The sequence below is a fragment of the Dendropsophus ebraccatus genome, chromosome 8, assembly GCF_027789765.1.
Source record: "Dendropsophus ebraccatus isolate aDenEbr1 chromosome 8, aDenEbr1.pat, whole genome shotgun sequence".
Lineage (NCBI taxonomy): Eukaryota > Metazoa > Chordata > Amphibia > Anura > Hylidae > Dendropsophus > Dendropsophus ebraccatus.
This window is the reverse complement of record NC_091461.1, coordinates 635,696-707,784: the sequence shown is the minus strand read 5'-3', so window position 1 is coordinate 707,784 and position 72,089 is coordinate 635,696. Positions and strand designations below refer to the sequence as shown.

Sequence of the window (72,089 nt, the reverse complement as noted above, 5' to 3'; positions counted from 1 at the left end):
CACCTGCACGCCCTCTGACGTCACCCTCCGGGACTCACCCTCGGGCCTCCTTTGGGACTTGCCACTCCTCCTCCCGACGCTCTTCCTGTGAGGCCTGGTCCCGGCATTCACAGGCTTCCTGGCTGCCCCCTGTGACTGGTGGTTGGAGGGGCCAGCCATTGCAGCTCCGGAGGCAGAAGCCGGTGCAGGGGAGACAGAGGCTGCTGCACGTGCCTCGCTCCCAGCACCGGAGCCCCGCTGCGCTCTGGGATTCCTCCCAGCAGCCCTGCCAGACTGGGCGGAAGGAGACCGGACAGCAGGGGCTGGAGGGTCCTGGACAGGGCACCCTACGCGGCGGGGCAAGTCGGGGCTGAGCCGCTCTGGCGGCATACAGGGGGACGGGCACCCTGGGAACCTACCTCGCCCCCCGCTTCCCCATGGGCTGCAAGGATCTGTTCCTGTAGCCAGGCAGCCCCATGACAAGCCACAGTCAGAAGCAGCGAAGTCTTCTTGCTCCATGTTTCCAGCAGGGCAGCAGCAGAAGTTCGCCGCTTCCAGGTCTGGACACGAGGAGCCAGTGGGTAAGCCCCTCCCCCTTCCTATATATCTGGCCCCCTAAAACATGCCTACCTATGCCCCAAACTGCCCCCTGATTGGCCCAGCGTAGCGTCCCTAGCCACCTGCTCCCTACCCGGTGCTCTCCACGTGAATCTCCTCAGCCCTACTCCTCTTAACCCCCTGCTGCCCACCCCTTCATGTACGGGCTGATGCTATGCCCTCTTTCGCCCTCCCTGTTCCTCTAGTTTTAGGATACTGTCCTCCACTCTTACAGATGTTCATGCGTGGGTTGGGATGATCCCTGACTTGTCCTCTCCGTTGGTGTTTAGCACTGCATTAGCAGTAGAAGTGTTGCTTTATGGTTCAATAAAGGTTTATTAAAAGAGATTTTAAAGTAAACAAACATGTACATGTATAGTTATTTCACATAATGCGGTCAGCATATAGTACAATAGGCTGCGACGTAGAAAGCAGCTGTAGCATAACAGTGAATAGATTCCTCATGTTAAGGGCTAATAAGGTAAGTCTAACTTAGTTGACTGGAACCGTATAGTAAATCAAAAAACCCGAGTCAGCAACCCATAGCTTAAGCCCTGAGTTGGGATTTCACACTTAATCGTCAATACGTCATCAGCCGTGTAACCATACTGAACAGTGGTGTGAGCTGAACATTTATACAAACAGTCACAGAAGAAGAACACATAAGGACGGGGGAAGGGGGAGATATGAAAGAGACTAAAGGGGTTAGGGAGCTCCCCAGAAAGAGAGAAGCTGAAGTGTCAGCCACAAGTGTACTACATTGTCTCCAGATGGTCATCAGGTGGTTGGAGAAGAAGAAGTGGGAGGGGGAAGGGTGAGAAAGCCAAGTAAATTAAGTAAAGAAAAGGAAAGTAAGAAAGGGGAAAAGGTAGAGGTGTGGGGGCCCGTCCTTGCCCAACGCCCAGGCATGCAATTCGCTGTTTCAGAATTACATACTTCCAAAAGAGAGTCATCGCCAGCCGACCAACTGTCCATTTTTGGTGAGGACCGGAACAAAATCCAGGTCTGCCATCTAGTGAAGAATTCCTTACTCTTGTTATGCTCGTCTGCCCTCATTTCCTGTATTCGCATCAGGTTTCCCAAGGCCTCAACCCACATAAGTCTAGAGGGAGGAGTGGTCGACTGCCATAATCTCGGGATGATTTGCCGTGTCGCCAAGAGGAAGAAACCAAATAGGCCCTTCTTAATCTTGGGCAACGGACCAGGAAGGATAGAAAGAAGGGCCATTTCCGGTGTTAAGGACAGGTTTTGGGAGGCGACCCTGTTGTACAGGACCTGAACTCCCTGCCACAAAGAGTAAACAGGTGGGCAGGCCCACCAGATGTGCAGCATAGAGCCCACAGCCTGGGAGCATGTAACCAGATGGATTTATTTCAGAATATTAAAGTGTCTTATTGATGTGATAGGAAGCAATGTATGGTATATGTATAGATTAGCTGGCCTTGTATGGCTATGTGTGTGAAACTCATTATAGTTGTGTGTGTGGGAACCCATATGTATACTCATTCCCTTTTGTAATGGTCAATATGTTCGTGTCAATCAGCTGTAAATCTCCCCTGTAGTGTCAACATTGGTTGTTGTTGTTCAGCTGTCAAAACCTTGTAGCTGTAGTTGTAAAACCATGTGCCCATTGTGCTTGATAAACATGTACAAGGCCTGGGAAACTTCCATTCATGGTCATCAGTGGTCTACATAGACATTTCTGGAAGCACATCACCCCCCCACCCAAACTTACTATTAAAGTTGGGGGTATGTAGCTTCTAGTCAGCCTCAGCTGGGACCATGGATGGAAGGTGCCCAGCACCCTGTCATCGAGCGGGATGGGTGTATATTAGACCATAATATACAATGGGGCTCCCCATCTCATTGTGGAAGGAACATCTCTGCATCTGTACCATCATCTGTAACTGCAGCTAAGTATTGTTTTCTGTAATAAATCCCTTATTTTTCTATAATTCTGTGTGGTTATAGCCTTCTCCGACTATTATCAAAAGCAACCGGTTACAGAGCACCTCCAGCATATGTTGGATATGGATGGAAACCATTTGTGGAGGCGTTCAGGCGTCCGGTACCACTGGGTCAGGATTTTGTAATTCAGTTCATGTATCCTAGAGGAGGCGGGGAGTTTATGAGTTAACGTGAATGATTTCAACCACTCCTCCCCCGAGAAAACCCTTCCAATCGCTCTCTGCCAAGCTGACTGAAAGCCCAACAGTTGGTCGTCCGCCCCTCCGGACAGAAGGACGTCATACAGTAGGGATATTTTGTGTTCAGGAGGCTCTGCGGCCATGCAAATCTGCTCAAAAGCGGTTAACTCACTACATAGCTCGTCCACTGACGCCAGAGATCCCACCTGACTACGCAATTGGAAATAATGTAACCAGGACCCAGGGCTGGTGCCCCTGTCACCCTCAATGTCCGTTAAGGACCTTAGTCCAGTGGTCAGGACCACGTCTCGAATCCTGGGAGTATGTGTAACAGACAGGGGGGTCAAAATAGATCCATTCAGCAGCCCAGGGAAATGTGGGTTACTTAGTAGGGGTGTAAGGGGGCCTGAAGCAGAGACCAGTCCCACCTTCCCTGCGAAGCCCTTCCATACGGAGAATAATGTCTCCAGCAGTGGGGAAAGATCCAATTTCCTCACATCTGTCCGATTGGGAATCCAAAAAATTCCCTGAGCTGCATGAGTGTTAGTCATATGTTCTATCTCAACCCAGAGTTTGGAAGCCGAGCAATGGAGGAGATCCAGGACACAGGCGGCAATAGAGGCTCTATAGTAGGTTGTAAAATCAGGTAGGCCCGCTCCCCCTGAATGTTTCTTTCTAATAAGCACTGAGTGTCGCAGGCGCGCCCTAGATGTTCCCCACACAAATTTTGATCCCATCTTCCGGACCCGCTTTAGGAAGGAGCCAGGAAGGCGGATAGGAAGGGTCTGAAAATATAAAATTTTTGGGAGAGAGTCCATCTTAAGAACACTTAAGTCTTAAGAACACTAAGTCTGCCAAACCATGACAGTGGTAGAGCGCCCCAGCCCCTCAGATCCCTCTCAAGGTTCAGTAACAATGGCTTGTAGTTCAAACCATACAAGTGAGAGGGATGAGCGGGAATGCAGACCCCCAAATAGGTGATGTGATCGGATCTCCACTGAAATGGGAAACTAGCCTGTAATGTGGCCATCTCTCCAGCTGGGATAGAGATGTTCAGAATTACAGATTTCTGTAAATTAACTTTAAAATTACTAAGGAGTCCATATCGTCGGAACTCTGTCATTACATTAGGGAGACCCACCCTGGGAGAAGACAAATAAATCATGAGGTCATCTGCAAACAACGACAATTTATGTTCTCTCCGCCCCATATATACACCCTTAATGGCTAAGTTACTCCTAAGGGCATTTGCCAGGCTTTCCATCACTAGTATGTACAAGAATGGGGACAATGGGCAGCCTTGGCGAGTGCCATTAGACACCCCGAATGGACTGGACAAGGAACCATTGATGCGTACCTGTGCTGTAGGACAGGAGTATAGGGCAAGGATCCTCTCTATCATTTTGGGACCCAATCTCACCGCTCATAGGGTCTCCTCCAGGAACCCCCAGTGCACCCTATCGAAAGCTTTCTCGGCGTCCACTGTCAGGAGGCACAGAGGGCTCCCAGACCGACCAGCTCCAGAGATCAAAGACACCGTTTTTATTGTGTTGTCCCTGGCCTCGCGACCAGGGACAAAACCCACCTGTTCCAGGTGGATCATACTGGGCACCCAGGGCTGGAGGCGCAGCGCCAATATCTTAGAATAAATCTTAAGATCAATATTGATCAATGAAATAGGGCGGAAATTTCCGCAGGTTGACATATCCTTCCCTGGCTTCGGTATGACTGTAATATGAGCCCTCAGGGCCTGTGGTGGAAACGGGCAGCCCGCAGAAATATTGTTAAAGGATTGCACTAGAAAAGGGGCAATCAAGCCTCCCAAGACCTTAGAGAATCTGGGGGTAAACCCATCAGGGCCAGGACTCTTTCCAGTCTTTAGATTCTTGATGACCCCCAGCATCTTATCTGTGCAAAAGTCCGCTTCTAAGTCCTCTATCGCATCCTCAGGGACCCGTGGTGGAGCAAAGTCCGACAGGTAGGCCCGCGTGGCTGCTGTCACCGCAAGATCAGCAGTCATAGAAGTACTGATGTTATACAAATCAGAATAGTAGGCTCTAAATTCCTCAAGGATTTCAGACGTGGAAAACACGACTCCCTTGGACGGGGAGTTTATGGAAAACAAGTATGACTGCGGAGTTCTGGGGTGAATTGTTCTGGCCAATAACCTGCTGCACTTATCTCCGTACTCAAAGTAATTATATTTCTCGCATGCAAAGCGATCTTTTATCCAGTAAGGCCAGGATACTCTGTCTAAGAGTCAAGAGTTCCGCCTCCAAAGTAGGGGACAGAGATGCCTTATTAGATGCCTCCCTCTGGCCCAGGTCCGCCAACAGCCTCTTCAGTTTGGCGGCATTGTCTTTTTTCAGCCGAGCCCCATGTGAAATAAAGATTCCTCGAAGGACGCATTTTAATGCTTCCCATTTTATGGGGTGACTCGTCCTGTCCTCTGCATGATTGGACTCGAAGTCCCCAATAGCTCTTTTAACGTCAGCCAGGCATAGCTCGTCATTTAACAAGTTGTCATTAAGACACCAGCTAAAGCTTTTATGTAGATGAGGAGCTATCCTAAGCGATCCTAGGACTGGTGTGTGATCAGACCAGAGGAAGACATCAACGGAAGCCTTGGGGTAAAGATCTAGTAGTGCATGAGATACGAAGAGGTGGTCCAATCTAGCATAACTATTATGAATCTGGGAATAGTGGCTATAATCTCTGACGTCAGGATGCAGCACCCGCCATAGGTCAACCAGCTTCTGAGCAGATAAACACTTTTTCAACCTACGTATGGCCCTCAAAGGGACAGACGACCTACCTGCTGAGGAATCCATATCCGGGCCCATACAGAGGTTGAAGTCCCCGCCCAGAATGATAGAGGCGCCATCGGCAAACGCAGCCAATTCCTGTAGTGCCCGAAGGCCGAAGTCCACCTGGCCTTGATTAGGAAAATACATGTTGGCTAAAGTTAATATTGTATTTGCCAATTTAAGTTTTACAAACAAGTAACACCTTGCATCATCATGCTTTGTCCCAATCAATTCATGTTGTAACGAACTGTGGAGGGCTATGGAGACCCCCCCTTTTTTCTTGTCGGAGTGACAGCTATGATGCCATGTGGGGTAATACCTGGAGGCACCCTTTGGTTTGCTGAGTTCACTATAATGCGTTTCCTGAAGCATCGCTATCTGTACTTTCAGTCTATCTAAACGATATAAAATCTGGCTGCGCTTAGATGGATTGTTTAGGCCGCGTACATTATACGTGCAAAACGTTACATCTGCCACGATGAAATGCTAGTAAGGTGCATACACCAAAGCGATACTGCCCAGGAGTTAATGTACAAGGATGAGCGCCCACAGAGACGAGAGAAGTAGCAAGAGATAGAGAGAAGGGGAAGCAGGGAAGAAGGGGAAAGGGGGACACAGACAGAGACAAAACATGAGACATAAACATGCAAACTGAGACTAAACTCGTCTCTTGGAACATTTCTAGTTGTCTACCGACAGTAACAGCTGAAAGCTGTCGGCCCTAAGTGGGGGAATAGAAGACCAGACAGGTAGCAAATGGGCCCACCCCAGCCTTAACAAAAACCCAAAGTGGGCTCTCAGTTATAAACCTCAGCACAGAACTTAGAAAAAAAACAACAAAGCACATATGAGATAATATAAATGGACTACTACTGCCTCTCTAGATCAGGTTGGAGGCTCCCGCCTCGTGCGAGCCCTCCTTTGTGGTTTGGGGGCAACTTGCTGCCATCTTTCCGAAGGCGGTGGTGTGGGAAGATGGCAAACCGTCGGCCAATCAGGCAGGGATATCTGCGGCAGTTCAAACGTCCCCAGAAATTTCGGGAGGTCCCCCAGGGAACGGAATGAGGCGGAGTTGCCATCTTTCTTGGCAAATAGTTGAAAGGGATACCCCCAGCGGTAGGAAATGTCCCGATCTCTCAAGGCGTCCAGGACCGGCCTCAGCGCTTTACGGAGCTGAAGAGTACACCGGGCTAAGTCCGGTAACACCAGTAGCTTGTTACCTTTATAGGATAAGTCCTTTGACTCCCTCGCTTTCTGTAGTATGGCCTCTTTATCTTTGAAAAAATGTATCCGGCACACAATGTCTCTAGGTCGTGTGGGGTCAGTTGGTTTCGGGCCCAAAGCCCTATGAATGCGGTCCATTTCAACGGCTTGGTCCGGAGGCCGTTGTAAAAGATGCAAAAAAAATTCTGTGGCCCAAGACTCTAATTGGTTGGGGCCGATTTCCTCAGTAAGAACTCTGATGCACAAGTTGTTGCGGCGATGACGATTTTCTAGGTCGTCTATATGGGCTAGTAGCTCCGAGATCTGCTGTGAGTTAGTTTGTATAGCTTGTCTGTGTAGGTCTAGGGTAGCTAGGGCCTGTTCCTGCACTTCCTCCACCTCAACAATTCTCTGTCCCACCGACTGTAAGTCTTTATGGAGGGCAGCAATGTTGTGGGAGGATTCTAGTTTAATAAACAGTGAGTCCAGTTCAGCCTTAGTTGGGAGAGCTTTAAGATAGGCTTTCCAGTCCCACTCCTCTGCATCTTGCTCCTGAGCGGCTCCACTGACCTGTATCATGGCGGGTGCTTGTGGCGCAGTTGCATGTGCCCAAGATGGCGCCCTGCTCTCCGTGTCAAACTCAGAAGGCGCATAGAGCGCGGGAGACGGGGAGGCCTTAGCACTGGGATCCGGGGAGCCGGTCTCGCGGTCCCAGGGGTGGCCTGCGGGGCTGGAAGAACCAGAGGCACTCGGGGAAGCCTGCAGTGCTGGTGAGGGCGCTTGGTCACCCGGCTGCTGGGAACTAACATGGCCGCCCTGTGAGGAGACGGACCTCGCGCTTCTGAGGTACCTCTCCATGGGTTCCGTCACCAGAGGCTCCAGTTTGCGAGAGCGGGTCATTCGGGTGAGTTTGGTGAGGGTTGGTAGTGCTGAGGTCTGTTATGTAGGCTGTGTGGGACCGGAGCTCCTGCAGCGTTCTGCTCACTCCGCCATGACCAAGCCACGCCCCCAGAAGTGTTGCTTTAATGGTGCGTTCACACCTACAGGATCTGCAGCTGATTTTCTGCAGCAGATTTCATTTAAATAACTGAACACAGCATCAAATTTGCTGCAGATCTTGTAGGTGTGAACGCACCCTAAAGAAGGAAAGTCTCTGTCTTCCAAACGTCTGTCCACTACCATACTTCACACTAGAGTACTTGTCCTTGACAGCTGGACTACGGCAGGGACCGTCTTGTCTTGTGTCCTCTCTCTACAGGAACGTGACTAAGACTGACACTTCCTCTCCCCATATGACAACTTCCTACAGGGTGTGCAGCAGCTCCTGTGAGTGGTGGAGAAGAGAGTGTAAGAATAAAGAAGGATAGACATAGGTGGAAGAGCAGCTCTTCTTGGTGTGCAGATCATAAACAAAACATTAACCCTTAGTTCACTACAGCTGTGCAATATACATACATGAATACACATAGTACTGACATCTAGTGGCAAAACGTGACTTCATTACCACTTCACTTTGAGTTACAGGCTTTGGCGAGGGGTGTTCAGACTAGTAACACCCGTGGTGGCACACCACACGCTATCTGTCTCTTCTTCGCTGCAGGTGTTTCTATGATGCTTCAATAAAGCTTGGAGTTACAGTAACTGGGGGGCCGCACTCTTTTCCTGGAGTGAAGTCTTATCCTGATATGCTGCGCTTTCCCTCCAATTGTCTGCTCATTGTCTAGGCTACCAACCACCACTCTGCTCTACAAGCTGCGGTCTGGCTGGTGTAAGGATATAGGGGGGAATTTATTGTGCATTCCACGGTCTATAGCAGCTAATCACAGCTACCATAACGTATCAGCTCCCATAGCAACCAATCACAACTACCATAGCAACAAATCAGCTTACATGGGAACCGAGCACAGCTCTCACAGGAACCAATCACAGTCATGCTAGCAAGCGTGAACTCTACATTATAGAAATCTCTGTAGTAAAACAAAAAAAATAAAAAAATAAACTTTAAATTGACCCTGTTGACAATCTACCCCCGCTTGGAGCTTGTACCGTCAGATAGCTGCTCTTAATCTGTGCCCTGTCCTGGGGCCGCTCAGCAGGTGATGCCGTAATTGTCCTAAATTACCATTTTTAAAGTAGCAGCCCTGTGTCATACTGCTGTGGCCTGGAATGTCTGTGCCCTAGGCCTGCGCCACCCCTCTGTCCCACCCTCTTCATCATTAGGTCCGCCCCCAGGCAGGATTTCTCCTATTCATCACCTGTCTGAACACTGCACATATCCCTTAACCATCCAGCCCATGTGAAGTGTTCAGACAGGTGATGAATAGGAGAAATCCTGCCTGGGGGCGGTCCAAATGATGAAGAGGGTGGGAAGAAGGGACAGAGGGGCGGCGCAGGCCTAGGGCACAGACATTCTAGGCCACAGCAGTACGACACTTTAAAAATGGTTATTTAGGACAATTACGGCATCACCTGCCAAGTGGCCCCAGGACAGAGCACAGATTAAGAGCAGCTATCTGATGGTACAAGTGGGGGGGGGGGGGGTAGATTGTGGGTGCGGGGTCACTTTAAGAACCCAGAAGAAATGTCTGAAAATTTGAGAATGATTTTGCCTGTAATCCTGAAGCAGCGTGACAGTGTGCACAGGCAGCCGCGCCGTCCAGAGGAAGGGGTCACTACCACCAGACCCCCCAGCTACAAGCACGAACGCCAAAGAAGGAGACGACTGCTCAATCCAGGGAAATTCTACACACATTTCTATACTTCTTAATTCTAGGATACAATCACCCATACAGGATCTGCTGCAGATTGATGCAATCACACACATACAGGATCTGCTGCAGATTGATGCAATCACACATCTGGGATCTGCTGCAGATTGATGCAATCACACATACGGGATCTGCTGCAGATTGATGCAATCACACATCCGGGATCTGCTGCAGATTGATGCAATCACACATCCGGGACCTGCTGCAGATTGATGCAATCACACATCCGGGACCTGCTGCAGATTGATGCAATCACACATATACAGGACCTGCTGCAGATTGATGCAATCACACATATACAGGACCTGCTGCAGATTGATGCAATCACACATATACAGGACCTGCTGCAGATTGATGCAATCACACATCCGGGACCTGCTGCAGATTGATGCAATCACACATATACAGGACCTGCTGCAGATTGATGCAATCACACATATACAGGACCTGCTGCAGATTGATGCAATCACACATATACAGGACCTGCTGCAGATTGATGCAATCACACATATACAGGACCTGCTGCAGATTGATACAATCACACATCTGGGATCTGCTGCAAATTGATGCAATCACACATATACAGGACCTGCTGCAGATTGATGCAATCACACATATACAGGACCTGCTGCAGATTGATGCAATCACACATATACAGGACCTGCTGCAGATTGATGCAATCACACATTTACAGGACCTGCTGCAGATTGATGCAATCACACATATACAGGACCTGCTGCAGATTGATGCAATCACACATATACAGGACCTGCTGCAGATTGATGCAATCACACATCCGGGATCTGCTGCAGATTGATACAATCACACATCTGGGATCTGCTGCAAATTGATGCAATCACACATATACAGGACCTGCTGCAGATTGATGCAATCACACATATACAGGACCTGCTGCAGATTGATGCAATCACACATATACAGGACCTGCTGCAGATTGATGCCTTAACACATACAGGATCTGCTGCAGATTGTTCAGGGTTTGTGTCATGTGACATAAGGACAGATGCGCTCATTATCTCCCGCTTGGACTACTGTAACATCCTCCTCTCCGGCCTCCATCTAACTCCCCTGCTCCCCTCCAGTCTATCCTTAACTCTGCTGTCCGACTAATCCACCTTTCCCCTCGCTTTGCCTCAGCCTCTCCCCTCTGCCAATCCCTCCACTGGCTCCCATTACCCAACGTATTCACTTTAAACTGTTCACCAGGACATACACGGCCGTCCACACCCTGTCCCCTCCGTACATCTCCGACCTGATATCCCGCTACCGTCCCTCACCCAACCTTCGCTCCCCCTTGTTCGTATCTCACACAACCGCCTCCAAGACTTTGCCCAACCTCCCCATACTCTGGAACTGGCTGCCATCCGGCTGACACATCCGCCACTCACTGCCCCCGACACATCCGCCACTCACTGCCCTCACTGCCCCCGACACATCCGCCACTCACTGCCCCGACACATCCGCCTCTCACTGCCCCCGACACATCCGGCCCCCGACACATCCGCCACTCACTGCCCCCGACACATCCGCCTCTCACTGCCCCGACACATCCGCCTCTCACTGCCCCGACACATCCGCCTCTCACTGCCCCGACACATCCGCCTCTCACTGCCCAACACATCCGGCTCTCACTGCCCCGACACATCCGCCTCTCACTGCCCCGACACATCCGCCTCTCACTGCCCCGACACATCCGCCTCTCACTGCCCCGACACATCCGCCTCTCACTGCCCCCGACACATCCGCCTCTCACTGCCCCCGACACATCCGCCTCTCACTGCCCCGACACATCCGCCTCTCACTGCCCTCACTGCCCCCACACATCCGCCTCTCACTGCCCCGACACATCCGGCCCTCCCTGCCCCCGACACATCCGCCTCTCACTGCCCAACACATCCGGCTCTCACTGCCCCGACACATCCACCTCTCACTGCCCCGACACATCCACCTCTCACTGCCCCGACACATCCGCCTCTCACTGCCCCGACACATCCGGCTCTCACTGCCCCGACACATCAGCCTCTCACTGCCCCCGACACATCCGCCTCTCACTGCCCTCACTGCCCCCACACATCCGCCTCTCACTGCCCCGACACATCCGGCCCTCCCTGCCCCCGACACATCCGCCTCTCACTGCCCAACACATCCGGCTCTCACTGCCCCCGACACATCCGCCTCTCACTGCCCCCGACACATCCGGCCCTCACTGCCCCGACACATCCGGCCCTCCCTGCCCCACCACATCCGGCCCTCCCTGCCCCCGACACATCCGCCTCTCCCTGCCCCCGACACATCCGGCTCTCACTGCCCCGACACATCCGCCTCTCACTGCCCCCGACACATCCGCCTCTCACTGCCCCGACACATCCGCCTCTCACTGCCCCGACACATCCGCCTCTCACTGCCCCACCACATCCGCCTCTCACTGCCCCCGACACATCCGCCTCTCACTGCCCCCGACACATCCGCCCCTCACTGCCCCGACACATCCGCCTCTCACTGCCCCGACACATCCGCCACTCACTGCCCCCGACACATCCGCCTCTCACTGCCCCGACACATCCGCCTCTCACTGCCCCCGACACATCCGGCCCTCCCTGCCCCACCACATCCGGCCCTCACTGCCCCGACACATCCGGCTCTCACTGCCCCCGACACATCCGCCTCTCACTGCCCCGACACATCCGCCTCTCACTGCCCCCACACATCCGCCTCTCACTGCCCCGACACATCCGGCTCTCACTGCCCCGACACATCCGGCCCTCACTGCCCCCACACATCCGCCTCTCACTGCCCCCGACACATCCGCCTCTCACTGCCCCCACACATCCGCCTCTCACTGCCCCGACACATCCGGCTCTCACTGCCCCGACACATCCGGCCCTCACTGCCCCCACACATCCGGCCCTCACTGCCCCGACACATCCGGCTCTCACTGCCCCGACACATCCGGCTCTCACTGCCCCGACACATCCGGCTCTCACTGCCCCGACACATCCGCCTCACATTGCCCCGACACATCCGGCTCTCACTGCCCCGACACATCCGGCTCTCACTGCCCCCGACACATCCGCCTCTCACTGCCCCGACACATCCGGCTCTCACTATCCCGACACATCCGGCTCTCACTGCCCCCACACATCCGCCTCTCACTGCCCCCGACACATCCGCCTCTCACTGCCCCGACACATCCGCCTCTCACTGCCCAACACATCCGGCTCTCACTGCCCCGACACATCCGGCTCTCACTCCCCCGACACATCCGGCCCTCCCTGCCCCGACACATCCGGCCCTCCCTGCCCCGACACATCCGGCCCTCCCTGCCCCGGCTACAACCTACAATAACTCTGCATCACACTGACTGGCTGCACTTTCCCTCCTCTTCCCCCATGTACCAGTCTGTCTTTTGCCGTCACGTAATGTCTTCTGATCTTGTATTGTTCCCGCCTGTTGCCTCTCTATTGTACAGCGCTACGGAACTAGGGGCGCTTTATAAATAATGATAATAATCACATGGGCAGGAAGTGGAGGCTGCAGAATAGAGGTGGGGGCGGGGCTTGTGTCATGTGACACGGGAGAAGATCACATGGGCAGGAAGTGGAGGCTGCAAAATAGAGGTGGGGGCGGGGCTTGTGTCATGTGACACGGGGGAGATCACATGGGCAGGAAGTGGAGGCTGCAAAATAGAGGTGGGGGCGGGGCTTGTGTCATGTGACACGGGAGAAGATCACATGGGCAGGAAGTGGAGGCTGCAAAATAGAGGTGGGGGCGGGGCTTGTGTCATGTGACACGGGGGAGATCACATGGGCAGGAAGTGGAGGCTGCAAAATAGAGGTGGGGGCGGGGCTTGTGTCATGTGACACGGGAGAAGATCACATGGGCAGGAAGTGGAGGCTGCAAAATAGAGGTGGGGGCGGGGCTTGTGTCATGTGACACGGGGAAGATCACATGGGCAGGAAGTGGAGGCTGCAAAATAGAGGTGGGGGCGGGGCTTGTGTCATGTGACACGGGGGAAGATCACATTGGCAGGAAGTGGAGGTTGCAACCCAGAAGTGGGGGCGGGGCTTGTATCATGTGACACGGGGAAGATCACATGGGCAGGAAGTGGAGGCTGCGGCTGAGGTTGGAAGCATTTCCAGGTCAGACGTCTTCTCACTGTTATTATACATGATGGGAGTTATAAGCTGTGTATGTGGGGGATGGTGGGAAATGGGAGCACACTCAGCTGTCACACATTACACTGATAGTAACATGGAGGAGGAGGAGACACCAATCATATACTGATAGTAACATGGAGGAGGAGGAGGAGACACCAATCATATACTGATAGTAACATGGAGGAGGAGGAGGAGGAGGAGACACCAATCATATACTGATAGTAACATGGAGGAGGAGGAGGAGACACCAATCATATACTGATAGTAACATGGAGGAGGAGGAGGAGACACCAATCATATACTGATAGTAACATGGAGGAGGAGGAGGAGACACCAATCATATACTGATAGTAACATGGAGGAGGAGGAGACACCAATCATATACTGATAGTAACATGGAGGAGGAGGAGGAGACACCAATCATATACTGATAGTAACATGGAGGAGGAGGAGGAGACACCAATCATATACTGATAGTAACATGGAGGAGGAGGAGACACCAATCATATACTGATAGTAACATGGAGGAGGAGGAGGAGACACCAATCATATACTGATAGTAACATGGAGGAGGAGGAGACACCAATCATATACTGATAGTAACATGGAGGAGGAGGAGGAGACACCAATCATATACTGATAGTAACATGGAGGAGGAGGAGGAGACACCAATCATATACTGATAGTAACATGGAGGAGGAGGAGACACCAATCATATACTGATAGTAACATGGAGGAGGAGGAGACACCAATCATATACTGATAGTAACATGGAGGAGGAGGAGGAGACACCAATCATATACTGATAGTAACATGGAGGAGGAGGAGACACCAATCATATACTGATAGTAACATGGAGGAGGAGGAGGAGACACCAATCATATACTGATAGTAACATGGAGGAGGAGGAGGAGACACCAATCATATACTGATAGTAACATGGAGGAGGAGGAGACACCAATCATATACTGATAGTAACATGGAGGAGGAGGAGGAGGACACCAATCATATACTGATAGTAACATGGAGGAGGAGGAGGAGACACCAATCATATACTGATAGTAACATGGAGGAGGGAGGAGACACCAATCATATACTGATAGTAACATGGAGGAGGAGGAGGAGACACCAATCATATACTGATAGTAACATGGAGGAGGAGGAGACACCAATCATATACTGATAGTAACAAGGAGGAGGAGGAGGAGAGGAGGAGGAGAAACAAATCATATACTGATAGTAACATGGAGGAGGAGGAGGAGACACCAATCATATACTGATAGTAACATGGAGGAGGAGGAGGAGACACCAATCATATACTGATAGTAACATGGAGGAGGAGGAGACACCAATCATATACTGATAGTAACATGGAGGAGGAGGAGGAGACACCAATCATATACTGATAGTAACATGGAGGAGGAGGAGACACCAATCATATACTGATAGTAACATGGAGGAGGAGAAGACACCAATCATATACTGATAGTAACATGGAAGAGGAGGAGACACCAATCATATACTGATAGTAACATGGAGGAGGAGGAGGAGACACCAATCATATACTGATAGTAACATGGAGGAGGAGACACCAATCATATACTGATAGTAACATGGAGGAGGAGGAGGAGACACCAATCATATACTGATAGTAACATGGAGGAGGAGGAGGAGACACCAATCATATACTGATAGTAACATGGAGGAGGAGGAGGAGACACCAATCATATACTGATAGTAACATGGAGGAGGAGGAGGAGACACCAATCATATACTGATAGTAACATGGAGGAGGAGGAGACACCAATCATATACTGATAGTAACATGGAGGAGGAGGAGGAGACACCAATCATATACTGATAGTAACATGGAGGAGGAGGAAGAGACACCAATCATATACTGATAGTAACATGGAGGAGGAGGGAGACACCAATCATATACTGATAGTAACATGGAGGAGGAGGAGGAGACACCAATCATATACTGATAGTAACATGGAGGAGGAGGAGGAGACACCAATCATATACTGATAGTAACATGGAGGAGGAGGAGGAGACACCAATCATATACTGATAGTAACATGGAGGAGGAGGAAGAGACACCAATCATATACTGATAGTAACATGGAGGAGGAGGAGACACCAATCATATACTGATAGTAACATGGAGGAGGAGGAGGAGACACCAATCATATACTGATAGTAACATGGAGGAGGAGGAGGAGGAGACACCGATCATATACTGATAGTAACATGGAGGAGGAGGAGGAGACACCAATCATATACTGATAGTAACATGGAGGAGGAGGAGACACCAATCATATACTGATAGTAACATGGAGGAGGAGGAGGAGACACCAATCATATACTGATAGTAACATGGAGGAGGAGGAGGAGACACCAATCATATACTGATAGTAACATGGAGGAGGAGGAGGAGACACCAATCATATACTGATAGTAACATGGAGGAGGAGGAGGAGACACACAATCATAATACTGATAGTAACATGGGATGGAGGAGGGGAGACACCAATCATATACTGATAGTAACATGGTAGGAGAGGAGGAGACACCAATCATATACTGATAGTAACATGGGAGAGGAGGAGGAGACACCAATCATATACTGATAGTAACATGGAGGGGGAGGAGGAGACACCAATCATATACTGATAGTAACATGGAGGAGGAGGAGAGACACCAAATCATATACTGATAGTAACATGGGAGGAGGAAGGAGACCCAATCATATACTGAGAGTACATGGAGGAGGAGGGGAGGAGACACCAATCAATATACTGATAGTACATGGAGGGAGGAGGAGGAGACACCAATCATATACTGATAGTAACATGGAGGAGGAGAGGAGACACATCATATACTGATAGTAACATGGAGGAGGAGGAGGAGACACCAATCATATACTGATAGTAACATGGAGGAGGAGGAGGAGAACACCAATCATATACTGAGAGTAACATGGAGGAGGAGGAGACACCAATCATATACTGATAGTAACATGGAGGGAGGAGGAGACACCAATCATATACTGATAGTAACATGGAGGAGGAGGAGGAGGAGACACCAATCATATACTGATAGTAACATGGAGGAAGAGGAGGAGGAGACACCAATCATATACTGATAGTAACATGGAGGAGGAGGAGGAGACACCAATCATATACTGATAGTAACATGGAGGAGGAGGAGGAGACACCAATCATATACTGATAGTAACATGGAGGAGGAGGAGAGAGACACCAATCATATACTGATAGTAACATGGAGGAGGAGGAGGAGACACCAATCATATACTGATAGTAACATGGAGGAGGAGGAGGAGACACCAATCATATACTGATAGTAACATGGAGGAGGAGGAGGAGACACCAATCATATACTGATAGTAACATGGAGGAGGAGGAGGAGACACCAATCATATACTGATAGTAACATGGAGGAGGAGGAGGAGGAGACACCGATCATATACTGATAGTAACATGGAGGAGGAGGAGGAGACACCAATCATATACTGATAGTAACATGGAGGAGGAGGAGGGAGACACCAATCATATACTGATAGTAACATGGAGGAGGAGGAGGGAGACACAATCATATACTGATAGTAACATGGAGGAGGAGGAGAGCACACCAATCATATACTGATAGTAACATGGAGGAGGAGGAGGAGACACCATCATATACTGATAGTAACATGGAGGAGGAGGAGGAGACACCAATCATATACTGATAGTAACATGGAGAGGAGGAGGAGACACCAATCATATACTGATAGTAACATGAGGAGGAGGGAGGAGACACCAATCATATACTGATAGTACATGGAGGAGGAGGAGGAGACACCAATCATATACTGATAGTAACATGGAGGGAGGAGGAGTGAGACACCAATCATATACTGATAGTAACATGGAGGAGGAGAGAGGAGACACCAATCATATACTGATAGTAACATGGAGGAGGAGGAGGAGACACCAAATCATATACTGATAGTAACATGGAGGAGGAGGAGAGACACCAATCATATACTGATAGTAACATGAGGGGAGGAGGAGACACCAATCATATACTGATAGTACATGGAGGAGGAGGAGACCATTGAGTAACATGAGGAGAGAGGAGACACCAATCATATACTGATAGTAACATGGAGGAGGAGGAGGAGGAGACACCAATCATATACTGATAGTAACATGGAGGGAGGAGGAGGAGACACCAATCATATACTGATAGTAACATGGAGGAGGAGGAGGAGACACCAATCATATACTGATAGTAACATGGAGAGGAGGAGGAGACACCAATCATATACTGATAGTAACATGAGGAGGAGGAGGAGACACCAATCATATACTGATAGTAACATGGAGGGAGGAGGAGGAGACACCAATCATATACTGATAGTAACATGGAGGAGGAGGAGGAGACACCAATCATATACTGATAGTAACATGGAGGAGGAGGAGGAGACACCAATCATATACTGATAGTAACATGGAGGAGGAGGAAGGAGACACCAATCATATACTGATAGTAACATGGAGGAGGAGGGAGAGACACCAATCAGATACTGATAGTAACATGGAGGAGGGAGGAGGAGGAGGACACCAATCATATACTGATAGTAACATGGAGGAGGAGAGGAGACACCAATCATATACTGATAGTAACATGGAGGATGAGGAGGAGACACCAATCATATACTGATAGTAACATGGAGGAGGAGGAGAGCACCAATCATGATACGGATAGTAACATGGAGGAGGAGGAGACACCAATCATATACTGATAGTAACATGGAGGAGGAGGAGGAGACACCAATCATATACTGATAGTAACTGGAGGAGGAGGTAGACCAAGCATATACTGGATAGTAACATGGAGGGAGGAGGAGACACCAATCATATACTGATAGTAACCAGGGGTGATTCTAGCCTCTCTGCTGCCCGAGGCGAACTATAGGGATGAACGCCCCCCCCCCCCGTCTATCCGCCCACATTATAATCCACTACTGCCCCCCCCCCCCCCACTGCTGTCCCCATAAACATAATGTTTGGTCCCTTGCTGAGCACAGAGGATGTCAGAGAGGAGGGGGGCTAATCCTAGAGGAGAGGTCCCAGCAGCACAGAGGATGTCAGGAGATGAGGGGTGCTAATCCTATAGGAGAGGTCCCAGCAGCACAGAGGATGTCAGAGAGGAGGGTGCTAATCCTATAGGAGAAGTCCCAGCAGCACAGAGTGATGTCAGGAGAGGAGGGTGCTGATCGTTTAGGGAGATGGGTCCCCCTCTTCCCCCCTTATAGATGGTCCCCCTCTTCCCCCTTATAGATGGTCCCCCTCCCTTATAGATGGTCCCTCTCCCTTATAGATGGTCCCCCTCTTTCCCCCCTTATAGATGGTCCCCTCTCCCTTATAGATGGTCCCCCTCTCCCCCCCTTATAGATGGTCCCCCTCTCCCTCCTCCCTTATAGATGGTCCCCCTCTCCCCCCTCCCTTATAGTTGGTCCCCCTCTTCCCTCTCTCCCCCTTATAGATGGTCCCCCTCTTCCCCCCCCCTTATAGTTGGTCCCCCTCTTCCCTCTCTCCCCCCCCCCTTATAGATGGTCCCCCTCTTCCCCCCCCCTTATAGATGGTCCCCCTCTTCCCTCTCTCCCCCTCCCTTATAGATGGTCCCCTTTCCCTTATAGATGGTCCCCCTCCCCCCCTTATACATAGTCCCCCTCTCCCCCTCCCTTATAGATGCCCCCTTATAGATGGTCCCCCTCTTTCCCCCTCCCTTATAGATGGTCCCCCTCTCCCCCTTATACATGGTCCCCCTCTTCCCCCCCCTTATAGACGGTCCCCCTCCCGCCCCTCCCTTATAGATGGTCCCCCCCTTATAGATGGTCCCCCTCTTTCCCCCCTCCCTTATAGATGGCCCCCCCCTTATAGATGGTCCCCCTCTTTCCCCCCCTCCCTTATAGATGGCCCCCCCCTATAGATGGTCCCCCTCTTCCCTCTCCCCCTCCCTTATAGATGGTCCCCCCCCTTATAGATCGTCCCCCTCTTTCCCCCCTCCCTTATAGATCGTCCCCCTCTTTCCCCCCTCCCTTATAGATGGCCCCCTTCCCCCCCTACCTTATAGATGGCCCCCTTCCCCCCCCCTACCTTATAGATGGTCCCCCTCTCCCCCCCCCCCCTGCACAGCAGATAAAACAAAAACAAAAAAACAGCACACAACTCACGTGCCCTCCGTTCCCCCGTCGAGCCTCTCTGGTCTGGTCCCGGCTGATGTGCGGCTGCCCGGGTGTCCCGTCCTGTCCCGGCAGCGCGCGCATCACAGAGCTCCCCGTGCGCCTGTGGCTGTGACTTCCGGCGCACGGGGAGCTCTCTGATGCGCGTGCTGCCGGGGACAGGACGGGACACCCCGGGCAGCCGCACATCAGCCAGGGGACTAAGGCTGCATTCCCACGTTCCGTGATCCTGAACGATCACGGACGTGGAATGCATGTACTGGAGCCCCCCCGCCCCCGGGAAGTATCTGTAATGAGATGCTGTGAGCGGGGGAGACTGTATTCATAAGCGCCGCGCTGTAGTATCAGCACCGCGCGGCTGATTTAGTACAGCGCGGCGCTTATGAATACAGTCTCCCCCGCGCACAGCATCTCATTACAGATACTGCCCGGGGGCGGGGGGGCTCCAGTACATGGTACAGTCAGGGCCGTTTTAATACATTGGTGGGCCCAGTGCACAGCCCTCAAGAGTGGGCCCCCCTCCCCTTTCTGCACATTGTATAATGTACTGAATTTGCCCCCACACTGTATCAAGAGCCCCAGTACATACAGTAGTTACCTTATAACACTATTTCCACCATACAGTGATAACATATCACATAAAAACTGCACTAAACAAAACAGAAAGATATCACCATTGATACCATTACATAATACCGCCCTAACACTACAACCCTATAACAGAGTGCAGTTACATCCAGTGACTCACTGGGGGCGTCTTCTCCGATCAGAGTCTGTCACCTTTTCTTTTTCTCTCCATCCAGCCTGGGCCACCTTGAAGTCTTCTCCTGGCTGTGAATCTTCTCTCCAGAATCTGCCAGACAAATATTTTAGGCTCCAACACATACAGTAGTTAGGTCCCTTGTACCCCTATACAGTAGTTACACCCCTCTGTACTCCTACATAGTTACACCCCTCTGTGCCTCCATAGTTTTAAGGTGTCCCTGTAGTATATAGACCCTCATGTGCTCCTCCAGTTATATACAGCCCTCCTGTGCGCTCCCCCATTAGTATATAGCCCCCCTGTGCACTCTCCCCAGTAGTATATAGCCCCCTGTGCTCACCCACAATAGTATATAGCCCCCCTGTGCTCTCCCCCAATAGTATATAGCCCCCCTATGCTCTCCCACAATAGTATATAGCCCCCCTGTGCTCTCCCACAATAGTATATAGCCCCCTGTACTCTCCCCCAATAGTATATAGCCCCCCTGTGCTCTCCCACAATAGTATATAGCCCCCCTGTGCTCTCCCCCAATAGTATATAGCCCCCCTGTGCTCCCCCTCAATAGTATATAGCCCCCCTGTGCTCTCCATAATATATAGCCCCCTGTGCTCTCCCCCATAGTATATAGCCCCCCTGTGCTCCCCAATAGTATATAGCTCCCCTGTGCTCCCCCATAGTATATAGCTCCCCTGTGCTCTCCATAATATATAGCCCCCTGTGCTCTCCCCCATAGTATATAGACCCCTGTGCTCCCCAATAGTATATAGCTCCCCTGTGCTCCCCAATAGTATATAGCCCCTGTGCTCCCCAATAGTATATAGCTAACCTGTGCTCCCCAATAGTATATAACCCCCTGTGCTCCCCCATAGTATATAGCCCCCTGTGCTCCCCCATAGTATATAGCCCCCTGTGCTCCCCAGTAGTATATAGCCCCTGTGCTCCCCATAGTATATAGCTCCCCTGTGCTCCCCCATAGTATATAGCCCCCTGTGCTCCCCAGTAGTATATAGACCCCTGTGCTCCCCAGTAGTATATAGCTCCTCTGTGCTCCCCCATAGTATATAGCCCCCTGTGCTCCCCCATAGTATATAGCCCCCTGTGCTCCCCAATAGTATATAGCCCCCTGTGCTCCCAATAGTATATAGCTCCCCTGTGCTCCTCCATAGTATATAGCTCCCCTGTGCTCCCCCATAGTATATAGCTCCCCTGTGCTCCCCAATAGTATATAGCTCCCCTGTGCTTCCCAATAGTATATAGCTCCCCTGTGCTCCCCCATAGTATATAGCCCCCTGTGCTCCCCCATAGTATATAGCTCCCCTGTGCTCCCCCATAGTATATAGCCCCCTGTGCTCCTCCAAAGTATATAGCTCCCCTGTGCTCCCCCATAGTATATAGCCCCCTGTGCTCCCCCATAGTATATAGCCCCCTGTGCTTCCCAATAGTATATAGCTCCCCTGTGCTCCCCAATAGTATATAGCTCCCCTGTGCTCCCCCATAGTGTATAGCCCCTGTGCTCCCCCATAGTATATAGCTCCCCTGTGCTCCCCCATAGTATATAGCCCCCTGTGCTCCCCCATAGTATATAGCCCCCTGTGCTCCCCAATAGTATATAGCCCCCGTTCTCCCCCATAGTGTATAGCCCCCTGTGCTCCCCCATAGTATATAGCTCCCCTGTGCTCCCCCATAGTATATAGCCCCCTGTGCTCCCCCATAGTATATAGCCCCCTGTGCTCCCCCAAAGTATATAGCTCTTCTGTGCTCCCCCATAGTATATAGCTCCCCTGTGCTCCCCAATAGTATATAGCCCCCTGTGCTTCCCAATAGTATATAGCTCCCCTGTGCTCCCCAATAGTATATAGCTCCCCTGTGCTCCCCCATAGTATATAGCTCCCCTGTGCTCCCCCATAGTATATAGCCCCCTGTGCTCCCCCATAGTATATAGCTCCCCTGTGCTCCCCCATAGTATATAGCCCCCTGTGCTCCCCCATAGTATATAGCTCCCCTGTGCTCCCCCATAGTATATAGCCCCCTGTGCTCCCCCATAGTATATAGCCCCCTGTGCTCCCCAATAGTATATAGCCCCCGTTCTCCCCCATAGTATATAGCCCCCTGTGCTCCCAATAGTATATAGCCCCCGTTCTCCCCCATAGTATATAGCCCCCCTGTGCTCCCCAATAGTATATAGCCCCCGTTCTCCCCCATAGTATATAGCTCCCTGTGCCCCCCCATAGTATATAGCTCCCTGTGCTCCCCAATAGTATATAGCCCCCGTTCTCCCCCATAGTATATAGCCCCCTGTTCTCCCCCATAGTATATAGCCCCCTGTGCCCCCCCATAGTATATAGCTCCCCCTCCCATATAACATTGAAAAAAACAAACACTGTTACTCACCTAGGTCCACGCGTTCCTCTTCTCTTCCCTCCTGTGGCCGCACTTCCTGCGGTCACAAGAGGCTGCACTCCCCTTACCCTCGCGCCGACGCTCCAGTGACGTCGGGCGCTAGAGGGAGAGCGCGGCCTCTTGTGACCGCAGGAAGTGCGGCCACAAGAGTGACTGACAGGGAGGGAGCCAATGGCTCTCTCTCTGTCAGTGTCGCTGCTGCTGCAGCGCTGAAGCGCCGCAACAGCAGCGGACGGGGGCAGCGGCGGACGGGGGGGCCCTGCAGGGGGCGCCATGGAGGGGTAAGTAGATTACCCATCCATGGCGCTCCCCCATGACAGGCTGGTGGCCGGAGCCCTGTGCGACCGCACTGGTCGCACATAGCAACGGCCGGCCTGCTCGGGGGGAACCCCTTTAACCAGTGGGCCCGGTGCACGTGCACCATGTGCCCTCTGGTTAAAGCGGCCCTGGGTACAGTCAGTGGCGGATTATAATGTGGGCGGCCGCCCGAACCGCTCATATTATAATCTGCCACTGAATGCCGCCCCCATGAAGATAGCTGGTGGCGCCACCTGAGGCAGACGATTCAGGTCGCCTCATCATTGCGGCGCCCCTGATAGTAACATGGAGGAGGAGGAGGAGACACCAATCATATACTGATAGTAACATGGAGGAGGAGACACCAATCATATACTGATAGTAACATGGAGGAGGAGGAGACACCAATCATATACTGATAGTAACATGGAAGAGGAGGAGACACCAATCATATACTGATAGTAACATGGAGGAGGAGGAGGAGGAGACACCAATCATATACTGATAGTAACATGGAGGAGGAGGAGGAGACACCAATCATATACTGATAGTAACATGGAGGAGGAGGAGGAGGAGAAGACACCAATCATATACTGATAGTAACATGGAGGAGGAGGGGGAGACACCAATCATATACTGATAGTAACATGGAGGAGGAGGAGGAGACACCAATCATATACTGATAGTAACATGGAGGAGGAGGAGGAGACACCAATCATATACTGATAGTACATGGAGGAGGAGGAGGAGACACCAATCATATACTGATAGTAACATGGAGGAGGAGAGACACCAATCATATACTGATAGTAACATGGAGGAGGAGGAGGAGGAGACACCAATCATATACTGATAGTAACATGGAGGAGGAGGAGGAGACACCAATCATATACTGATAGTAACATGGAGGAAGAGGAGGAGGAGACACCAATCATATACTGATAGTAACATGGAGGAGGAGACACCAATCATATACTGATAGTAACATGGAGGAGGAGACACCAATCATATACTGATAGTAACATGGAGGAGGAGGAGGAGGAGACACCAATCATATACTGATAGTAACATGGAGGAGGAGACACCAATCATATACTGATAGTAACATGGAGGAGGAGACACAAATCATATACTGATAGTAACATGGAGGAGGAGAAGGAGACACCAATCATATACTGATAGTAACATGGAGGAGGAGGAGACACCAATCATATACTGATAGTAACATGGAGGAGGAGGAGACACCATCATATACTGATAGTAACATGGAGAGGAGACAACAAATAATATACTGATAGTAACATGTAGGAGGAGGAGACACCAATCATATACTGATAGTAACATGGAGGAGGAGGAGGAGACCACCCAATCATATACTGATAGTAACATGGAGGAAGAGGAGGAGACACCAATCATATACTGATAGTAACATGGGAAGGAGGAGACCCAATCATATACTGATAGTAACATGGAGGAGGAGGAGGAGGAGACACCGATCATATACTGATAGTAACATGGAGGAGGAGGAGGAGGAGACACCAATCATATACTGATAGTAACATGGAGGAGGAGGAGGAGACACCGATCATATGCTGATAGTAACATGGAGGAGGAGGAGGAGACACCAATCATATACTGATAGTAACATGGAGGAGGAGGAGACACCAATCATATACTGATAGTAACATGGAGGAGGAGGAGACACCAATCATATACTGATAGTAACATGGGGAGGAGGAGACACCAATCATATACTGATAGTAACATGGAGGAGGAGGAGACACCAATCATATACTGATAGTAACATGGAGGAGGAGGAGGACACAATCATATACTGATAGTAACATGGAGGAGGAGGAGGAGACACCAATCATATACTGATAGTAACATGGAGGAGGAGGAGACACCAATCATATACTGATAGTAACATGGAGGAGGAGGAGACACCAATCATATACTGATAGTAACATGGAGGAGGAGGAGACACCCATCATATACTGATAGTAACATGGAGGAGGAGGAGGAGACACCAATCATATACTGATAGTAACATGGAGGAGGAGGAGGAGACACCAATCATATAACTGATAGTAACATGGAGGAGGAGGAGACACCAATCATATACTGATAGTAACATGGAGGAGGAGGAGGAGGAGACACCGATCATATACTGATAGTAACATGGAGGAGGAGGAGACACCAATCATATACTGATAGTAACATGGAGGAGGAGGAGACACCAATCATATACTGATAGTAACATGGAGGAGGAGGAGACACCAATCATATACTGATAGTAACATGGAGGAGGAGGAGGAGGAGACACCAATCATATACTGATAGTAACATGGAGGAGGAGGAGGAGGAGACACCAATCATATACTGATAGTAACATGGAGGAGGAGGAGGAGACACCAATCATATACTGATAGTAACATGGAGGAGGAGGAGGAGACACCAATCATATACTGATAGTAACATGGAGGAGGAGGAGGAGACACCAATCATATACTGATAGTAACATGGAGGAGGAGGAGGAGACACCAATCATATACTGATAGTAACATGGAGGAGGAGGAGGAGACACCAATCATATACTGATAGTAACATGGAGGAGGAGGAGACACCAATCATATACTGATAGTAACCAGGGGTGATTCTAGCCTCTCTGCTGCCCGAGGCGAACTATAGGATGACGCCCCCCCCCCCCCCCGTCTATCCGCCCACATTATAATCCACTACTGAGAGTAACATGGAGGAGGAGACACCAATCATATACTGATAGTAACATGGAGGAAGAGGAGGAGGAGACACCAATCATATACTGATAGTAACATGGAGGAGGAGACACCAATCATATACTGATAGTAACATGGAGGAGGAGGAGACACCAATCATATACTGATAGTAACATGGAGGAGGAGAAGGAGACACCAATCATATACTGATAGTAACATGGAGGAGGAGGAGGAGACACCAATCATATACTGATAGTAACATGGAGGAAGAGGAGGAGACACCAATCATATACTGATAGTAACATGGAGGAGGAGGAGGAGGAGACACCAATCATATACTGATAGTAACATGGAGGAGGAGACACCAATCATATACTGATAGTAACATGGAGGAGGAGGAGACACCGATCATATACTGATAGTAACATGGAGGAGGAGGAGACACCAATCATATACTGATAGTAACATGGAGGAGGAGGAGGAGACACCGATCATATGCTGATAGTAACATGGAGGAGGAGGAGGAGACACCAATCATATACTGATAGTAACATGGAGGAGGAGGAGACACCAATCATATACTGATAGTAACATGGAGGAGGAGGAGACACCAATGCATATACTGATAGTAACATGGAGGAGGAGGAGGAGACACCAATCATAATACTGATAGTAACATGAGGAGAGGAGACACCAATCATATACTGATAGTAACATGGAGGAGGAGGAGACACCAATCATATACTGATAGTAACATGGAGAGGAGGAGGAGACCCCAATCATAATACTGATAGTAACATGGAGGAGGAGGAGACACCAATCATATACTGATTAGTGAAACATTGGAGGAGGAGGAGACACCAATCATATACTGATAGTAACATGGAGGAGGAGGAGACACCAATCATATACTGATAGTAACATGGAGGAGGAGGAGGAGACACCAATCATATACTGATAGTAACATGGAGGAGGAGGAGACACCAATCATATACTGATAGTAACATGGAGGAGGAGGAGGAGACACCAATCATATACTGATAGTAACATGGAGGAGGAGGAGGAGGAGGAGACACCAATCATATACTGATAGTAACATGGAGGGAGGAGGAGGAGAGGAGACACCAATCATATACTGATAGTAACATGGAGGAGGAGGAGACACCAATCATATACTGATAGTAACATGGAGGAGGAGGGGGAGACACCAATCATATACTGATAGTAACATGGAGTAAGGAGGAGGAGACACCAATCATATACTGATAGTAACATGGAGGAGGAGGAGGAGACACCAATCATATACTGATAGTAACATGGAGGAGGAGGAGGAGACACCAATCATATACTGATAGTAACATGGAGGAGGAGGAGGAGACACCAATCATATACTGATAGTAACATGGAGGAGGAGGAGACACAATCATATACTGATAGTAACATTGGAGGAGGAGGAGACACCAATCATAATACTGATAGTAACATGGAGGAGGAGGAGGAGACACCAATCATATACTGATAGTAACATGGAGAGAGGAGGGGAGACACCAATCATATACTGATAGTAACATGGAGGAGAGGAGGAGACACCAATCATATACTGATAGTAACATGGAGGAGGAGGAGGAGACACCAATCATATACTGATAGTACATGGAGGGAGGAGGAGGAGGAGACACCAAATCATATACTGATAGTAACATGGAGGAGGGAAGAAGGAGACACCAATCATATACTGATAGTAACATGGAGGAGGAGGAGACACCAATCATATACTGATAGTAACATGGAGGAGGAGGAGGAGACACCAATCATATACTGATAGTAACATGGAGGAGGAGGAGACACCAATCATATACTGATAGTAACATGGAGGAGGAGGAGACACCAATCATATACTGATAGTAACATGGAGGAGGAGGAGACACCAATCATATATTGATAGTAACATGGAGGAGGAGGAGACACCAATCATATACTGATAGTAACATGGAGGAGGAGGAGGAGACACCAATCATATACTGATAGTAACATGGAGGAGGAGGAGGAGACACCAATCATATACTGATAGTAACATGGAGGAGGAGGAGGAGGAGACACCAATCATATATTGATAGTAACATGGAGGAGGAGGAGACACCAATCATATACTGATAGTAACATGGAGGAGGAGGAGGAGACACCAATCATATACTGATAGTAACATGGAGGAGGAGGAGGAGACACCAATCATATACTGATAGTAACATGGAGGAGGAGGAGGAGGAGGAGACACCAATCATATACTGATAGTAACATGGAGGAGGAGGAGGAGGAGGAGACACCAATCATATACTGATAGTAACATGGAGGAGGAGGAGACACCAATCATATACTGATAGTAACATGGAGGAGGAGGAGACACCAATCATATACTGATAGTAACATGGAGGAGGAGGAGACACCAATCATATACTGATAGTAACATGGAGGAGGAGGAGGAGACACCAATCATATACTGATAGTAACATGGAGGAGGAGGAGACACCAATCATATACTGATAGTAACATGGAGGAGGAGGAGGAGACACCAATCATATACTGATAGTAACATGGAGGAAGAGGAGGAGACACCAATCATATACTGATAGTAACATGGAGGAGGAGGAGGAGACACCAATCATATACTGATAGTAACATGGAGGAGGAGGGGGAGACACCAATCATATACTGATAGTAACATGGAGGAAGAGGAGGAGACACCAATCATATACTGATAGTAACATGGAGGAGGAGGAGGAGACACCAATCATATACTGATAGTAACATGGAGGAGGAGGAGGAGACACCAATCATATACTGATAGTAACATGGAGGAGGAGGAGGAGACACCAATCATATACTGATAGTAACATGGAGGAGGAGGAGACACCAATCATATACTGATAGTAACATGGAGGAGGAGGAGGAGACACCAATCATATACTGATAGTAACATGGAGGAGGAGGAGACACCAATCATATACTGATAGTAACATGGAGGAGGAGGAGACACCAATCATATACTGATAGTAACATGGAGGAGGAGGAGACACCAATCATATATTGATAGTAACATGGAGGAGGAGGAGACACCAATCATATACTGATAGTAACATGGAGGAGGAGGAGGAGACACCAATCATATACTGATAGTAACATGGAGGAGGAGGAGGAGACACCAATCATATACTGATAGTAACATGGAGGAGGAGGAGGAGGAGGAGACACCAATCATATACTGATAGTAACATGGAGGAGGAGGAGGAGGAGGAGACACCAATCATATACTGATAGTAACATGGAGGAGGAGGAGGAGACACCAATCATATACTGATAGTAACATGGAGGAGGAGGAGACACCAATCATATACTGATAGTAACATGGAGGAGGAGGAGACACCAATCATATACTGATAGTAACATGGAGGAGGAGGAGGAGACACCGATCATATACTGATAGTAACATGGAGGAGGAGGAGGAGACACCAATCATATACTGATAGTAACATGGAGGAGGAGGAGACACTAATCATATACTGATAGTAACATGGAGGAGGAGACACCAATCATATACTGATAGTAACATGGAGGAGGAGGAGGAGACACCAATCATATACTGATAGTAACATGGAGGAGGAGGAGACACCAATCATATACTGATAGTAACATGGAAGAGGAGGAGACACCAATCATATACTGATAGTAACATGGAGGAGGAGGAGGAGGAGACACCAATCATATACTGATAGTAACATGGAGGAGGAGGAGGAGACACCAATCATATACTGATAGTAACATGGAGGAGGAGGAGGAGGAGAAGACACCAATCATATACTGATAGTAACATGGAGGAGGAGGGGGAGACACCAATCATATACTGATAGTAACATGGAGGAGGAGGAGGAGACACCAATCATATACTGATAGTAACATGGAGGAGGAGGAGGAGACACCAATCATATACTGATAGTAACATGGAGGAGGAGGAGGAGACACCAATCATATACTGATAGTAACATGGAGGAGGAGGAGACACCAATCATATACTGATAGTAACATGGAGGAGGAGGAGGAGGAGACACCAATCATATACTGATAGTAACATGGAGGAGGAGGAGGAGACACCAATCATATACTGATAGTAACATGGAGGAAGAGGAGGAGGAGACACCAATCATATACTGATAGTAACATGGAGGAGGAGACACCAATCATATACTGATAGTAACATGGAGGAGGAGGAGACACCAATCATATACTGATAGTAACATGGAGGAGGAGAAGGAGACACCAATCATATACTGATAGTAACATGGAGGAGGAGGAGGAGACACCAATCATATACTGATAGTAACATGGAGGAAGAGGAGGAGACACCAATCATATACTGATAGTAACATGGAGGAGGAGGAGGAGGAGACACCAATCATATACTGATAGTAACATGGAGGAGGAGACACCAATCATATACTGATAGTAACATGGAGGAGGAGGAGGAGGAGACACCGATCATATACTGATAGTAACATGGAGGAGGAGGAGACACCAATCATATACTGATAGTAACATGGAGGAGGAGGAGGAGACACCGATCATATGCTGATAGTAACATGGAGGAGGAGGAGGAGACACCAATCATATACTGATAGTAACATGGAGGAGGAGGAGACACCAATCATATACTGATAGTAACATGGAGGAGGAGGAGACACTAATCATATACTGATAGTAACATGGAGGAGGAGGAGACACCAATCATATACTGATAGTAACATGGAGGAGGAGGAGGAGACACCAATCATATACTGATAGTAACATGGAGGAGGAGGAGACACCAATCATATACTGATAGTAACATGGAGGAGGAGGAGACACCAATCATATACTGATAGTAACATGGAGGAGGAGGAGGAGACACCAATCATATACTGATAGTAACATGGAGGAGGAGGAGGAGACACCAATCATATACTGATAGTAACATGGAGGAGGAGGAGACACCAATCATATACTGATAGTAACATGGAGGAGGAGGAGACACTAATCATATACTGATAGTAACATGGAGGAGGAGGAGACACCAATCATATACTGATAGTAACATGGAGGAGGAGGAGGAGACACCAATCATATACTGATAGTAACATGGAGGAGGAGGAGACACCAATCATATACTGATAGTAACATGGAGGAGGAGGAGACACCAATCATATACTGATAGTAACATGGAGGAGGAGGAGGAGACACCAATCATATACTGATAGTAACATGGAGGAGGAGGAGACACCAATCATATACTGATAGTAACATGGAGGAGGAGGAGACACCAATCATATACTGATAGTAACATGGAGGAGGAGGAGACACCAATCATATACTGATAGTAACATGGAGGAGGAGGAGGAGACACCAATCATATACTGATAGTAACATGGAGGAGGAGGAGACACCAATCATATACTGATAGTAACATGGAGGAGGAGGAGGAGACACCAATCATATACTGATAGTAACATGGAGGAAGAGGAGGAGACACCAATCATATACTGATAGTAACATGGAGGAGGAGGAGGAGACACCAATCATATACTGATAGTAACATGGAGGAGGAGGAGGAGACACCAATCATATACTGATAGTAACATGGAGGAGGAGGAGGAGACACCAATCATATACTGATAGTAACATGGAGGAGGAGGAGACACCAATCATATACTGATAGTAACATGGAGGAGGAGGAGGAGACACCAATCATATACTGATAGTAACATGGAGGAGGAGGAGACACCAATCATATACTGATAGTAACATGGAGGAGGAGGAGACACCAATCATATACTGATAGTAACATGGAGGAGGAGGAGACACCAATCATATATTGATAGTAACATGGAGGAGGAGGAGACACCAATCATATACTGATAGTAACATGGAGGAGGAGGAGGAGACACCAATCATATACTGATAGTAACATGGAGGAGGAGGAGGAGACACCAATCATATACTGATAGTAACATGGAGGAGGAGGAGGAGGAGGAGACACCAATCATATACTGATAGTAACATGGAGGAGGAGGAGGAGGAGGAGACACCAATCATATACTGATAGTAACATGGAGGAGGAGGAGACACCAATCATATACTGATAGTAACATGGAGGAGGAGGAGGAGGAGACACCAATCATATACTGATAGTAACATGGAGGAGGAGGAGACACCAATCATATACTGATAGTAACATGGAGGAGGAGGAGACACCAATCATATACTGATAGTAACATGGAGGAGGAGGAGGAGACACCAATCATATACTGATAGTAACATGGAGGAGGAGGAGACACCAATCATATACTGATAGTAACATGGAGGAGGAGGAAGAGACACCAATCATATACTGATAGTAACATGGAGGAGGAGGAGACACCAATCATATACTGATAGTAACATGGAGGAGGAGGAGGAGACACCGATCATATACTGATAGTAACATGGAGGAGGAGGAGGAGACACCAATCATATACTGATAGTAACATGGAGGAGGAGGAGACACTAATCATATACTGATAGTAACATGGAGGAGGAGGAGACACCAATCATATACTGATAGTAACATGGAGGAGGAGGAGGAGACACCAATCATATACTGATAGTAACATGGAGGAGGAGGAGACACCAATCATATACTGATAGTAACATGGAGGAGGAGACACCAATCATATACTGATAGTAACATGGAGGAGGAGGAGGAGGAGACACCAATCATATACTGATAGTAACATGGAGGAGGAGGAGGAGACACCAATCATATACTGATAGTAACATGGAGGAGGAGGAGGAGGAGACACCAATCATATACTGATAGTAACATGGAGGAGGAGGAGGAGGAGACACCAATCATATACTGATAGTAACATGGAGGAGGAGGAGGAGACACCAATCATATACTGATAGTAACATGGAGGAGGAGGAGACACCAATCATATACTGATAGTAACATGGAGGAGGAGGAGGAGGAGACACCAATCATATACTGATAGTAACATGGAGGAGGAGGAGGAGGCACCAATCATATACTGATAGTAACATGGAGGAGGAGGAGACACCAATCATATACTGATAGTAACATGGAGGAGGAGGAGACACCAATCATATACTGATAGTAACATGGAGGAGGAGGAGACACCAATCATATACTGATAGTAACATGGAGGAAGAGGAGGAGACACCAATCATATACTGATAGTAACATGGAGGAGGAGGAGACACCAATCATATACTGATAGTAACATGGAGGAGGAGGAGGAGACACCAATCATATACTGATAGTAACGTGGAGGAGGAGGAGGAGACACCAATCATATACTGATAGTAACATGGAGGAAGAGGAGGAGGAGACACCAATCATATACTGATAGTAACATGGAGGAAGAGGAGGAGGAGACACCAATCATATACTGATAGTAACATGGAGGAGAAGGAGGAGACACCAATCATATACTGATAGTAACATGGAGGAGGAGGAGGAGACACCAATCATATACTGATAGTAACATGGAGGAGGAGGAGACACCAATCATATACTGATAGTAACATGGAGGAGGAGGAGACACCAATCATATACTGATAGTAACATGGAGGAGGAGGAGACACCAATCATATACTGATAGTAACATGGAGGAGGAGGAGGAGACACCAATCATATACTGATAGTAACATGGAGGAGGAGGAGGAGGAGGAGGAGGAGGAGACACCAATCATATACTGATAGTAACATGGAGGAGGAGGAGGAGACACCAATCATATACTGATAGTAACATGGAGGAGGAGGAGGAGACACCAATCATATACTGATAGTAACATGGAGGAGGAGGAGGAGGAGGAGGAGGAGGAGACACCAATCATATACTGATAGTAACATGGAGGAGGAGGAGGAGGAGACACCAATCATATACTGATAGTAACATGGAGGAGGAGGAGGAGGAGACACCAATCATATACTGATAGTAACATGGAGGAGGAGGAGGAGACACCAATCATATACTGATAGTAACATGGAGGAGGAGGAGACACCAATCATATACTGATAGTAACATGGAGGAGGAGGAGGAGGAGACACCAATCATATACTGATAGTAACATGGAGGAGGAGGAGACACCAATCATATACTGATAGTAACATGGAGGAGGAGGAGGAGACACCGATCATATACTGATAGTAACATGGAGGAGGAGGAGGAGACACCAATCATATACTGATAGTAACATGGAGGAGGAGACACCAATCATATACTGATAGTAACATGGAGGAGGAGGAGACACCAATCATATACTGATAGTAACATGGAGGAGGAGGAGGAGGAGACACCAATCATATACTGATAGTAACATGGAGGAGGAGGAGGAGACACCAATCATATACTGATAGTAACATGGAGGAGGAGATACCAATCATATACTGATAGTAACATGGAGGAGGAGGAGGAGACACCAATCATATACTGATAGTAACATGGAGGAGGAGGAGACACCAATCATATACTGATAGTAACATGGAGGAGGAGGAGACACCAATCATATACTGATAGTAACATGGAGGAGGAGGAGACACCAATCATATACTGATAGTAACATGGAGGAGGAGGAGGAGACACCAATCATATACTGATAGTAACATGGAGGAGGAGGAGGAGACACCAATCATATACTGATAGTAACATGGAGGAGGAGGAGACACCAATCATATACTGATAGTAACATGGAGGAGGAGGAGACACCAATCATATACTGATAGTAACATGGAGGAGGAGGAGACACCAATCATATACTGATAGTAACATGGAGGAGGAGGAGGAGACACCAATCATATACTGATAGTAACATGGAGGAGGAGGAGGAGACACCAATCATATACTGATAGTAACATGGAGGAGGAGGAGACACCGATCATATACTGATAGTAACATGGAGGAGGAGGAGGAGACACCAATCATATACTGATAGTAACATGGAGGAGGAGACACCAATCATATACTGATAGTAACATGGAGGAGGAGGAAGAGACACCAATCATATACTGATAGTAACATGGAGGAGGAGGAGACACCAATCATATACTGATAGTAACATGGAGGAGGAGGAGGAGACACCGATCATATACTGATAGTAACATGGAGGAGGAGGAGGAGACACCAATCATATACTGATAGTAACATGGAGGAGGAGGAGACACTAATCATATACTGATAGTAACATGGAGGAGGAGGAGACACCAATCATATACTGATAGTAACATGGAGGAGGAGGAGGAGACACCAATCATATACTGATAGTAACATGGAGGAGGAGGAGACACCAATCATATACTGATAGTAACATGGAGGAGGAGACACCAATCATATACTGATAGTAACATGGAGGAGGAGGAGACACCAATCATATACTGATAGTAACATGGAGGAGGAGGAGACACCAATCATATACTGATAGTAACATGGAGGAGGAGGAGGAGACACCAATCATATACTGATAGTAACATGGAGGAGGAGGAGGCACCAATCATATACTGATAGTAACATGGAGGAGGAGGAGACACCAATCATATACTGATAGTAACATGGAGGAGGAGGAGACACCAATCATATACTGATAGTAACATGGAGGAGGAGGAGACACCAATCATATACTGATAGTAACATGGAGGAAGAGGAGGAGACACCAATCATATACTGATAGTAACATGGAGGAGGAGGAGACACCAATCATATACTGATAGTAACATGGAGGAGGAGGAGGAGACACCAATCATATACTGATAGTAACGTGGAGGAGGAGGAGGAGACACCAATCATATACTGATAGTAACATGGAGGAAGAGGAGGAGGAGACACCAATCATATACTGATAGTAACATGGAGGAGGAGGAGGAGACACCAATCATATACTGATAGTAACATGGAGGAGGAGGAGACACCAATCATATACTGATAGTAACATGGAGGAGGAGGAGGAGGAGACACCAATCATATACTGATAGTAACATGGAGGAGGAGGAGGAGACACCAATCATATACTGATAGTAACATGGAGGAGGAGGAGGAGGAGACACCAATCATATACTGATAGTAACATGGAGGAGGAGGAGGAGGAGACACCAATCATATACTGATAGTAACATGGAGGAGGAGGAGGAGACACCAATCATATACTGATAGTAACATGGAGGAGGAGGAGACACCAATCATATACTGATAGTAACATGGAGGAGGAGGAGGAGACACCAATCATATACTGATAGTAACATGGAGGAGGAGGAGACACCAATCATATACTGATAGTAACATGGAGGAGGAGGAGGAGACACCGATCATATACTGATAGTAACATGGAGGAGGAGGAGGAGACACCAATCATATACTGATAGTAACATGGAGGAGGAGACACCAATCATATACTGATAGTAACATGGAGGAGGAGGAGACACCAATCATATACTGATAGTAACATGGAGGAGGAGGAGACACCAATCATATACTGATAGTAACATGGAGGAGGAGGAGGAGACACCAATCATATACTGATAGTAACATGGAGGAGGAGATACCAATCATATACTGATAGTAACATGGAGGAGGAGGAGGAGGAGACACCAATCATATACTGATAGTAACATGGAGGAGGAGGAGACACCAATCATATACTGATAGTAACATGGAGGAGGAGGAGACACCAATCATATACTGATAGTAACATGGAGGAGGAGGAGACACCAATCATATACTGATAGTAACATGGAGGAGGAGGAGACACCAATCATATACTGATAGTAACATGGAGGAGGAGGAGGAGACACCAATCATATACTGATAGTAACATGGAGGAGGAGGAGGAGACACCAATCATATACTGATAGTAACATGGAGGAGGAGGAGGAGACACCAATCATATACTGATAGTAACATGGAGGAGGAGGAGGAGGAGACACCAATCATACTGATAGTAACATGGAGGAGGAGGAGGAGACACCAATCATATACTGATAGTAACATGGAGGAGGAGGAGACACCAATCATATACTGATAGTAACATGGAGGAGGAGGAGGAGACACCAATCATATACTGATAGTAACATGGAGGAGGAGGAGGAGACATCAATCATATACTGATAGTAACATGGAGGAGGAGGAGGAGACACCAATCATATACTGATAGTAACATGGAGGAGGAGGAGACACCAATCATATACTGATAGTAACATGGAGGAGGAGGAGACACCAATCATATACTGATAGTAACATGGAGGAGGAGGAGGAGACACCAATCATATACTGATAGTAACATGGAGGAGGAGGAGGAGGAGACACCAATCATATACTAATAGTAACATGGAGGAGGAGGAGGAGGAGACACCAATCATATACTGATAGTAACATGGAGGAGGAGGAGGAGACACCAATCATATACTGATAGTAACATGGAGGAGGAGGAGACACCAATCATATACTGATAGTAACATGGAGGAGGAGGAGGAGGAGACACCAATCATATACTGATAGTAACATGGAGGAGGAGGAGACACCAATCATATACTGATAGTAACATGGAGGAGGAGGAGACACCAATCATATACTGATAGTAACATGGAGGAGGAGGAGGAGACACCAATCATATACTGATAGTAACATGGAGGAGGAGGAGACACCGATCATATACTGATAGTAACATGGAGGAGGAGGAGGAGACACCAATCATATACTGATAGTAACATGGAGGAGGAGGAGACACCAATCATATACTGATAGTAACATGGAGGAGGAGGAGGAGGAGACACCAATCATATACTGATAGTAACATGGAGGAGGAGGAGGAGACACCAATCATATACTGATAGTAACATGGAGGAGGAGATACCAATCATATACTGATAGTAACATGGAGGAGGAGGAGGAGACACCAATCATATACTGATAGTAACATGGAGGAGGAGGAGGAGACACCAATCATATACTGATAGTAACATGGAGGAGGAGGAGACACCAATCATATACTGATAGTAACATGGAGGAGGAGGAGACACCAATCATATACTGATAGTAACATGGAGGAGGAGGAGGAGACACCAATCATATACTGATAGTAACATGGAGGAGGAGGAGGAGACACCAATCATATACTGATAGTAACATGGAGGAGGAGGAGACACCGATCATATACTGATAGTAACATGGAGGAGGAGGAGGAGACACCAATCATATACTGATAGTAACATGGAGGAGGAGACACCAATCATATACTGATAGTAACATGGAGGAGGAGGAAGAGACACCAATCATATACTGATAGTAACATGGAGGAGGAGGAGACACCAATCATATACTGATAGTAACATGGAGGAGGAGGAGGAGACACCGATCATATACTGATAGTAACATGGAGGAGGAGGAGGAGACACCAATCATATACTGATAGTAACATGGAGGAGGAGGAGGAGACACCAATCATATACTGATAGTAACATGGAGGAGGAGGAGACACCAATCATATACTGATAGTAACATGGAGGAGGAGGAGGAGACACCAATCATATACTGATAGTAACATGGAGGAGGAGGAGGAGGAGACACCAATCATATACTGATAGTAACATGGAGGAGGAGGAGGAGGAGACACCAATCATATACTGATAGTAACATGGAGGAGGAGGAGACACTAATCATATACTGATAGTAACATGGAGGAGGAGGAGACACCAATCATATACTGATAGTAACATGGAGGAGGAGGAGGAGACACCAATCATATACTGATAGTAACATGGAGGAGGAGGAGACACCAATCATATACTGATAGTAACATGGAGGAGGAGACACCAATCATATACTGATAGTAACATGGAGGAGGAGGAGACACCAATCATATACTGATAGTAACATGGAGGAGGAGGAGACACCAATCATATACTGATAGTAACATGGAGGAGGAGGAGGAGACACCAATCATATACTGATAGTAACATGGAGGAGGAGGAGGCACCAATCATATACTGATAGTAACATGGAGGAGGAGGAGACACCAATCATATACTGATAGTAACATGGAGGAGGAGGAGGAGACACCAATCATATACTGATAGTAACATGGAGGAGGAGGAGACACCAATCATATACTGATAGTAACATGGAGGAAGAGGAGGAGACACCAATCATATACTGATAGTAACATGGAGGAGGAGGAGACACCAATCATATACTGATAGTAACATGGAGGAGGAGGAGGAGACACCAATCATATACTGATAGTAACATGGAGGAAGAGGAGGAGGAGACACCAATCATATACTGATAGTAACATGGAGGAGGAGGAGGAGACACCAATCATATACTGATAGTAACATGGAGGAGGAGGAGACACCAATCATATACTGATAGTAACATGGAGGAGGAGGAGGAGGAGACACCAATCATATACTGATAGTAACATGGAGGAGGAGGAGGAGACACCAATCATATACTGATAGTAACATGGAGGAGGAGGAGGAGGAGACACCAATCATATACTGATAGTAACATGGAGGAGGAGGAGGAGGAGACACCAATCATATACTGATAGTAACATGGAGGAGGAGGAGGAGACACCAATCATATACTGATAGTAACATGGAGGAGGAGGAGACACCAATCATATACTGATAGTAACATGGAGGAGGAGGAGGAGACACCAATCATATACTGATAGTAACATGGAGGAGGAGGAGACACCAATCATATACTGATAGTAACATGGAGGAGGAGGAGGAGACACCGATCATATACTGATAGTAACATGGAGGAGGAGGAGGAGACACCAATCATATACTGATAGTAACATGGAGGAGGAGACACCAATCATATACTGATAGTAACATGGAGGAGGAGGAGACACCAATCATATACTGATAGTAACATGGAGGAGGAGGAGGAGGAGACACCAATCATATACTAATAGTAACATGGAGGAGGAGGAGGAGGAGACACCAATCATATACTGATAGTAACATGGAGGAGGAGGAGGAGACACCAATCATATACTGATAGTAACATGGAGGAAGAGGAGGAGACACCAATCATATACTGATAGTAACATGGAGGAAGAGGAGGAGACACCAATCATATACTGATAGTAACATGGAGGAGGAGGAGGAGACACCAATCATATACTGATAGTAACATGGAGGAGGAGGAGACACCAATCATATACTGATAGTAACATGGAGGAGGAGACACCAATCATATACTGATAGTAACATGGAGGAGGAGGAGACACCAATCATATACTGATAGTAACATGGAGGAGGAGGAGGAGACACCAATCATATACTGATAGTAACATGGAGGAGGAGATACCAATCATATACTGATAGTAACATGGAGGAGGAGGAGGAGACACCAATCATATACTGATAGTAACATGGAGGAGGAGGAGACACCAATCATATACTGATAGTAACATGGAGGAGGATACTGATAGTAACATGGAGGAGGAGGAGACACCAATCATATACTGATAGTAACATGGAGGAGGAGGAGGAGACACCAATCATATACTGATAGTAACATGGAGGAGGAGGAGGAGACACCAATCATATACTGATAGTAACATGGAGGAGGAGGAGGAGGAGACACCAATCATATACTGATAGTAACATGGAGGAGGAGGAGGAGGAGACACCAATCATATACTGATAGTAACATGGAGGAGGAGGAGGAGACACCAATCATATACTGATAGTAACATGGAGGAGGAGGAGGAGACACCAATCATATACTGATAGTAACATGGAGGAGGAGGAGACACCAATCATATACTGATAGTAACATGGAGGAGGAGGAGGAGACACCGATCATATACTGATAGTAACATGGAGGAGGAGGAGAAGGAGACACCAATCATATACTGATAGTAACATGGAGGAGGAGGAGGAGACACCAATCATATACTGATAGTAACATGGAGGAGGAGATACCAATCATATACTGATAGTAACATGGAGGAGGAGGAGGAGACACCAATCATATACTGATAGTAACATGGAGGAGGAGGAGACACCAATCATATACTGATAGTAACATGGAGGAGGAGGAGGAGACACCAATCATATACTGATAGTAACATGGAGGAGGAGGAGACACCAATCATATACTGATAGTAACATGGAGGAGGAGGAGACACCAATCATATACTGATAGTAACATGGAGGAGGAGGAGACACCAATCATATACTGATAGTAACATGGAGGAGGAGGAGGAGACACCAATCATATACTGATAGTAACATGGAGGATGAGGAGGAGGAGGAGACACCAATCATATACTGATAGTAACATGGAGGAGGAGGAGGAGACACCAATCATATACTGATAGTAACATGGAGGAGGAGGAGGAGACACCAATCATATACTGATAGTAACATGGAGGAGGAGGAGACACCAATCATATACTGATAGTAACATGGAGGAGGAGGAGACACCAATCATATACTGAAAGTAACATGGAGGAGGAGGAGGAGACACCAATCATATACTGATAGTAACATGGAGGAGGAGGAGGAGACACCAATCATATACTGATAGTAACATGGAGGAGGAGGAGACACCAATCATATACTGATAGTAACATGGAGGAGGAGGAGGAGACACCAATCATATACTGATAGTAACATGGAGGAGGAGGAGACACCAATCATATACTGATAGTAACATGGAGGAGGAAGAGGAGGAGACACCAATCATATACTGATAGTAACATGGAGGAGGAGGAGGAGACACCAATCATATACTGATAGTAACATGGAGGAGGAGGAGGAGGAGACACCAATCATATACTGATAGTAACATGGAGGAGGAGGAGGAGACACCAATCATATACTGATAGTAACATGGAGGAGGAGGAGGAGACACCAATCATATACTGATAGTAACATGGAGGAGGAGGAGGAGGAGACACCAATCATATACTGATAGTAACATGGAGGAGGAGGAGGAGACACCAATCATATACTGATAGTAACATGGAGGAGGAGGAGACACCGATCATATACTGATAGTAACATGGAGGAGGAGGAGGAGACACCAATCATATACTGATAGTTACATGGAGGAGGAGGAGGAGACACCAATCATATACTGATAGTAACATGGAGGAGGAGGAGACACCAATCATATACTGATAGTAACATGGAGGAGGAGGAGGAGACACCGATCATATACTGATAGTAACATGGAGGAGGAGACACCAATCATATACTGATAGTAACATGGAGGAGGAGGAGACACCAATCATATACTGATAGTAACATGGAGGAGGAGGAGGAGGAGACACCAATCATATACTGATAGTAACATGGAGGAGGAGGAGGAGACACCAATCATATACTGATAGTAACATGGAGGAGGAGGAGGAGACACCAATCATATACTGATAGTAACATGGAGGAGGAGGAGACACCAATCATATACTGATAGTAACATGGAGGAGGAGGAGGAGACACCAATCATATACTGATAGTAACATGGAGGAGGAGGAGACACCAATCATATACTGATAGTAACATGGAGGAGGAGGAGACACCAATCATATACTGATAGTAACATGGAGGAGGAGGAGGAGACACCAATCATATACTGATAGTAACATGGAGGAGGAGGAGACACCAATCATATACTGATAGTAACATGGAGGAGGAGGAGGAGACACCAATCATATACTGATAGTAACATGGAGGAGGAGGAGGAGACACCAATCATATACTGATAGTAACATGGAGGAGGAGGAGGAGACACCAATCATATACTGATAGTAACATGGAGGAGGAGGAGGAGACACCAATCATATACTGATAGTAACATGGAGGAGGAGGAGGAGACACCAATCATATACTGATAGTAACATGGAGGAGGAGGAGGAGGAGACACCAATCATATACTGATAGTAACATGGAGGAGGAGGAGGAGACACCAATCATATACTGATAGTAACATGGAGGAGGAGGAGACACCGATCATATACTGATAGTAACATGGAGGAGGAGGAGGAGACACCAATCATATACTGATAGTTACATGGAGGAGGAGGAGGAGACACCAATCATATACTGATAGTAACATGGAGGAGGAGGAGACACCAATCATATACTGATAGTAACATGGAGGAGGAGGAGGAGACACCGATCATATACTGATAGTAACATGGAGGAGGAGACACCAATCATATACTGATAGTAACATGGAGGAGGAGGAGACACCAATCATATACTGATAGTAACATGGAGGAGGAGGAGGAGGAGACACCAATCATATACTGATAGTAACATGGAGGAGGAGGAGGAGACACCAATCATATACTGATAGTAACATGGAGGAGGAGGAGGAGACACCAATCATATACTGATAGTAACATGGAGGAGGAGGAGACACCAATCATATACTGATAGTAACATGGAGGAGGAGGAGGAGACACCAATCATATACTGATAGTAACATGGAGGAGGAGGAGACACCAATCATATACTGATAGTAACATGGAGGAGGAGGAGACACCAATCATATACTGATAGTAACATGGAGGAGGAGGAGGAGACACCAATCATATACTGATAGTAACATGGAGGAGGAGGAGACACCAATCATATACTGATAGTAACATGGAGGAGGAGGAGGAGACACCAATCATATACTGATAGTAACATGGAGGAGGAGGAGACACCAATCATATACTGAAAGTAACATGGAGGAGGAGGAGGAGACACCAATCATATACTGATAGTAACATGGAGGAGGAGGAGACACCAATCATATACTGATAGTAACATGGAGGAGGAGGAGGAGACACCAATCATATACTGATAGTAACATGGAGGAGGAAGAGGAGGAGACACCAATCATATACTGATAGTAACATGGAGGAGGAGGAGGAGACACCAATCATATACTGATAGTAACATGGAGGAGGAGGAGGAGACACCAATCATATACTGATAGTAACATGGAGGAGGAGGAGGAGACACCAATCATATACTGATAGTAACATGGAGGAGGAGAAGGAGGAGACACCAATCATATACTGATAGTAACATGGAGGAGGAGGAGACACCAATCATATACTGATAGTAACATGGAGGAGGAGGAGGAGGAGACACCAATCATATACTGATAGTAACATGGAGGAGGAGGAGACACCAATCATATACTGATAGTAACATGGAGGAGGAGGAGACACCAATCATATACTGATAGTAACATGGAGGAGGAGGAGGAGGAGACACCAATCATATACTGATAGTAACATGGAGGAGGAGGAGGAGACACCAATCATATACTGATAGTAACATGGAGGAGGAGGAGGAGACACCAATCATATACTGATGAGTAACATGGAGGAGGGAGGAGACACCAATCCATATACTGATGTAACATGGAGAGGAGGAGACACCAATCATATACTGATAGTAACATGGAGGAGGAGGAGGAGGAGACACCATCATATACTGATAGTAACATGGAGGAGAGGAGAGAGACACCAATCATATACTGATAGTAACATGGGAGGAGGAGGAGGAGACACCAATCATATACTGATAGTAACATGGAGGAGGAGGGGGACACCAATCATATACTGATAGTACATGGAGGAGGAGGAGGAGACACCAATCATATACTGATAGTAACATGGAGGAGGAGGATGAGGAGACACCAATCATATACTGATAGTAACATGGAGGAGGAGGAGGAGACACCAATCATATACTGATAGTAACATGGAGGTGGAGGAGGAGACACCAATCATATACTGATAGTAACATGGAGGAGGAGGAGACACCAATCATATACTGATAGTAACATGGAGGAGGAGGAGGAGACACCAATCATATACTGATAGTAACATGGAGGAGGAGGAGGAGACACCAATCATATACTGATAGTAACATGGAGGAAGAGGAGGAGGAGACACCAATCATATACTGATAGTAACATGGAGGAGGAGGAGACACCAATCATATACTGATAGTAACATGGAGGAGGAGACACCAATAATATACTGATAGTAACATGGAGGAGGAGACACCAATCATATACTGATAGTAACATGGAGGAGGAGGAGGAGAAGACACCAATCATATACTGATAGTAACATGGAGGAGGAGGAGGAGACACCAATCATATACTGATAGTAACATGGAGGAGGAGGAGGAGAAGACACCAATCATATACTGATAGTAACATGGAGGAGGAGGAGACACCAATCATATACTGATAGTAACATGGAGGAGGAGGAGGAGAAGACACCAATCATATACTGATAGTAACATGGAGGAGGAGGAGGAGACACCAATCATATACTGATAGTAACATGGAGGAGGAGGAGACACCAATCATATACTGATAGTAACATGAAGGAGGAGGAGGAGACACCAATCATATACTGATAGTAACATGGAGGAGGAGGAGACACCAATCATATACTGATAGTAACATGGAGGAGGAGGAGACACCAATCATATACTGATAGTAACATGGAGGAGGAGGAGGAGGAGACACCAATCATATACTGATAGTAACATGGAGGAGGAGGAGGAGACACCAATCATATACTGATAGTAACATGGAGGAGGGAGACACCAATCATATACTGATAGTAAACATGGAGGAGGAGGAGGAGACACCAATCATATACTGATAGTAACATGGAGGAGGAGGAGACACCAATCATATACTGATAGTAACATGGAGGAGGAGACACCAATCATATACTGATAGTAACATGGAGGAGGAGGAGGAGGAGACACCAATCATATACTGATAGTACCATGGAGGAGGAGGAGGAGACACCAATCATATACTGATAGTAACATGGAGGAGGAGGAGGAGACACCAATCATATACTGATAGTAACATGGAGGAGGTAGGAGGAGACACCAATCATATACTGATAGTAACATGGAGGAGGAGGAGACACCAATCATATACTGATAGTAACATGGAGGAGGAGGAGGAGGAGACACCAATCATATACTGATAGTAACATGGAGGAGGAGGAGGAAGAGACACCAATCATATACTGATAGTAACATGGAGGAGGAGGAGGAGACACCAATCATATACTGATAGTAACATGGAGGAGGAGGAGGAGGAGGAGGAGGAGACACCAATTATATACTGATAGTAACATGGAGGAGGAGGAGGAGACACCAATCATATACTGATAGTAACATGGAGGAGGAGGAGACACCAATCATATACTGATAGTAACATGGAGGAGGAGGAGGAGGAGGAGGAGACACCAATCATATACTGATAGTAACATGGAGGAGGAGGAAGAGACACCAATCATATACTGATAGTAACATGGAGGAGGAGGAGGAGGAGACACCAATCATACTGATAGTAACATGGAGGAGGAGGAGGAGACACCAATCATATACTGATAGTAACATGGAGGAGGAGGAGACACCAATCATATACTGATAGTAACATGGAGGAGGAGGAGACACCAATCATATAATGTGGGTTGTGCCTGTGCCGGGGTGTGCCTGTGCTTGGCGTGCTGGGGTGTGGCTGTGCTTGGCGTGCCGGGGTGTGCCTGTGCTTGGCGTGCCTGTGCCGGGGGGGGCCTGTGTCGGGGTGTGCCAGGGTGTGCCTGTCCCAGGGTGTGCTTGTGCCGAGGTGTGCCTGTGTCGGGGTGTGCTTGTGTCGAGGTTTGCCAGGGTGTGCTTGTGCCCGGGTGTGCCAGTGCCCGGGTGTGCCAGTGCCGGGGTGTGCTTGTGCCCGGGTGTGCCAGTGCCAGGGTGTGCTTGTGCCCGGGTGTGCCAGTGCCCGGGTGTGCCAGTGCCGGGGTGTGTCTGTGTCGGGGTGTGCTTGTGTCGAGGTTTGGCAGGGTGTGCTTGTGCCCGGGTGTGCCAGTGCCGGGGTGTGTCTGTGCCGGGGTGTGCCAGTGCCGGGGTGTGTCTGTGTCGGGGTGTGCTTGTGTCGAGGTTTGCCAGGGTGTGCTTGTGCCCGGGTGTGCCAGTGCCGGGGTGTGCCAGTGCCGGGGTGTGTCTGTGCCCGGCGTGCCATGTGCGGCTCCTCAATCTTTTTTTATGTTTGGTTTTCTAGGAAACAGTTGAAAATGCCAAAATGCCTAGTTGCTTCCTGCCATAACTCGGCCGGGATGAGGAGGAACTCCGACAGTGCCGTCCTACATGCTTTTCCCACAACTCTGGAAAGCATAAAATCCTGGCTGAGATCTTTGGAGGCAGAAGGACAAGTCTGCGGGGACCTGGAGGAGATGGCAGCAAGAATACACCAGGGTGAAAGGCCCGGCTGGTACCGGGTGTGTTCTGAGCACTTCTCCCCACAGTGTTACACAGGGAACGGAGAGGTGAGGGTGCTGAACGAGAGCGCCGTGCCCACAATCTTCACACCTGCTGAGCCGGAGTCATCAGGGACACAGGTGAGAGGACCACCGCATGTAAAGGGGGAGGCGAGGGCAACACCCCCCCCCCCCCCAACCAGGGCAAAAACACCCTGAGAGATATCACATAAAGAGGGCAAAAACACCCTGAGCGATATCAGATACACCCTGAGTAATATCACATACACCCTGAGTGATATCACATACACCCTGAGAGATATCACATACACCCTGAGCGATATCACATACACCCTGAGAGATATCACATACACCCTGAGCGATATCACATACACCCTGAGCGATATCACATACACCCTGAGCGATATCACATACACCCTGAGAGATATCACATACACCCTGAGTAATATCACATACACCCTAAGAGATATCACATACACCCTGAGTGATATCACATACACCCTGAGCGATATCACATACACCCTGAGCAATATCACATACACCCTGAGAGATATCACATACACCCTGAGTGATATCACATACACCCTGAGAGATATCACATACACCCTGAGCGATATCACATACACCCTGAGTGATATCACATACACCCTGAGCGATATCACATACACCCTGAGTGATATCACATACACCCTGAGCGATATCACATACACCCTGAGTGATATCACATACACCCTGAGAGATATCACATACACCCTGAGAGATATCACATACACCCTGAGCGATATCACATACACACCGAGTGATGTCCTGGAGCAGTAATCTTCGCCCCTAGTTTTGTGGTCATGCTCCAGCCTTGCTGGCATAGGGTACTATCCTATCCGGCCGATTATTGTTCCGTGTAACAAACACAACTATCAGCTGATTATCGTTATCCTCGATATAGGTTCAGACCTATAATTGTCGGCCACTGACCGCGCATCGCTACGTGTAATAGCAGTGTGCGTCCGGCGGCTAACGATTTGCAAAAGAATACATTACCTATCCATGGTCCAGGGCTCCTCCTGCTCCTCTTCTCCCCCGGTCCTGCGTGCTGCAGCTTCACAGCGGCCTGTCCTAACTGACGGCCGCTCAGCCAATCACTGGCCGGGACCTGTCAGCTAGGACAGATCGCTCTGGAGCTGCAGCGTGCAGGACCCGGGGAGAAGAGGAGCAGGAGGAGCCCTGGACCATGGATAGGTAATGTAGTCCCTGCAGCCCTTGTTAAACAATTTTCGGGCAGTGTAATAGGCCCTGTGCTGATCTAGCCGATCGGCGCTTGTTTACATTTATTTTTTTTTATTATAATATATTTTTATTTTATAAAAAAAACAAAATAAAACAAGGTTACAACAAATTTTCAGCACAAAAAAAATATCACAGATCTACATAGAAAGAAACAGTCCTTTCATCGAAAAATCCGAAAATACATAGTATCGCATATTTGCCCCCCTACTCCCCAAACCCCCCTCCATCCCGACCCCCCCAGCGAAAAAAAAAAGACACAGGAAACTATTCAATCAACGTAACTACTCCCTCGCTCTCCCCCCTAACCCTGATACCATCCCAAACATTGTTCCCATGCCTCCAAACACGGGGCTGGGAAGAGATCCATTTTCTCATGATCAATAACTTCGCACAGAACATCATTTTTAATAAACGTTTTCTTTGAGCACTGGAAATCCGCTGGGTGGTCTTGACGTATCGCCCAAGATAAACAAACAGAAGTCTCCCTCTAAAGACAACCCCATATCCTCTGTAACACCCCTGACCAATAAGGCTTGAGTTCCCCGCACGACCATAACATATGACCGAGGTCACCCGCTTCATATGACCGAGGTCACCCGCTTCATATGACCGAGGTCACCCGCTTCATATGACCGAGGTCACCCGCTTCATATGACCGAGGTCACCCGCTTCATATGACCGAGGTCACCCGCTTCATATGACCGAGGTCACCCGCTTCTGTACATCGTGGATATTGATTTTGAACATAAAGGCGGGGGTGTAGTACAATCTATGTACAATAAAGAACTGGATCAACTGCTGGTTTACTGATGGCGCCACTCTCCTAATGTTACGGTAAACAACCGCCCAGTTCACCCCCTCCCCCACCTCTTTTTCCCACGCCCTCCGACTCCCAAATTCCAGGTCCCGTTCTGAAAGAAAACATTTATACAATTTTGAGACACCTTTGGATCTATCGCCTAGTCCTCTCATTTTATCTAGTGTTAAATTAGCTTTCAATTTATACTCCATATTACTAAAATCCGATCTCAAGGCACTAGATAAAGGCAAATAATGGAACCAGCGGGAGTCACTCAGGCCACACTCCTTCTTTACTTGGCTCCATGATTATATTTTACCCATTACCACCACGTCTGATATCAGTTTTAGGTCGTGACCGAGAGTGTCATATAGTGCCCCAACTTTCCCCACCTCCCCCAAACTACAATGGTCCCACAGAGGGGAAAAGCTCAAAAAACCCTTCAGGTCTAAACAGCTAGTAATCTGACTCCATGTTCTAACTAGGGCGTCCACCATCGGCCATTCCTCTCTAGATCTGCCCTTGAGGATACCTGAATCAAGGATCTGGAAAATATCTAATTGACCATCTATTGCCCCTCTCCAAGCCGGGAGAAAAAAGAATTGTTCCTCCAGTCCAGGAGCCAAAAATATGTTTCCATTGAAGGAAGGCCAAGCCCACCCTTATCCTTAGGGACTGTCAGAAGCGCTAACTTAATGCGAACACGTTTGCGTCCCCAGATTAAAAAATTCCATATATTCTTGATCCTCTTAAAGACCTTTTGGCCTACCCAGACCGGAGCAGCCCCAAACATGTATAGAAACTTAGGGAGGCAAACTACCTTCAGCAAAACCAGCCTATCCGCCCTGGAAAGGGGCAGATTCCAGACTCTCACCTCTTCCTCCATCTCCCTTATCAAAGGAACAAGGTTAAAGGGGTATTCCAGGGAAAATCAATAATTTAGCAATGGAAAGGGCTAACCAAGGTTAACCCTTTCCTAATATACTTACCTGTCCGTTATTGGCCCCCCAAGGAGAGCTCTGGTCCAGTCACGTGAGCGTCCAGCTTGCCTCTCCCGGATCCTCTGTCCTTCCGGTTCGGTGACGTCACCACCCGGCCGGCGTCTGCTGTCTTTCTTATTAGCAGCAGAGCACTGAACCCTGACTGGTTTGTTAGCGTGCAGCCAATCAGGGTTCAGTGCTCTGCGTCCCCTGCTGTAAGTTATCAGGGTTTGGGGGGGCTCAGTGCCGGTGTCAGAACTACATTAGGGTAATGTGAGGGGTCCCTGCGGCATAACTTCATTCATAGCCACCAGACACCTGGAGCGGAGCTATGAATGAAGTGATGCCGCCCACCGCATCCCTTCCCCTCCCGGGACTCAGGGTCAGTATCGCTGTCAATCACCCCGATAAAACTAAGCTGACAGGCGCTGTGTACGGAGCAAGGAAGAGATCTCTCCTGCCTCAGTCACACAGCGCCTGTCAGCTGTGTACCGCCGGCTGCTTGATGCAGGAGATCAGAGGTGCAGAGATCGGGCCAGTGCGGCAGCGCGCTCTGGGGGTGAGAGATCTGACGGGGACACAGGGAGGGGGGCCGGGGGGGATCAGCAGCAGCCGATCAGCATTACTTTACAGGACTTCCCCCCCGGATGTCAGCGATACTGACCCTGAGTCCCGGGAGGGGAAGGGATGCGGTGGGCGGCATCACTTCATTCATAGCTCCGCTCCGGGTGTCTGGTGGCTATGAATGAAGTTATGCCGCAGGGACCCCTCACATTGCCCTAATGTAGTTCTGACACCGGCACTGAGCCCCCCCCAAACCCTGATAACTTACAGCAGGGGACCCAGAGCACTGAACCCTGATTGGCTGCACGCTACCAAGCCAGTCAGGGTTCAGTGCTCTGCTGCTAATAAGAAAAGACAGCAGACGCCGGCCGGGTGGTGACGTCACCGAACCAGAAGGACAAGAGGATCCGGGAGAGGCAAGCTGGAGGCTCACGTGACCGGACCAGAGATCTCCTTGGGGGGCCAATAACGGACAGGTAAGTTTATTAGGAAAGGGTTAACCTTGGTTAACCCTTTCCATTGCTAAATTATTGATTTTCCCTGGAATACCCCTTTAAGATCACAAAAGGCCGTAATACTCCGGGCGACCCGTACCCCAAGGTATCTAAAAGAATGACCTCTCCCCAGGACTTGAAGCTGTGGGAAGGACAGCTCCCCTTCTCTACCCACCAACATCAACACTGACTTCCTCCAATTTATTGCTAAGCCCAAATACTGTCCCACCCTCTGAATCAGATCAATAACCCTGGGAATAGCGATGACAGGGTCCCGGAGAAACAAGAGCATGTCGTCCGCGTACAAAGACACCCTGTCCCCCTCACCCCTCGCCCCGAAGCCCACTATATCCTGGTCCCGTCTAATAAGACAAGCTACTGGTTCTATTCCAAGGGCGAAGAGTAAGGGGGAGAGGGGACATCCCTGCCTGGTCCCACGACCCAGCCAAAAAACGGCAGAATGGAGACCATTCACCGTGACGGCAGCCCTAGCGTCCCCATACAGGAGTTTCACCATTTCCACATACTCCCTCCCCAAGACAAACCGATCCATTACTGCTTGTTTACATTTATTATCGGGCCCCCATCGGCCCATCTAATAGGACCCATAGACTCCTCCCATCAAGTCACATTTATCTTCTACATTTAGGCTGAAGAGAGGAAGATTGGTGAAGATGGTGTACAGAGCACGCCCACTACAGCCCGCCCATGGGAGGAGCTAACCCAAGTCCTATTAAGTCTGACCCTGGAGATCCTCCACCTGCTGACCGGAGAGGTGAGGGGGATTCTGGGTAATGTGTCACATGACCTCCCTCTTATCTCTATTACTAATACAAGAGGGGGGAGGTGAGGGGATTCTGTGGGATGGGTCACATGACCTCCCCCTTATCTCTATTACTAATACAGGAGTGGGGGGAGAGGTGAGGGATTCTGGGTAATGTGTCACATGACCTCCCTCTTATCTCTATTACTAATATAGGAGGGGGGAGAGGTGAGGGGGATTCTGGGGGATAGGGGTCAGGGGGGGACGCACATCACAGAGCTATAGGGCCCGGGGGGGGACGCACATCACAGGGTTATGGGGTCAGGGGGGGACGCACATCACAGGGTTATGGGGTCAGGGGGGGACGCACATCACAGGGTTATGGGGTCAGGGGGGGACGCACATCACAGGGTTATGGAGTCGGGCCCCTCAGATCGGCGTACAGTGGGATGGTAGAATATTAGGCGGGTGTTAGGGTTATGACTGATCGGTAGGAGAGATGAGATCTGATATCTATAGAATTTCCCTGTTATCTTCTCATACACAGGATTATGGTCCAGTGACTAAAACACCTGGAGAATATGGGAGAAGGAGCAGAACCCAGAGCCCCATCACAGAGTCACCCCGATCAGTGGTCGATGAGGAGGACAATGCCCAGAAGATCCTGCATCTCACCCGCCGGATCACTGACCTGCTGACTGGAGAGGTGACCCTGCTGGGACATTATACTGTAATACAGGAGGGGTGGGGGGGACTGGAGAGGTGACCCTGCTGGGACATTATACTGTAATACAGGAGGGGTGGGGGGACTGGAGAGGTGACACTGCTGGGACATTATACAGTAATACAGGAGGGGGGGGGACTGGAGAGGTGACACTGCTGGGAATGCTGGGACATTATACAGTAATACAGGAGGGGTGGGATGACTGGAGAGGTGACCCTGCTGGGACATTATACTGTAATACAGGAGGGGGGGGGGACTGGAGAGGTGACACTGCTGGGAGATTATACAGTAATACAGGAGGGGGGGGGACTGGAGAGGTGACACTGCTGGGACATTATACAGTAATACAGGAGGGGTGGGGGGGGGTGACTAGAGAGGTGACCCTGCTGGGACATTATACAGTAATACAGGAGGGGTGGGGGGACTGGAGAGGTGACACTGCTGGGACATTATACAGTAATACATGAGGGGGGGGTGACTGGAGAGGTGACACTGCTGGGAATGCTGGGACATTATACAGTAATACAGGAGGGGGGGGATGACTGGAGAGGTGACACTGCTGGGACATTATACAGTAATACAGGAGGGGGGTGACTGGAGAGGTGACACTGCTGGGACATTATACAGTAATACAGGAGGGGGGGGTGACTGGAGAGGTGACCCTGCTGGGAATGCTGGGAGATGATAGAGTAATCCAGGAGGCAGCAGGCTGGGGGGGATGACTGTGTGACCATTGTGTGTGTCAGGTTCCTATAAGGTGTCAGGATGTGGCCGTCTATTTCTCCATGGAGGAGTGGGAGTATGTAGAAGGACACAAGGATCTGTACCAGGACGCCATGATGGAGGATCAGCCGCCCCTCACAGCATCCGGTAGGAATTATAGCAGATATTCAAATTTCCCTTGTACCTGGGTAACATAAAGGACTCTTGTCATCATGTTCATGCTGCCTGAAGTACGAGTTGCCAGGGCGGTCACAGCCTTACTTGCAGATCATTCATTGGGCTGGTGAGATGGGAAGAAGCAATTGCATGCTGCCCGATTAGAGAGATTAGAAGATCAACGACCCTGAATGTTAGGGTCCATTTACACAGAAAGATGATCTGATAAAGATTTGAAGCCAAAGCCAGGAATGAATTTGAAAAGAGGAGAAATCTCAGGCTTTCCTTTATGACCTGTTCTCTGTTTATAGTCTGTTTCTGGCTTTGGCTCCAAATCTTTGGCAGATAATCTTTCTGTGTAAATGGACCCTTAGATAGCTGTATACATACACCCAGGTAGAGAATCCTAGGCTGATAGAGAGGGTCCCTAGTACAGAACCCACCCTGTCCTGTATTACACAGAAAACCACAGGAGTTAACTCTTACCCTAGGGAGAGGAAAAGCACACAGCGAGAGGTTAAAAGCCCCTCCCCTTCCCCCAGACACCAGTGCTTTTCCTGTCCCTGAAGGGCAGGCACGAGAGGCGTGGGGGATCCGTGTGAAGGTGAGGAGATCCCCTGAAGAAAAAAGTTCCCCTTACCAGCGGGATTGATTGGGTTCATCCCCTTCCTTCCTTAAAGGCATCTGGATGGGGTAAGGAAGGCCCGCTTTGCGCGCCATTTCTAGTAGTGGCGAGGACGCGCGGGGATTGCGGGGCTGTTGTCTCCAGCACTCCCCTGCAGGCGTGCGACCTACTCTGCGTCAGCCGCGGCCTACTTCCGGTCCGAGTGAGTTCCGCCAGAAGTGGGGCATGGGACTTGACGTGCGTCACCACGTAATGTAACGTGGCGCGCTGACGTCACAGACCGGAAGCGAATGCTCCGGCAGCCGGGAGAACGCTGGGCGGTGCATTCAAAAGGACGGGCTCTTCTCTGCGGGTCGCCCGTCCTGCTACTCACCATGGATTCAGCCTCCGCGTCATCAGCAGACAAGCCTTCGCACCCGCCGGCGGCGGTAAGTGTGCCATTTATTTGCTACACTGAGGGTTGTGGTGCAATGTTATTATATTCCACCTATTTCCAACCCTCTCTCTCTCTGGGTGCCCACCTGCTGTTTCACCAGGTGTGGGGCTTCTCTAAATCTCCTGCCATGTGGCTAATTCTTGTTTTCATGCCTAGGAGAAAGAAGCCACTCAGAAAGAGAAGGAGAAAGCTAATGCTCCCCCTCCATCTGCTAGGAAATGCATCAACTGTAATTCTAGATTGCCATCCTCCTTCAAGCGGAATATTTGTACAGCCTGCATCAGTGAATTTATAAAGGAGGACAGATCATCTTTTTTATCTGACATAAGACAGCTGATTCAAGATGAAATAAAGGGTTCTATACCAATCACTCAGGCTATGGCTCCGGCTCCCGCCCCAGAACCAACGATTAATCCTCCTCCTCCTCCTGCTAATCCCCCTGCTCAGCCTTTAGTCTTGACTCTGCCGGCGGATATCACTTCTGCCATGGTAGTACCAAGATGCTCGGGATCCTCGGTGTCTTCTGTCACATCAAAAAGACACAGGTCTCCATCTACCTTCTCGGTCTCAGAGGTCGAATCAGGCCAGATATCGGACTCAGGGGCTCGGTCTGAAGCTTCTGACACTCAGGAAGCAAGAAGGAAATACTTCTTTCCCTCTGATCATACAATGCCTTTGTTAAAGGCTGTAAGGAGCGCATTAAGTATTGAGGAGAAGCAGGAGAAGATCTCAGCTGCAGATCAGTTATTTGCAGGACTTAGGGCAAAGAAAAAATTAGGTTTCCCTATCCACAAGATGATTAAAGATCTAATTGTTGACAAATGGAAAAAACCCGAAAAGAGAATGTCAGTTCCCTCAGATATCAGGCGACGTCTTCCCTTTGATTCTGAGGAAACTGAGGAATGGGAAGTCCCTATGATTGATGCCCAGGTGGCAAAAGTAGCAAAGAAGACCATTCTCTCCTTTGAAAACTCCACACAACTCCGTGATCCAATGGATCGCAAGGCTGAGAGCTTATTGAAAAAGTCCTGGGAAACAGTCACTTTTTCTATTAAAAATAACATAGCGGCTACCTGTGTAGCCAGAGCATCCCATGTCTGGATTAACCAGTTAGAGGAACATCTAAGGAGTGGGACTTCAAAGGAGAAGATAATTGACTCCCTTCCTCTTCTAAAGGACGCTATAGGCTTCCTAGCAGATGCCTCAGCAGAAGCCATACGGGTCGCAGCCAAAGACGGAGCCCTAATTAACTCAGCCCGACGGGCCTTATGGCTGAAGGACTGGACGGGGGATAATATCTCCAAGTCCAAGCTTTGTGGTCTTCCTTTCGAAGGCAAATATGTGTTTGGGTCAGTCCTTGATAAATTGCTAGAAAAATCATCTGACAAGAAAAAGGCTCTCCCAGAGGAAAAAGCCCAGAAGAAAAAGGAGCAGACTCAGCATCCTAAGTATCAGGAAAGATACAAAGGGAAATCAAAGAGCGGTCATTGGAGTTACTCAAAAGGGGGCAAGAATTCTAATATTTTTTTCAAGCCCCGAGATACAAAAGACAAACAATGACACAGCCCCAGTCGGGGGGAGACTGTCCAAGTTCTGGGAGTCTTGGACAGAGGTCACAAAAAATCAATGGATTATAGATGTGATGCGGGATGGATACAAAATAGAATTCATCCAATCTCCTTCCGAAAAGTTCAGAATCTCCCAACAAACCTCTCTTTCTCTTCAGTTGGAGCTTGTCCAAAGTGTCAGGAACTTGATAAGCTCCAATGTAGTGATCCCGGTCCTAGTAAAGCAACTAGGGAGGGAGCTTTACTCGAACCTATTCTTAGTTCCCAAACCCAATGGGACATACAGACTGATCATAAATTTGAAACCTGTAAACAAATATGTGAGATACAGGAGGTTCAAGATGGAATCCATAAAGAGCACGACTCCCTTGATCCCCTCAGACGCCATGATGGCATCAATCGACTTAAGAGACGCATATTACCATGTCCCGATTCATCCATCATCCCAAAAAGACCTAAGATTTGCCATCAGGATGGACGGGAAGGTACAACACTATCAATTTAGCGCCCTTCCCTTCGGGATTTCGTCAGCCCCATGCATATTCACCTGCATCATGAGCGAGGTTACCTCCTATCTACATCTGCAAGGTATAAACGTAATTGCTTATCTAGACGACCACCTTCTGGTGGCAAACTCCTCACAGAAGCTCATAGAAGATTTATCTTGCACAAGGAACCTCCTCCTCTCCCTGGGTTGGTTTCTGAACGACAAAAAATCGGACCTCAACCCAGGCACAGAAAAAGTCTTCCTGGGAATTCTTTTGAATTCAGTAAAACAAATGTCTTTTCTCCCTCCAGAAAAAGAAGAGGCTCTCATAGAAAAGATAACTTTATTTTGCAGGAAAAAAGCATGTCGTATCAGGGAAGCAATGTCGGTTCTGGGGTCCATGACCGCATGTATTCTGGCCGTGCCCTGGAGTCAGGCACATTCCAGAACTCTCCAGTCCCAGATTCTATCTTCCTGGAACAAACAAAAATGGGGACTGGACAAGACAATGCAGATTCCGCTTCTAGTGCGTCAATCCCTGGACTGGTGGTTAAACCCTACCAATCTGAGGACAGGGGTACATTGGAACCCAGTTCCAAAGAAAATCCTAACTACGGACGCAAGCATGTCAGGCTGGGGCGCGAAGGTGGATTCTCTTCTGTTACAGGGCACTTGGACTCCAGAGACAGCCGGAAGATCATCCAGCTACAGGGAACTCCTAGCGGTATGGATGTCTTTGCAGCAGGCCAGAAATACCTTGAAGGCATCTCATCTACATGTCCTCTCGGACAATATCACGGTGGTCGCTCACTTAAGACACCGAGGGAGTGCAAAACAGAATTCCCTCAGGTACATCTCAGACAAGATCTTTCGGTGAGCGGAAGACAATCTTCTCTCTATCACAGCCACTCATCTCCAGGGAATAGAGAATTCCCAGGCAGATTATTTAAGCAGACATGTCCTATTGCCAGGAGAATGGAGCCTGAAGGATTCGATCTTCAGGATGATTACGAAGAATTGGGGCCTACCACAGGTGGACCTCTTTGCGAACCACAAAAACAAGAAAATAGGAAATTTTTTCTCCCTACAACCAACAGGGAACCCGTTGGGAATAGATGCACTGGCCCATCCTTGGGCCTTCAACCTAGCCTACGGGTTTCCACCGATTCCTCTTATACCCAGAGTATTACAGTAAATTCTAAAGGAAGAGGTGACGGTGATCTTGATTGTCCCCTTTTGGCCCAGAAGGGCTTGGTTTGGAATGCTGAAGAGGATGGCCCTGGAACCTCCTATTCTTCTTCCCACAGATCCAGACCTCCTACATCAAGGTCCTCTTCTCCATCCAGGGCTAACAAATCTGAAACTTTCAGCCTGGATCCTGAACGGGAGATGCTTAGAAGCAAGGGACTTTCAGAAACAGTGATTTCCACCATCCAGAATAGCAGGAAACCAGTCACCTCAAAAATGTATTTAAAAATTTGGAAAGTCTTTACTTCCTGGTGCCCGACAAGACTGGCCTTTCCTGCTGATCCCAACATCCCGCTTATTCTGGATTTCCTTCAAGCAGGATTAAACAAGGGCTTAAAACCAGCCACATTCAAAGTGCAAATTTCCGCCTTATCGGCGATATATGATTACAACATTGCTGAAAACAGATGGGTCCAGAGACTCATGAGGAGTGCGGTTAGACAAAATCCTCCTGTAAAGAATTTACTTCCCCCCCCCTGGGACCTAAATATTGTCCTTGAAGGTCTGACTCAACATCCTTTTGAGCCCTTATCCGATTGTGACCTAAAATTTCTTTTTTACAAAGTCGCCTTTCTGGTGGCAATAGTATCTGCAAGAAGAGTGGGAGCGATGCAGGCATTCACAATTAGGGAACCCTACTGCCTGATCCAAGAAGACAGGATTGTCTTAAAGACAGCTCCAAATTTCTTACCCAAAGTGGTAACATCCTTTCACAGATCTCAGGACATAGTCCTTCCCTCTTTTTGTTCTTCACCAAAATCTGACTTAGAACACAAGTTAGAGCACAAGGATCAGTCCCTTTTCATCCAATTCCAGGGGTAGAACAAGGGAAAAAAGGTGTCAAAGAGTGTGTTAGCTCGTTGGATTAGAAACGCGATAACTGAATCTTACAGTCTACAAAATTTACCATCCCCACTGCTGGTCAAGGCCCATTCCACCAGGGCGATAGCAACAACATGGGCACAGAAGGCATGTGCGTCAATCAAACAGATCTGCAGAGCAGCCACCTGGTCCACACTATATACCTTCACAAAACACTACCAACTACAGCTGCAACGCAACGAAGACCTTGCGTTTGGTAGGAAAGTTCTACAAGCTGTGGTCCCTCCCTAAGGTAATTTCTTGGTATTACTCCTGTGGTGCCGTTGTGAAGGTAAGGAGAGAAAGACGTATTAGTCTTACCGGTAAGACGGTTTCTCCGAAACCTTCACGACAGCACCAACAACCCTCCCTATATTTTATATTATTTTTAATGTATAATACTCACGTGGTGCTAAGACTTAGTTATAATGCACTGGTGTCTGGGGGAAGGGGAGGGGCTTTTAACCTCTTACTGTGTGCTTTTCCTGTCCCTAGGGTAAGAGTTAACTCCTGTGTTGCCGTCATGAAGGTTTCGGAGAAACCGTCTTACCGGTAAGACTAATACGTCTTTCCTGCGGTGGCACAGCAGTTTCCCCATAGATCACAGTCTATTGCTGAGGGTCAGATCAGGATGACATCACGGTCAGTGAAATACAGGACTAATATTGTGATGATATTTTTACAGGTCTTCCATGTGAGGAGAGGAAATCCCTTCCACACGTTACTCGTCCAACCCTTACCGACCAACCTACAAGTTGTAATAGCGACCACCAAAAATCCTCATGTCGTAGAATGTGTGAAATTATCTCAAAGTCTCCAACTTCACAAGATGAAAAAGATCCCTCTGAAAATAACGTTAAACGCATTTCAACATTTGTCTCAGAGGAGGGAGGAGGAGACCTTACAAACCCGCACACTATAGAACCCCATTCATCTCCTCAGGGTATGGTAGAACGCATGGCGACCCAAGGAAACCTTCCAGCAAAGGGCAAGATAGGTGCCTATACACCTACCGATCATACACCGCACAGTCCACTCACATATCCTGACACCTATACCCATACAGATCATACACCGCACAGTCCACTCCCATACCCTGACACCTATACCCATACAGGTCATACACCGCACAGTCCACTCACATACCCTGACACCTATACCCATACAGATCATACACCGCACAGTCCACTCACATACCCTGACACCTATACCCATACAGATCATACACCGCACAGTCCACTCACATACCCTGACACCTATACCCATACAGATCATACACCGCACAGACCACTCACATACCCTGACACCTATACCCATACAGGTCATACACCGCACAGTCCACTGACATACCCTGACACCTATACCCATACAGATCATACACCGCACAGTCCACCAACTCATAGAAAAATGGAATGTGCACCGCATGAAGGAGAAAATATTTTGGTGAATATACTCACAGATCATGCACTATACACATCTACTTGTATTAACTTTGAGCCAATGGATCATTCACAATACCCGGCTGCGCATATTAAGGTGGAACCAGTGGATCATACACAATACACACCTACACATATTAAGGTGGAACCAGTGGATTATACACAATACACACCTACACATATTAAGGTGGAACCAGTGGATCATACACAATACACACCTACACATATTAAGGTGGAACCAGTGGATCATACTCAATACCCGGCTGCGCATATTAAGGTGGAACCAGTGGATCATACACAATACACACCTACACATATTAAGGTGGAGCCAGTGAATCATACACAATACCCAGCTGCGCATATTAAGGTGGAGCCAGTGGATCATACACAATACCCAGCTGCGCATATTAACTCTGAGCCAATTTCCCATGAGGAAGGAGATCTTACACTCACCAACACTTCATCTAAGCTTGCAAATCATCTGCAACATTCCTACTCTCATATTAAAGAGGAAGAGGACACATATGATGGAGTGGATGCCACCAACATGTCTGTGTCGACAGATCATACACAACCGTACCCCCCCTCATCTTACACCAAGGAAGAACCAGTCTCTCAGCAAGGAAGAGAAGACCCTGATGCAGTTCCCTTCTTTCAGTGCACAGAGTGCTCCGAGGGTTTTACCTCCAGGGCTGATCTCATCTATCACCAAACGGTTCACAGAATAGAGAAACTGAAGTGTCCGGAATGTGGGAAATGCTTCTCCACCAAGTCCAATCTTTGTAATCATATCAGGAGTCACACAGGGGAAAAGCCATACTCATGCCCAGCGTGTGCAAAACGCTTCACTAGGAAGAGCACGCTCATCATCCACCAGAGGATCCACACGGGAGAGAAGCCCTTTGACTGCAGAGAATGTGGACGATGCTTTCCTAGTAGGGGAAACCTGATGAAACATCTAAAGGTGCATAAACCCAAGAGGCCCATGACTGTCAAAACCTTCCTCCATATGCCCATGGCCTTCATAGTAGAGTCCAGCATGGCCCAGATGATTCAGTGATGAGCCTACTCCAGTACCACTAAGGGGGGGGGGGATGATGGGGTGTCATGGACCTTTATTAGTGTACAGCATGGACTGGCCGGACCAGAGTCTCTGTAATATAGTTGTTTTTTGAGATGAAGATTTATTTTGAAGCCATGTCGCTCTATCCTTATTTTATTGGGAAGAACCTGTCTGGGATGGGAAAATAAATAGAAAGAACCGAAGGTTACACCGAGTGATGATCACTATGTTGTCTTGTTTATTGAGGAATCTAGGTATGTGGTGCCCGAAACTGGCAGTGCTAAAGTAGAACCAGCGTCTCTAAAAGTTACATCCACGGGTTGCGGGCGGGGTCCGTCCACTGGTTGCGGGCGTGCTCCGTCCAGGAATGGAGAATACAGGCCTATACAGCAGTCTTTGGGCAGCACAGACTATACACCTTCACTAACCATCGGATGAGTGCACATTTCACTGACAGCTGCTCCACCGCATACAAATAGATGTCCACTTATTTGGGAGAAATAAGAAAGCTTTAAAAATATAAGGTAGCGGCTAGAAAATAGCGAACTCACAGTATTAGCGAAGCAAGTGCTTTGTTAGCTCGGCAGTCGACTCATCAGCCTTCGGCCTTTGAACTCCGTGCTGCTCCGGGTGGATTCAGTGCTGGGTACTTCTCCCAGGTTCCCAGGACTCGATCCAGCTTTTCCAGGCACCCGGAGTTGAAATGCCGCCGGTTGATTATTCGCTCATCTCTAGTAGCGGCTTCTCGCTAAGCACAAAGCAATCAGGTGTTGACATTCATCATGGCCATTTGATCTTTCCCCCACATCATCTGCCATAGAGTCAATATTGTATAATATGCATGGGGGCCTTTAGATGCAGCAGGCAGTAAAGGGGTTAAAGTGAATGTACCGGGAGGGGGACGTGTCCTGCTATGGTGGTGTGAGGATGTGTACTCTGCAGCTCCTCCAGGCCCAGCATCTGAATCCACGGCATGGGCCTGATCTGCCATGGGGATCAAAGCTAAAAAGAGCAAGGGACGTCCCTCATCCCCCCAGGGCGAAATCGCACAGTATTTTGTGCGTCTGGAGACGCCATCTGCCTCACAGTCTAGCAGGCCGCAGGAGGACGAAAATGGCTGCTGCCAAAGGACCCGGAGCCTCCCATTACCCAGCCACGCTCCGGAGGCCCCGCGGCACCTGTCACGCTTACTGCTGCCCAGGACGGCACTGTGACCCTCCGATCTGCCGCTCACCTGCTGCCTCAAGCCCCTCTGCCCGGGATGCCGCTCCTCGCCAGGCTGCCTTCCACAGATTGCGGTGGCCATCTTGCCTCAGGGGACAGTCAGGAAAGCTGCGGCGGCTCTGTGACCACACGCGACTTGGACCTCGCTGCCACCAATGCCTCTCAGGTACACTCTCCAGCAGATCACAGTCCACCCCCTGCCACTACTCCCCCGCCATCGCTTCCATCCTACCAACAGCAGACGGTCCTCACTCAGCAGCAGGGGGGGGGCGGCTGTGGACATTGGGCCTTCCCCACTAAACCCACAGGCAGCTCCCTGGGTGCATGCATCTCCCACCCACACCTGGTTCAACCCCCCGGTCTCCCCGACCACCTCAAAAGGCGACTCGCTGCTACCTGTAACCCAGCTGAGCCGCCGGGACTCACCCTCTCCCTCCCTTCCTCCGGGTCATCTTGGGGTGCCTCTCCCCCTCATGGTAAGGCCACGGGGGGCCATACTGTGGCACTTATACATGCACCCCCTGCTGCATCCTTCCCTAAGGGATTCACCTTCACCCCGGCAGGCATGACAGCCATCTCCTCTTCACTGGACAATACTCCAGCCATCTTCAAACAACATCTGCCACCTGTCGCACTCCCCTCCCAGGGGTTAAGCCTCCCACTGCCCTCCACCTATTCTCCAACTATGGATGACAACAGGCCAGCATTCTTAGCCAACCTTAGAGTTCTCACACAGTCGCTGCCTACCAAAAATGATATCTGTACTCTGGCGAAGCAATTGGTGGAGGAATACAAATAGGAATTCGCATGGAACTGGCTGCTGTTTCATCTAAAGTGGACTCTCTGGAGCAGGCTCAGGACTCCACCTCTTCCACCCTATCTGCCTTGCAAACCACTGTACAACTGCACTCTGATCAACTCTTCGTCCTCCAACAGCAAATGGACCATGTTGAGAATCGTAACAGGAGGAATAACCTCAGAATTCGCGGCTCCTGGAGTCTGTAGCCCCCTCTGATCTCTTTGCCACTTTATCTAACATCTTCAATGAGCTATTGGATCAACCCCCAAATACGCATATTGAGATCCACAGGGCTCACAGAGCTCTAAGACCACCCAGCCGGGATGACCAAAAGCCTAGAGACGTCATTTGCCGTATCCATTTTTATTCTACTAAAGAAGAGATCCTGTTAAGGGCCCGCAGACGCCGAAACCTCACCTACAGGGGAGCTCATCTGCTCATCCTCCCCGACCTCCCCCTCCACACCCTGGCTCAGCGTGCCGTTCTTCGACCTCTACTGGACGTCCTTAGAGATCGTAATATCACGTTCAGATGGGGGTTCCCCTTCCCCCTACATGTTCGCCTCAATGGACGGACTCTCACTTTGCAAAGACCTGATGATGCACCGGAGTTCCTGAAAGCACTGGACATTGCTGATGTGGCCTTACCGGAGTGGCCATCACTCCAATCTTCTGCGAGGAATGCCAAGCGACCATTTTCTCCAGAAGCCTCCCGGTCTTCTGCTCGCGTACTACCTCAAAGGGCCCCACGCCGCGAGAGTCCTCGAAGATCGTCCCAGTTGCTTTCAGGGCAGGCTACTCCTACTGGGAACCGGAGTCGCTAACCATGATTTTCTGTTTTCTGTGAGTGTCTCTTAACTTGTCCTCTGCGTATAGCCCGTTTTTCTTTTTTCCCTTTCTCCCCAGTTCTCTGATAGCGTTAGATGTGGTGCTGATGCCATGCACATATGTTTCTATATTTTTTTCTGTAATGGTCTGTGAGGGGTAGCCCGTTCTTATGTGCCTTGCTGCCTCTGCCCCCCAATAGGTGGGATTTCCAGTCCGCAAGCCTTCGGTCTGGTAGTACTCTGTCCTCTGTCTTATTAGTATACACTGCAATGTTTTAAAATTACTGCTTGTTCCTTTTTTCGTTGTCTTTGTTTTCTTTTTGGTGTCTCCACTGAACTTATAATTTGCTCTAACGTATATTGGCGTTCAGTTTCTTCTTTTTCAGCTCCCCTGATAAATCTGCGGTGCGCCCACTCACTATCTCCGATGGCTGATTTCCACATTGCCTCCTTTAATGCCCAGAGATTGAACTCACCCAGCAAACGATCTCAGGTTCTCCGCCACTTCCACCGTAAAAAGGTACACATTTTATGTTTGCAGGAAACACACTTCAAAACGGGTCACGCTCCCTCCATCCATGATCAGTATTATACCCAATGGCACTTTGCCAACAATCCCGTTAACAAAACTAAGGGAGTGGCCATAGTGATCCATAAAAACTTGCCATGTCAGATCCTACAATGCACACTAGATACTGAAGCACGCTACCTCATCCTCACTCTATCCATTAGTGGTCACACTTTCACAATTATAAGGCTATGTTCACACTACGTAAAAGTACGGCCGTTGTTGCAGATGGCAACAACGGCCGTACTTTTGGCGTGGTGGAACAATGCCTTACTTTCAATGGGATCCCGGCCGGAGCATATACACATCGTACACACTTCGGCCGGGGTCCCATACGAGGCCTCAAATAACTGACATGTCAGTTTTCTGCGGCCGGAATTCAGTGAATTCCGTCCGCAGAAAGACCTATCAGTTCACACAGTGAAGCGAGCGGCTCCGGACGTTCGCTTCACTGTGCTATGGGAAGCTCTGATGCATCAGAGCTCTGCGACCGGAAAGATCATCCGGCCGAGATGATCCGACCAGAGACCGGCCGTTCCGTGACCCGGCCGGTCTCCATACATTGTGTAAACATAGCCTAAATGTGTATGCTCCTAACCAGGACCAGGTCCCTTTTGTGGTTGTCCTCATTGATAGATCCCTTCCCCTAGTCAAGGGGACTGTAGTTCTATGTGGGGATCTTAACCTAACTTTAGACCCGTCCCTAGACAACTCTTCTGGACGCTCCTGCCTCTCCTACACTGCTATTAAGCGACTCAAGCGAGCCCTCTTGCATTTGCAATTATATGATTCCTGGCGGTTGCTGCATGCCGCAGACCGCGACTATAGCTCTTACTCCCATCCGCACGGAACATATAGCCGGATCGATCAATTTCTTGTTCAACACTGCGCTCTACCCTGGCTGTCCTCAGCCTCCATTGGTACCATGGTCTGATCCCATCATGCCCCGGTATTCTGTACTTTTGTTCTCCCCTTCTTATCCAAGACTTCTTAGACCTGGTGCCTGAATGAATCTTTGCTGTTAGAAACCGTCTGCTTAGCAGACTTACAACAATCAATTGCCCACTTTCAGGTTGACCATGTGGAAGACCCTACCCAATGAAATGGGAAGCACTTAAATGTGTTTTGAGGGGTGTCCTCATCAAACATGGTGCCAGACTTAAGAAGGAGAAAGCCTCATCCCTGACCAAGGCCCTCGCCAAGGTCTCTGTTTTGGAACTGGCCCACAAGCGTGCCCTATCTCTCCCTGTTCTGAGGGATCTACAGACAGCTCGCTCCGAGGTTAGACATCTCCTGGGGCCTACTACAAACGTGTCGTAGTAAATTCTATGAGTATGGTAACAAGTGCGGACGCATGTTGGCCAGAGCCTTGAGAAGCACCATTACACAATCTCATATCCCGTGTATCAAAACACCGGCCAACACGATCACCCATATCACTTCTCAAATTGCCTCCACATATAACTCCTACACGGCCCTTTACCATCTTCCTTGTCCCAAGGCCCTGGTGCTCGGACCCTTTTCACCCCCACCAATCTCAACCCTTCTCTCTGGTGAAGCCATAGCTGACCTGGGGGAGCCTATCGCTGCACATGAGCTAGCGCATGTGATTGCACATCTTCCTGGGGGGAAGAGTCCTGGTCCCAATGGCCTGACCGCTCAATTCTATAAGTCCCTTCAATCTTCCCTTGCCCCCCTGATGCTATCGGCTTTCAATTCTATATCTGAGGCCACCCCCTTCCCCTCTCACGCCACTAGCGCACACGTCGCCCTTATTCCAAAACCCGGTAAGGACCCCCAACTTTGTGGGATTTACAGGCCCATTTCCCTCCTGAACGTGGATTTGAAGATTTATGCTAAAGTGCTTGCCAATAGATTAAACCCCCACCTTCCCACCCTCATCCACCCAGATCAAGTGGGGTTCGTGCCGGGGAGGGAAGCCCGTGATAACACCCTAGACACCTTAGATATTATACACTATGCATGATCTCATAAACAGCCTCTCATGGTACTGTCACTTGAAGCCGAGAAGGCCTTTGATCACATCTCGTGGCCCTCCCTGGCACAAACCCTCCAAACAATAGGTATTGGCCCCCTCTTTCTAGCTAAAATCCTCGCCCTTTATCAGAACCCTTCTGCTCAGTTAAAGATTAATGGTACCCTTTCGGCCCCTTTCTCTATCCACAATGGAATGGCACGAGACAGGGCTGCCCTTTGTCCCCCCTCCTGTACGTCCTCATTATGGAAAGTCATATGACCATCATCCGCTCTGACCCTGACATTAAGGAGATCCGCGTTGGGAAGTGTGAGTATAAATGTTCTGCTTTCGCAGATGATCTCTTAGTTTACCTCACTCAACCACATGTGTCCCTTCCCTCCTTGATGTCCCGGCTGGAGCAGTTTGGTGCGTGGTCCAATTTTAAAAAAAACCTTTCAAAATCCGAAGCCCTAAACGTCTCCCTTGACCCCCACTCTGTCTCCGCTCTAAAAGCTAACTTTCCCTTTGCATGGCCCCCTACTGGTATTACATACCTAGGCATTCGTATCCCTCCTGACCATTCCCATCTTTTTTATGTTAATTTCCTCCCCTTACTGGCGCAATTTACTAAAGACTTAACTACCTGGACTCAAAGAGAGTTCTCCTGGTTTGGGAGGATTAGCATCATTAGGATGACCCTCCTCCCTAGGTTGCGCTACTTGCTCCAGACCACCCCAGTCCATATCCCGGTCTCCTTCTGGTAAAACGGGTGCAGCGTATTTTTACTTCCTTTGTGTGGTCCTCCGGTCACTCGAGGATCAAATGGGAGACCCCTACACGCTGTAAGGATGCAGGCGGTGTCGGCTTACCAGTCGGGTATATTATCTAGCGTGTGTGCACTCGAGAGTTTTGGATTTCTTCCATCACCAGTCCTCTAAACTCTGGGTGCAGTTGGCCCAGGACGTTTGTCCGAGATTGCTATCAATCCTTCCGTAGACGTGGTCCCCTTCGAATCATGATCTTACTCCACTGTCCTACACTGTCCGCCACACGCTTGCATCCTTACCAGCGTCTGGTTCTCCTCTTGCCCTCCTGAACAGATTAGGTCCCTTGACCCCAATTAAAGACAACCCATCTTTTCCGGCGGGCCTCTCCGCCCTTTCTAGACATACCCAAAAACTCTCCTCTATGCTTTCATCAGGTGGTCAAACAAGGGGCCCTATTGCTCTTGTCCTCTATTCTCGACCCCACCTTACACACGGCCAGACATCCCTTTGAATACACGCAACTACAGCATTTTTACTCCTCCCTCTCCCACACCCATAAGTTGCACATAACTTTATCCGATTTTGAAAGATTCTGTATTGCACCTGCATGCCCCATCTCTCTCATTTACTGCATACTCCTATCTCCTCGTTCCCAACAACTGCCTTCTTATTGCTCTGCATGGGAGGCGGAATTGGGGAAACAATTCTCCTTAAAACAGTGGCAGAAGGCCTTCTTTCTATCCCACAAAGCTGTAATAGCATGTAAGGCCCAAGACACCAGTTACAAAGTTATCTCCCGGTGGTATAGGGTCCCGGAGGCACTACATAAGTGGTACCTGACGGTCCCAGACGAGTGTTGGCAATGTGGGAATGCAGGTGGCAATATGATACATATCTGGTGGGGATGCCCGAAAATGCAGAGCTTCTGGAACACAGTACTACAGCTTATTCGTTAAATCACAGGTATTTCTATCCCAGGCACCCCTGAGGCCGTGCTCCTGTTTATGTTTCCACCCGCCCAAACCCGTTTTAAGAAATCTCTGGCTTGCCATCCAAGCCAGAGCTGCTAAGACGGTAATTCCCAGGAGGTGGAAATCTCCGGAACCCCCCCTCTCTGGATGAGTGGTATGCCAAGATTACCCAGACCCACCAGATGGAAACATTGATTGCACGCACCCCGCAAGAGGTTAAGAGGTACGCTGCCACAGGGGGTTCTTGGTTGTCTTTCCAGACCACGGCTGCCTATAGGAGAGCCACTCTCTGAGGAGTACAGGTCTGTCTTGCGTACCAGGTTTCCTGGGTGAGTTCCTTCCCCCCCCCCCCCCCCTTCTCTCTTCTTCCGGTTCCTTTCATTTAAAACTGGTGACTGGACACCGTCGCAATTCCCATCTTTCTCCCTCTCTTTTTTCTTATTCAGCTTTAGTTCTTGGTTCCAGCAACCCTCCCAACTACCGGGCAAGTTCATGGAACACCCGCCCCCCCCCCCTCCTCAATTTTCCCTTTTTTACCCCCGTGTCTATTGTTTGTACCTCCCCATCCATGTTTGTATCGTTTTTGTCACTAAGTGGTTTCTCCTCCATTCCTTTGTAGCTTTCCGGGCACCTTAGTGATCTACAGGTTTCATTCACGCCCGTGAAATGTGCCTTCCATATTTGCGTGTTCTCTGTTCATTATTGCCCAAGGTGGTCATCTTTGCCATGTTTTGGAACAGTTATGTTGACTTGGGCCTGCACTATTTCGTTGTAATACTTACTTGCCCTGTTCCTTACTTCTGTATTATTGTATTTTGGGACTTCTCAAAGTCCGAGTTTGGCTTTGTCTGTATATGTTTGTTTTTGAAAAATAAAAAACTTAAATATTAAAGTGAATGTACCATCAGGCCCAGGCTGAAGCACTGGAGGCGGGCCGTATCGCAGAGGGGGCGGGGTTTCCTCCCCTGGGGGTGGGTCGGCCAACCTCCAGTGCTTCAGCCTGGGCTTGATGGTACATTCACTTTAAGTACAGCATCAAGCATCATTTTCTGAACGCCACACAGCGCTTTCTACTCCTATGTACTGTCTTACAATTTTGCATCAAAGATGATTTCGTTGTTATGAAAATTGCATCTAAAATACAGTCATCAAAGTGTAGCCACCCCTGGTCATCTGAATTCAGCTCTGAAGGTCATGCAGCGTACATGTATGGTTGTATCCGTGTTTTTCAGGCAGTCCTTGGGCTGAATCCATCTTCTCCAGGCTGAGGGAGTCAAATGCTGATCGCTCTGGTTCGTGTGGATCTGTTCACTCATCAGTAGGGATCACAATAGTTATCAATGTGAAGTGACACCCTGCCATCTGAATTAAGCTCTGAAGGTCATGCAGCAGCTTATACCTGTACAGCGGGACATATATTTACAAAAAAAAAAAAGTATTGAACACCACCAAATTTCTCAGGAAATATATTTGTGAGGCTGTAAGCCGTCTAATCCTCACGGGCAGAGAAATCACAATAAACTCCACCAATCATAATGTAATAATAATGGGGAATGACGCAGGTGCCCTGACTGATGCCCCTTCCCACCAACTCTGCCACTGTGTCCTGACTGATGCCCCTCCCATCATCTTCTCCGGAACAGCAACCTGACTGATGCTCCTCCCATCATCTTCTCCGGAACTGCAACCTGACTGATGTCCCTCCCATCACCTTCTCCGGAACTGCACCCTGACTGATGCCCCTCCCATCACCTTCTCCGGAACTGCACCCTGACTGATGCCCCTCCCATCACCTTCTCCGGAACTGCAACCTGACTGATGTCCCTCCCATCACCTTCTCCGGAACTGCACCCTGACTGATGCCCCTCCCATCACCTTCTCTGGAACTGCACCCTGACTGATGTCCCTCCCATCACCTTCTCTGGAACTGCACCCTGACTGATGCTCCTCCCATCATCTTCTCAGGAACTGCACTCTGACTGATGTCCCTCCCATCATCTTCTCCGGAACTGCACCCTGACTGAAGTCCCTCCCATCATCTTCGGAACTGCACTCTGATTGATGTCCCTCCCATCACCTTCTCCAGAACTGCACCCTGACTGATGTCCCTCCCATCACCTTCTCCGAAACTGCACCCTGACTGATGTCCCTCCCATCACCTTCTCCGAAACTGCACCCTGACTGATGTCCCTCCCATCACCTTCTCCGGAACTGCACCCTGACTGATGTCCCTCCCATCACCTTCTCCGGAACTGCACCCTAACTGATGACCCTCCCATCATCTTCTCCAGGACTGCACCATGACTGATGTCCCTCCCATCATCTCTGGAACTGCACCCTGACTGATGCCCCTCCCATCATCTTCTCCAGGACTGCACCCTGACTGATGTCCCTCCCATCATCTTCTCCTGAACTGCACCCTGACTGATGTCCCTCCCATCATGTTCGGAACTGCAACCTGACTGATGTCCCTCCCATCACCTTCTCCGGAACTGCACCCTGACTGATGCCCCTCCCATCATCTTCTCCGGAACTGCACCCTGACTGATGTCCCTCCCATCACCTTCTCCGGAACTGCACCCTGACTGATGTCCCTCCCATCACCTTCTCCGGAACTGCACCCTAACTGATGACCCTCCCATCATCTTCTCCAGGACTGCACCATGACTGATGTCCCTCCCATCATCTCTGGAACTGCACCCTGACTGATGTCCCTCCCATCATCTTCTCCAGGACTGCACCCTGACTGATGTCCCTCCCATCACCTTCTCCGGAACTGCACCCTGACTGATGTCCCTCCCATCATCTTCTCCAGGACTGCACCCTGACTGATGTCCCTCCCATCATCTTCTCCTAAACTGCACCCTGACTGATGTCCCTCCCATCATGTTCGGAACTGCATCCTGACTGATGTCCCTCCCATCATCTTCTCCAGAACTGCACCCTGATGTCCCTCGCATCATAAACTCTGGAACTGCACCCTGACTGATGCTCCTCCCGTCATCTTCTCCGAAACTGCACCCTGACTGATGCCCCTCCCATGATCATCTCTGGAACTGCACCCTGACTGATGCTCCTCCCGTCACCTTCTCCGGAACTGCACCCTGACTGATGCTCCTCCCATCACCTTCTCCAGAACTGCACCATGACTGATGCCCCTCCCGTCATCTTCTCTGGAACTGCACCCTGACTGATGCTCCTCCCGTCATCTTCTCCGGAACTGCACCCTGACTGATGCTCCTCCCGTCA

The 72,089-nt window shown here is 48.5% G+C and overlaps 1 protein-coding gene across 1 annotated transcript; it reads left to right on the top strand.

Annotated features, from left to right (window-relative positions):
* Positions 1 to 13,586: 13,586 nt before the first annotated feature.
* Positions 13,587 to 61,910, top strand: LOC138798933 (zinc finger protein 250-like). Its single transcript, XM_069979555.1, has 6 exons — positions 13,587 to 13,661; positions 47,277 to 47,613; positions 52,264 to 52,389; positions 52,925 to 53,083; positions 53,848 to 53,971; positions 59,891 to 61,910. The coding sequence occupies exons 2-6, from the start codon at positions 47,290 to 47,292 to the stop codon at positions 61,702 to 61,704; spliced, it is 2,547 nt and encodes an 848-aa protein (XP_069835656.1). The 5' UTR covers positions 13,587 to 13,661; positions 47,277 to 47,289; the 3' UTR covers positions 61,705 to 61,910.
* Positions 61,911 to 72,089: the final 10,179 nt, after the last annotated feature.

Coding starts and splice junctions, on each gene's coding strand:
- LOC138798933 (XM_069979555.1), top strand. CDS start 47,290: ATGCCAAAATGCCTAGTTGCTTCCTGCCATAACTCGGCCGGGATGAGG. Junction 52,390..52,924: donor TCCACCTGCTGACCGGAGAG/GTGAGGGGGATT, acceptor TCTCATACACAG/GATTATGGTCCAGTGACTAA. Junction 53,084..53,847: donor CTGACCTGCTGACTGGAGAG/GTGACCCTGCTG, acceptor TGTGTGTGTCAG/GTTCCTATAAGGTGTCAGGA.